Source organism: Astatotilapia calliptera, chromosome 8 (genome assembly GCF_964374335.1).
Source record: "Astatotilapia calliptera chromosome 8, fAstCal68.1, whole genome shotgun sequence".
Lineage (NCBI taxonomy): Eukaryota > Metazoa > Chordata > Actinopteri > Cichliformes > Cichlidae > Astatotilapia > Astatotilapia calliptera.
This window is the reverse complement of record NC_137429.1, coordinates 49,322-120,152: the sequence shown is the minus strand read 5'-3', so window position 1 is coordinate 120,152 and position 70,831 is coordinate 49,322. Positions and strand designations below refer to the sequence as shown.

The 70,831-nt window shown below is 45.1% G+C and overlaps 1 protein-coding gene, 4 long non-coding RNA genes and 2 pseudogenes across 11 annotated transcripts in view; 4 read left to right on the top strand and 3 right to left on the bottom strand.

Annotated features, from left to right (window-relative positions):
* Positions 1-3,674: 3,674 nt before the first annotated feature.
* LOC145430517 (stonustoxin subunit beta-like) lies at positions 3,675-4,350 on the bottom strand (annotated as a pseudogene).
* A 3,034-nt stretch (positions 4,351-7,384) lies between these two features.
* Positions 7,385-8,048, top strand: LOC113027968 (uncharacterized). Its single transcript, XR_013911118.1, has 2 exons — positions 7,385-7,523; positions 7,991-8,048. It is a non-coding gene; the product is annotated as an uncharacterized LOC113027968 (long non-coding RNA).
* Positions 8,049-14,596: 6,548 nt separating this feature from the next.
* On the top strand, positions 14,597-19,881 carry LOC145419351 (uncharacterized). Its single transcript, XR_003273175.2, has 3 exons — positions 14,597-14,723; positions 15,191-15,407; positions 19,575-19,881. It is a non-coding gene; the product is annotated as an uncharacterized LOC145419351 (long non-coding RNA).
* Positions 19,882-20,503: 622 nt separating this feature from the next.
* LOC113027943 (microfibril-associated glycoprotein 4-like) lies at positions 20,504-38,258 on the bottom strand. 6 transcript variants are annotated; one of them, XM_080305761.1, is made up of 9 exons: positions 37,869-37,955; positions 37,233-37,297; positions 36,851-36,907; positions 26,802-26,855; positions 25,449-25,604; positions 24,429-24,464; positions 21,408-21,504; positions 21,115-21,282; positions 20,504-20,891 (listed from the first exon to the last, which is right to left on the bottom strand). In XM_080305761.1, the coding sequence occupies exons 4-9, from the start codon at positions 26,808-26,810 to the stop codon at positions 20,638-20,640; spliced, it is 720 nt and encodes a 239-aa protein (XP_080161887.1). In that variant the 5' UTR covers positions 26,811-26,855; positions 36,851-36,907; positions 37,233-37,297; positions 37,869-37,955; the 3' UTR covers positions 20,504-20,637. The 6 variants fall into 6 exon arrangements, with proteins under 6 accessions (XP_080161887.1, XP_080161888.1, XP_026033579.2 ...); XM_080305762.1 differs by lacking the exon at positions 37,869-37,955 and adding an exon at positions 37,364-37,522; XM_026177794.2 differs by lacking the exons at positions 37,233-37,297; positions 37,869-37,955 and adding an exon at positions 37,984-38,004.
* A 3,413-nt stretch (positions 38,259-41,671) lies between these two features.
* Positions 41,672-64,784, top strand: LOC113028237 (poly [ADP-ribose] polymerase tankyrase-2-like; annotated as a pseudogene). Its single transcript, XR_013911115.1, has 29 exons — positions 41,672-43,752; positions 44,847-44,962; positions 45,100-45,226; positions 46,295-46,391; positions 47,252-47,288; positions 47,618-47,693; positions 48,170-48,264; positions 48,428-48,494; positions 48,593-48,670; positions 49,553-49,661; positions 49,750-49,871; positions 49,985-50,076; positions 50,176-50,254; positions 50,366-50,537; positions 50,907-50,986; positions 51,258-51,403; positions 51,515-51,680; positions 51,805-52,024; positions 53,592-53,701; positions 54,775-54,963; positions 55,059-55,419; positions 56,075-56,150; positions 57,333-57,454; positions 57,886-57,983; positions 58,249-58,323; positions 58,674-58,779; positions 60,902-61,088; positions 61,181-61,337; positions 62,287-64,784. The product of XR_013911115.1 is annotated as a poly [ADP-ribose] polymerase tankyrase-2-like (transcript).
* Positions 64,785-67,463: 2,679 nt separating this feature from the next.
* Positions 67,464-68,971, bottom strand: LOC113027944 (uncharacterized). The gene is made up of 3 exons (XR_013910861.1): positions 68,898-68,971; positions 68,761-68,813; positions 67,464-67,598 (listed from the first exon to the last, which is right to left on the bottom strand). It is a non-coding gene; the product is annotated as an uncharacterized LOC113027944 (long non-coding RNA).
* A 1,778-nt stretch (positions 68,972-70,749) lies between these two features.
* Positions 70,750-70,831, top strand: part of LOC145430344 (uncharacterized) — a 1,695-nt gene continuing 1,613 nt past the window's right edge. Inside the window, exon 1 of the long non-coding RNA XR_013910860.1 lies at positions 70,750-70,831. This exon is cut by the window's right edge and continues 68 nt beyond it. This is a non-coding gene — a long non-coding RNA (uncharacterized LOC145430344).

The following is a 70,831-nucleotide window of genomic DNA, read 5'->3' as shown; positions in this document are numbered from 1 at the left end:
ATGCAAGGACACCTGGATTGGCTGGAGGACTGTTTACTTAGCCTGATAGGCCGAAGGACACTGTCTCAGCTAAACTATGGACACGCACACACACACACTTACACTGACAAGCACTCACTCATCCCCCCTCCCTTTCCAACGCCTTCGATGCTTGTGCCCTACCGGGGATGATAGCAGTCAACTGGACCAGCACAGATGCTGCAGGACCGGATGCGCTGTCTACACCGGCTCTCTCTCACCTTTACCCGCCCCTGTTGCTTGTCTTGTGTTTCTATGGTGTATTGATAGTCATGTGCTTTTTGTGCTGAGGTGTTTTTTCTGTTATCAAACTGTTCTCCCACTAGGAGCTCAGTCTGAGTGGAGTTTTTTTTCTCCTCCTCTCACCTCATGTAGTGTATTTTCGTTGTTTTTTCCTATCAGCCTACCTTTCTGACATGTCTGCCCAATGTGATGTTTGTGTAAAGTTGGTCAGAAGGTTCCTTTGTAAGTGCACATGCGCCATTAGCGTGCTGCCTGCTGTAACCCTAATTTCCCTCGGGATGAATAAAGTATTCTGATTCTGATTCTGATTCTGATTAGCTCCCGCACACCCTTGTTAAATAATTAAACTCGTGGACTTCGACGTTCCTGTCAGAAAGCAGAGTGTCTGTGGAAGTCCACTGGTCTGGGTGTCCATCATGAACACTTCAGAGAACTTCTTCACTTATACAATAACTCAGTGAAACAGGCAAGATCCTCTTACTTCAATAATCTTATAAATCCTCATAACAATCATATTGTTTTGATGGCTGCGACGGCAGACGTGTAGTGGTGAGACAAAGGACCCAAGTGAGGTGACTAACTTACAAGTGAGATCTTTATTTACAGTAGGTGGTGAAATACAAACAAAACCAAGAACGACTGACATGGAGCTAACAGAACCTAAACTGGGTAAAACTAGGAATAAAAAAAATAACCTGAAGGCGGCGAGCAGAGGTGACACGGGAAAGTAGGCAGGAGAAACGTAGAGGTAACACAGGGGATGACAAGCAGATGGCCGAAAAGGGACAGAGAGAAGCACACTCTATAAACACACAGAGGGAAACAAGGGAATGGCACACAGGAGGGGGACACAGCTGAACCTCATTAAAGAGACAGGGAGGAAGCAAAACAGAATACGGTGACATAAGACACGGACCTTCAAAGTACAACAGGAAGCACCACAATTCACAAAGACGAGACTAGACAAGGGGACACAGCTGACAGGGGAGGCATAAAAGCAGTGCTAAAGAACTAAACAACTCCACAAGATACAACAGGAATTTAACCAAAACAAGATATATTAATAATCAAAGCATAAACAATGAATTATCCGACTCAGAACCACGACACTAATTGAAACTATCAACAGCATTGTTTCTCCAACATTTCAATATGCTGTTTGTAAATATGGTGATGAATGTGTGATCCAAAATCTCCTCAAGTGCTTCCCCTTATGAAGATGTCCCCGTGTTTCTTGGGTCATTTACTTCTTTTTCTCCAATCACACTCAATGACTTAACTACAGTAACAGGTCAAATGAAATCCTCATCATGCTCCTTAGATATATTACCTCCCTCTGTCCTGTCTGGGACTCTGACCAGTATTGGCCCCACATTGCTATCCATCATCAACAGTTCACTGATACAAGGCTGTGGTCCATCTTATTTTAAACATGCTGAGGTAACTCCTCTATTGAAAAAACTAGCTCTGCTGGTAATAATCGGCCTATTTCAAAATTGCCATTTATAAGCAATTATAAAGGGGGTGTCAAAAACTTGTTGAAAATCAGTTCAGGTCCTTACTGTGCAGATTACAGATTTTTGACCCTTTTCAATATGGCTTTAAAAAGCAGGACTCCACTGAGACGGCTCTCTTAAGGGTCTATAATAATCTATTAACGTCTTCTGATGCAGGAAATTGTTCTGTGATCATTTTGTCTCAGCGCAGCCTTCGACACCATTGACCATAAAATCGTACTCAACAGGTTGAAGTTTTTGGCAGGTACAGTGGATGCAAAAGTATTGGGCCCCCTTGAACTTTCCCACATTTTGTCACATTACAGCCACATACATGAATCAGCTTTATTGGAATTCCACGTGAAAGACCAACACAAAGTGGTGCACATGTGAAAAGTGGAACGGAAATCATTCATGATTCGAAAGATTTCTTACAAATAAATAACTGCAAAGTGGGGTGTGCGTAATTATTCAGCCCCCTCTGGTCTGAGTGCAGTCAGTTGTCCATAGACGTTGCCTGATGAGTGCTAATGACTAAACAGAGTGCACCTGTGTGTAATCTAATGTCAGTACAAATACGGCTGCTCTGTGACGGCCTCAGAGGTTGTCTAAGAGAATATTGGGAGCAACAACACCATGAAGTCCAAAGAACTCACCAGACAGGTCAGGGATAAAGTTATTGAGACATTTAAAGCAGGCTTAGGCTACAATTTCCCAAGCCTTGAACATCCCACGGAGCACTGTTCAAGCCATCATTCAGAAATGGAAGAAATGGATATTGTCTGTTTTGTTACTTAACTGTGTATTAAGTTTATTTTAACCTTTGTGTACAGCGCTTTGTGATTGCCTGTCTATGAAAGGCGCTTAATAAGTAAACTTTACTTACTCACCTGGAAACACACCTTGGCAGAATCTAACTGACGAGACAGGGGAAACAAAACTAAACATTACACACACGATGAGGGACTGTCAAAATAAAACAGGAAGTCACCACCACTGAACCAAAATTCAAAATAAATAAATTTTCTCAAAAATGACTTCTGACAATAAAGCCTCTTTTCCGCTGTTCAATACCAAAGAAATGTAAACTTTTTAAAATGATGCCAAGTTACAAAACTCTTAGCTGTGTCTCTAATAAAGCCTCTGTAACTGTAAGCTTGCTTCACTTCAGCAGCATAATGTTCAGATGTTGATTCATGGTTTTCTTCAGTTTTTGAACTACTGCAGAATATTTTTAACGTTATCTGTTTTAAAAAGCCAGGCCAGGAAAATCTCCTTCATGTTTTTCTGTGTTTTATCCTCAGTTACTTTGACACAAAGGCCTCTGTTGCTCGCACCTCTGATAAAGTCTCACAAGTGTCAGTACTGATAAATGATCATAATCATAATATTTCAGACTGTCTGAGGCAAAACTGAATCGAATCGGAATCCAGTCGATTTTATAAATCAGTGAGGAGACCCAGCCCTAGTGCCGAGGTAGGTCTCCCCAACAGAATTTGTTTCCCCTGGGTTAGGAGCACGCACTGGGCTGTACAAATCACGGATAGGTTAATTGATTAATCCAAATTGCCCATAGGTGTGAGTGCGGGAGTGAATGTAAAAAAATATATTTTTAAAGTGTTTTCTAATCAATCAGCTGATCAAATGCAGCAAAACAAAACATCAGAAAATGAGGAAAAACTTCAATCTTATCAAATCATCACAAGGAAACAGCTGAGATTGTGAACAGAATTAAATTGCAGGATCAATGAAAGTATGAATGTTGAAAAGAGGGATAAAATGTATTACACACTGTGTAAACTGAAAATGACAGAAATTCCCTTTAACTCTCTCTGACTCACATACTTGGACATCAAATGAACTTAAGTTGAGTCATGTATCACCAGCTTCACAGACACAGGGACAAGTAATCGTTTATCAGGCCTCAAAGATGAAGCCTGGATAAACAGGCTCAGAGAATTTGGTTCTGAAGGTGTGACTCAGTTTGTGAGATGAGACTTTATAGTAGGAAAGAGTACCTGCAGGCCAATCAAGAAACACTCCCAGTTTTGGGCAACCAGTAGGACCAGGGTATTCAATGGTCATCATATTATGTTTTGCACAGAAAGTCAGAGGCAGTCTTAAAGGAAGGTGTAAACAGTGAAGACTCCAGGACAAATCATAACATCCAAGCATGCATGTTGCACCACTTCCTTTCCTCTCAAGGCACTTGTAGCTAACACCTACATCAACCATGCCAGAGCTGGTACTCCACTCTACCTCCCAGTAACAACGCCCAGTTAGAGCCTCTCTGCACAAAACCCGAGGAACCTCTCAGGAAGGTCGGGATACGACTGCATCTCTCCTCGTGTTGCCTTCTTGTTTCCTTCAGACAATATGAGTTGGTTCTTTGCTGTGTTTGGATCCAGGGTGAGATCACGGGCATCTGAAGGAGAGAATGAGGCTGAATCACAATTCGCAATTCACGATAGTACCACTGACACCTCTGTCTGTCCATTGCAGATCTCTTCTAAGTTACAGCAGGATGAATACCTTAGTCTAAATGAATTAACACCCCTGGGTCATACTAACTGTGCAAATCCTCAAAGCGCATGCCGAGGAGGAGGAGTTTTAATTCATTTAACAGTCTGAGGTATACAATTAAAGCTCAAACAATTGTTTTAGTTCTTGTAATGTGTCATACACCTATGTACAGTTATTTCATTTTTAACCTTAATTTATATTTTATTCCTTCCTAGTTAAATTTACCCTTTTTAATTTTTCATATTTATTTCCTTTCTTATTCATAGCCTTTTCCTTTTTTGTTTTCTTTAGGTCACGAGCAGTTGTCCAAGCATTTCACTACATATCGTACTGTGTATGACTGTGTACGTGACAAATAAAAATTGGAAAAAAACGTCTCAGAGTAGGTACATTCTCTACGTCTCACACAGCAAAATCTCCAGTGTTAAATTAACACTGGAGAGTGTCTATATGGGTCCACACCTCTGAGTGTTAAATACAACACTGTTGAGTGTTAAATTAACACTTTTGACAGTGTTATATGTTTAAAAGTAACATAGTTTTGAAGATTAACAACGGCTAACACTGAGCAGTGCTGATTTTCTAACACTGTAATATTTCTAACATTTTGAGTTATTTTACAGTGTTACAAAATCAGCACTGCTCAGTGTTAGCCATTGTTAATCTTCAAAACTGACTAGGTTACTTTTAAACATATAACACTGTCAAAAGTGTTAATTTAACACTCAACAGTGTTGTATTTAACACTCAGAGGTGTGGACCCATATAGACACTCTCCAGTGTTAATTTAACACTGGAGATTTTGCTGTGCAGAGTTTCTCAGACTTTTTATCTGATTTGGTGCTCATTTCATTGTAGTGGTTGATTTTAACATCCATTTAGTTGCTGAAAATAACAATCTCAACACTGCATTTAATCGATTATTAGATGCCATTGGCTTCTCTCAAAATGTAAAAGAGCCCACCGATGATTTTAATCACACTCTGGATGTTTTTCTTTCATATGGCATAAACTGAACATTTAACAGAATTCCCAGAAAACCTACTTTTGTCTGATTATTTCTTAAGAACATTTCTATTTACAGCACTGGTTACAAAACAGTGGGAAATTAATTTCATACGGGATTTCTTCTCAAAGTGATGTAGCTAAGTTTAAGGATATAAATCCTTTACTGCTGTTTCCTTCATAGTCATGCGCCAACACAGTGCAGCTACTGAGACGCTACTCACACAGAGGTTGATTATCTCATGAATTGTTATTGCTCTTATTTGGTTCTGTGAAGCACTTGGGCATACCTCTGGTGTTTAAATGTGCTATATAAATAAAATTGTATTGTATGAATAGTGTGCCATCCTCACTGTGTATGACTACCTTCTACATTGTCTGTGAAGGTTCTCAGTCATCCAGGTCATCGTAGTCATCGTAGTCTAAGGAGCTTGCAAAGAAAAGCGTCTGGACTTCTTTGAGTTGCTTGAAGACGTTTCGCCTCTCATCCGAGAAGCTTCTTCAGCTCTAAGGTCAAATGGTGGAGAGTCCCAGATATAAACCTAGTGGGAGTATCCCCCCACAGAGGGACAAAAGGACCCCCTGATGATCCTCTAATCGCCTGAGCCAAGGTGTGAAACTGGGTGTGGGTCCCAATCAGCCAGAGTTTCGGGTGAGTTCATTGTGAAACCTGGCCCCACCTTATCATGTGAATTCCTGAGATCAGATTTGAACAGAGGCGGGGTTTACGACACCAACTCTCTGCCATCTATAATCCAGTTTTGAGATCCCTCCCAGACGCCTTAACGCCCACTCACATCCTGGGCCATCTGATCTCAGGAATTCGCATGATAAGGTGGGGCCAGGTTTCACAATGAACTCACCCGAAACCCTGGCTGATTGGGACCCACACCCAGTTTCACACCTTGGGTCAGGCGGTCTTTTTGTCTTTTACTTTTTGTCTTTTACTTGGGTCAGCAGCAAAGCTGTGTTTTTTGAGTGTATGTCCTGCCGGTGAGTCTGCTTTTGGTTCCTATCCTACTGCTGCGCACAGCCAGTCCGTGACACAGACATGATCTCTGATTTTAAAATTAGGCTTCAACTTTCCTTTTTGCTATGATGATCACATGAGCTCATCTGAAGCTCCCCTGAGACCTTGGCTGATTGTGACCTACACCCATTCTTGAACTGAAGAAGCTTCTCGGATGAGAGGTGAAACATCTTCAAGCAACTTAAAGAAGTCCAGACGCTTTTCTTTCCAAGCTCCTTAGAATACCAGAGTTTTCTTACTATTGTGCCCGGATGGCTGAACCAGAACACACATTACAAACTACAACTGATAGGTTTGTAGCTTGAACCTATTCGCTGGAACGTTGAAGACAATATAATTACACAGCAAAAGCATTGAACACCAAGTAGGCAAAGTTCTTCGTGTTACTCATGCATGAGGGAGACCTGCCTGGAGCCAAGTGTCGTTCCACCACTTGACCCCCGTCAGACTCTCAGCCAGGTTCCCCATAGCACTCCTTTTATTGTGGTTACATGAATATGCATAGGGTCATTAACATACGACGGACGTCTACATACAAACAAAGAGTACCATGTGTGTGTGTGTGTGTGTGTGTGTGTGTGGGGGGGGGGGGGGGGGGTCAGAGTGTGACCCCATAAATGACTTCCCTAAACTTGCTGGTCTGGAAAATCCAACCGTTCATCTAAACAAAAGGCACCTAGCCTAAAACAAACACAGCCAAGTTTATCCTGCCATAAAACAATAAAACAAGGTACGACCTCTTCTCATGCTCCCAGGATGTAGGTGTGCATTCCAGTGTGGAATACACACCAAGCCTTTGCAGCCTGTTAAAGATCACACATCCTATCACTACACAATTGATTATACACCTCTAAGCATATATGGTTAAATATTTCTAAGCATAAATGACAACCAACAATACAAAACCTAACAACAACCACAAGAGTTTTCTGGATCTTCTGATTTGTCAAGGTCCAGTTTCAAAGTGGGTGTCAAGTCAAACCGAGTAGGAGGTGGAGAGCCCTGAGGAAAAAAAGTAAACGTGACAGACTGGAGGGCGGAACTAATCTTGTGTCTGGGTTTCTGTCGGGAAGGAAAAAGAAGGCGAACTGGGGAGCAACAGGAAGTTGCCACTTTCGGGAAAAGCCCAGCATAATTCTTTCAATAAGTTGTTGCCAACATGAATATTGTGTGGAACTGAAGTATCTACAAAGCCAGGGAGGCAGCCGGTAAGGGAATGGTTGCTGACTATGGTAAAAGACTTTGAAGCGAGTTGCTAAAGAATCGCGGCTGCCGCTAGCTTACGTAGCATTAGCACTGTGCCGTGAGTTGGTTGCCTGTTTACGAGCGGCACCATTGTTTATTGTTGGTCTGCATATGGAAGACTGTTAATGCTTGCATATGGTTAAGAGAAGCTGGTTATAAATACTATTGTTATTGCTCAAGTTCTAATGCAGATTGATTATTTAATTTAGCACTTTAATAGAAAGCAGTATTTCTCAAGGTGTATGTACAATTGCTAGTGAATTACATAATTTGAGCATTTAAAAATACTCAAGTAAATATTGTACTACAAAGCTTGCGCACTGCATTGATGTGTTTAAAAAAGAAAATGTGTTTGGGATTGTTTACAATATTTGCAGATGTGTGATAACAAACATAATTTGTATTTTGGTTTTTTGGTTTGTATTTAAAGGTTTTTCACCTATGGCTGACTGTGGCCGAAAAGAAGATTAAAGAAAAGGAAAACAAAAGATCTGCCTGGTCATTGAGTGAAACCCAGTTAAACACCTGTGGTAGATGCATCAATCCCTTTCAAGCGGGGAAGCTGCACAAACTTAGAGAGCTTCACAGTGAAAAACCGGGAAATCAAATCTGGGAAAAATGACCTGGAGTCCTGGGATAAGGGAATAATTAGTGCAAAGAGGAAATTCGGAGAATCCCTCAAGTTGCATGTGCCATTCCCATTAGTAAATAAACCCCAGTTCAAGCCTGAGCACACAAAAATGGCAGACCAAGCTGCTGGAAAGTCAGTTGAACAACTCAAAGGAGTGAGGGCAACAGCCAAGAGATCATTCTCTCGTCTGGTTAATAGCATTACGAGGACGCATGAGGATATGACTGAAGAAGAACTCAAAGACAGTTTCAATAGACTGACGATGGAAGCAGAGAAAGTCATGGAGGCCAATGATGATCTAGAGGCCGGTTTCATTACAGAGCTAGAGGCAAAGCCTGACACAAGTGAAGCAGCTGTGCTGACAGAACAGCAGAGAGCCGACTTAGCAAAGACTGCAAGTGAATGTGAGTTAAAACCGAAGGAAATAAAAACCCTAGTCAGAGAGGCTCTCTGGGCCAACTTTGGAAGTGCAGAATTGTCCACAGCACTACAGGCAGCAGAGGCTGAGTGTGAACATGTTGCTGCCATTACGCCTGACGGTAATTATGAAGGGTGTGATTTCGTTCTTGGCCACCTGAAAGAACTGGTGGGAGTGGCAAAGGAGAGGTATAGCAAGTGGAAGCATTGGATCCCATCAGGTATTCGGAGAGATCTTCAAAGCAATATACAGAAGCTGGAACTCTGCGTCCCCAGGCTGGTTTCCAGAAAAGCTGACTTTCTGGAGATGAGAATAAAGGAGGATGCTGATCACCTGTCATCATTGCCAGTTACCTCCAGCTGCCCCATGCCAATCATCAAGCTGAAACCAACAGCACTTCCTAAGTTTCTTGGAAATAAACGAGACTTCCACAGATGGAAGAAGGAATGGGAGGTTCTTCAGGGGCAGGCGGAGCCATCTGGTTCGAAAGAGATCAAAAAGTTTCAGCTACTTGATAGTGTGGATGAGAAAATAACGAGAGAACTTCGACTCACCACTTACAACACTGCAGACGACATCTTTCGTGTTTTGGAGAATCGGTTCGGCAATCAAACATCAATTGCTATTGAAATAGTGGAGGAGTTACAGAGAATGCCAGCTGTCAAGAGCCACCAGCCAAGAAAAATAGTGGAATTAATTCAAGCTGTGGAGAAGGCACTTCAAGACCTGGTTGACCTTGGTGACACGGGGGCCATAAAAAAACCCACTGGTGACAAAGTCAATCGAAAGTAAACTTCCGGAAACACTCAAAAAGGAGTGGCTTATTTATGTTGCTGACAGTAGAAACACGGTCACCCCAGAAAAACGATTTGATAGTCTTCTGGAATTCCTCAAAGAGCAAGAAACCATATATGAACAGCTTGATCATCTGAGAGAGGAAGAGCCAAGTAGGCGAGAAAGAGTGGAGCTGAAACATTCCAGAACCAAATTCACCAAATCAGGTAGTGATGAAGGGTGTGTGGTCTGCGGTGATGGAAAGCATAAAAAGAAACTCTACTTCTGCAGGCAATTTAAGACATTAAAGCTTGCAGAAAAGAAGGCCGCAATTAAGAAACTAGGCGCATGCTGGAGTTGTCTCGACGTTCATGACAAAGGGTCATACTGCAAACCCACTTATCTGTGCAAAAACCCAGGCTGCAAAGAAGCACACGCTGCGGAGCACCATTACTACCTATGCCCTAATGCTGAGGTGAGGAAGGGAAGTGCAGCAGGGAAGCAAAATAGATCTGATCCAGAGGGAGGAAAGGTCAGCAGGAAATGTACAGAGGATCAGGAGGAGTTCCTCAGAAAACTGTCACCTGAACTGGCAAGAGAATGCAGGGATGCGTTTTCAAACACTGCATCTAAGACATGCAGCACCACCAAGGAGCAGCCAAGCCTCCTATTTGAAGGTGGGCTTCGAGAGCTGCCAGTAATCATGATGCTCCTTGAGGTCACAGCTAATGCTGGGCAAAAGATTGGGACATTAATTGACCTGGCTTCTGACACCAACTATATAACCCACAGGGCTGCAAGCAGTCTTAACCTAAGAAGTGAAGAAATCACTCTGGTTGTTCATGGAGTAGGGGCAATGAAAACGCACGTGAGAACAAGGCGGTATCTTTTAAAGATCCGAGTCAGAACGCCTAGAGGCACCCTTAGGTCACACCAACTGGTCTGCTATGGACTCGACAGCATAGCAGAAGTCCACAAACATGTCACACCGAGTCAGCTACAAAGGTTCTTTCCGGATATACCACTCAACGATCTTGTAAGACCGAAAGACATTCATCTGCTTATAAGTCATAAAGAAGGTCGGCTAGCGCCTCAGAGGAGCAGAGTCATCGGTGACCTTGTGTTATGGGATGGGCCACTTGGAAAGACAGTTGGGGGAACTCACCCTGAGCTCTTCGAGGAGCTTACTGTCTCTGCCCACATGTCCAAGACACACTTTGCCAGGTCAATGAGAGCAGCAGCTGTCAAGTATGAGGAGCTCATTGGCGAGGCCTCGGACCAGTCTTCAACAAGGAAGCATGTTCCTGCTAAGCTTCAGAGGTCAAGTACCTCAACCACCAGTCGAGGATTCTTAGAGTGGTGGAAGTGGGATAGTATTGGTGCTGCATGTGAGCCAAAGTGTGGGGGTTGTCGTTGCGGAAATTGCCAGCCAGGTGGGAAAGAAATGACACTGGCCGAGGAGAGAGAGCTTGAAATAATAAGAGAAGGACTCACCTATGTCACGGGTGATGGCCACAGCGACGAGCCACACTGGCATACCAGATACCCTTGGGCTGAAGATCCAGTATCCTTACCAGATAACAAAAAAGGAGTTGAGAGCACATTCCTCCGGACAGAGAAACAATTGGCCAAGGAGCCTGAATGGAAAGCTGCTTATGCCGCTCAGGTGCATGACATGGTGGAGCGTGGAGCTGCAGTCAAGTTGTCCAAGGACATGATCAGTAACTGGGATGGGCCAGTGTGGTACGTGAGCCACCTCATTGCTCCGAATCCCCACTCTGTTACAACTCCAGTGAGGCTTGTGTGGAATAGCAGCCAGAGGTTTAGAGGTGTGAGCTTGAACGACCTGCTAATAAAGGGTCCAGATGTCCTCAACCAGATTCGAGCAGTTCTCCTCAGATTCAGGGGCGGAGTGTACGGAGCCCTTGGTGACATAAAAAAGATGTACAATTCAGTTTGGTTAGAAGACAAAGAGATGCATCTGCATAGGTTCCTCTGGCGGGACTCTGAGGATGACGAGCTAGAGGAATATGCCATCACAAGGGTGAACATTGGAGATAAACCGGCAGGATGCATTGCACAGCTGGCAATGCGTGAAACTGCCAGCCTTTCTACCTTTTCCCACCTCAAGGAGGAACGTCGTGTACTCCAGCAAGACAGCTATGTCGACGACATCCTTACCTCTCACAATGACATGAACCAACTAAAAGTCATTACGGAGAACATTGAGCAGATCCTAAAGGCTGGAGGATTTGAGCTGAAACCTTGGGTCTTGTCTGGTCAAAGTGGGAGGAGGAAGCGCAATGACGAGGGTGAGAAAACAAGAATGAAAACCATTGTCCTACCAAACCAAATGCGTGACGAAGAAAACAAAGCTCTTGGTCTGGGTTACATAGTGGAAGAAGACAAGCTTCATGTCATGGTAGCAATCAACTTCTCCAAGAGGAAGAAAAAGATGCGAGTTGGCCAAGACCTTGCCCAGGAGCAGATTAAGACCCACACGCCAAACCCACTGACGCGAAGAGAGCTTCTCAGCCAAGTGTCAGGGTTGTATGACCCAGTCGGTTTGGTCACTCCTGCAAAGCAAAAAGGAGCAATCTTAGTTCGCAGGGCATTCCAAGAGACAAAAGTAGAAAGCTGCTTGGTCAAGGACACTTGGGATATGGCGCTCTCAGATGCCCTGAGGGAGGACGCCATTAGGCTTTTTGAGGAGTATGCCCAGCTCAGCAAAGTCACATTTGCAAGGGCGCTAACTCCCCCGTGCTTCACCGAAGAACCCTGGGCAATTACTTTCTCCGATGGAAGTGAGCAAGCCTATGGGGCAGTGTTGTACTTAAGGTGGAATTCAGATCAGGGCCCAATCATCAGGTTGGTGGAGTCCAAAGCTAAGTTAACACCATTGGACCACAAAGGGGATGTTGTCAAAGCAGAGCTGTGTGGGGCAGTGTTTGGCTCACGCCTAAAGAAATACTTTGAGGCGCAAAGCCGGATTCAGGTTGAGAGGTGGTATCACTTTGTCGATAGCCAAACCGTCATTGGGGCAATACAGCGGGAGAGCTATGGGTACCAGACCTTTTTTGCAATAGGATTGGAGAAATACAGAGCAGCACAAGGATTCAAGATTGGTGGTGGGTTCCTGGCCCTCAGAACATTGCGGATGTAGTTACAAGAGGAGCTAGTCCCAGGGATCTAGATGAAGACTCAGAATGGCAAAATGGTCCAAAGTTCTTGAGTTTGCCGGTGTGCGAGTGGCCAGTCAGGTCAGCTAAAGAGTTAGCCGCCACTGCCAAAGAAAACGTCAATAAGCTGCAAAGAAAGGCGTTTGTCGCTGCCTTGACAAGGGCCGAGATAAAAGGGCAAGAAGAAAAGCGAAGTCGGGCTGCTGAGGACCAGGGAGAGCAGCGAAGGCCACCTGCGGGGTCAGTCATCAAGAACCTTGTAGATGTCAAGCGGTTCAGTGACCTAGCTCGATTAGTTAGATCAGTTGCTTGGACTTGGAGAGCAGCTAGAAAGTTTCTTGGGGGACATCCAGCTGCTAATGACCCAAAGTGGGAGGCAGGCCCGTTGGTAGGAGTAATTTCGGTGAAGGAACGTGAAGATGCCCTAAGAGACATCTTCCTTGCAGCACAAGACAGCGCTGTCTTCCCAAGCACTACTACAGATAGACTGGTTGTATACAAAGACCCAAGCTCTGGGCTCTTTGTTTGTGGCGGCCGAGTGCAAGCTTTTAAGAAAGACCAGGTTAGTGTTCCCATCTTGGCTTATGATGCTTGGATCTCTACACTGTTGGCTCGGGAGGCCCACAATGAGAGTCATGAGGGAGTTGCTGGGACCCTGCTCAGAATGAGGAAGAAAGCGTGGGTCATAAGAGGGAGAAGGATTGCTCAAAAAGTTGTGGATGGTTGTGTGGTTTGCCGGAAAGCAAAAGCACAGAGTTGCCGGAAAATAATGGACGACTTACCTCCGGAAAGAACTCAACCTGCTTTACCTTTTGAGTTCACAACAGTGGATCTCTTTGGACCCTACCAAGTGAAGGATGACATCAAGAAAAGAGTCATGATAAAGGTTTGGGGGGTTGTATTCTGTTGTATGGCCAGCAGAGCGATTCACACGGAGTTAGTAAATTCCTTGTCGACTGAAGGCTTCTTAATGGCTTACCAGAGATTTACAGCAATTAGAGGACATCCAAGAAAGATCTGGTCAGACCCAGGTACTAATTTCGTAGGAGCAAAGTCTGTCTTGAAGGAACTTTACGGATTCTTGGAAAGTCAGAATAAGTTTGTCTTGGAGGAGACTGCAGCAAAGAATGGAACAGAGTGGATGTGGAAAGTAAATCCGGCTGATTCCCCACATAGAAATGGAGCTGCTGAGGCTGCTGTGCGCATTGTGAAGAGAGCACTCCAGAGTCTTAGAAGGGAGTCTGGGCTAAGTTACAGTGAGTTCCAGACAGCTCTTCATGTGGCAGCTAACCTTGCAAATGAGCGCCCGATTGATGCCAGAGTACAGAGTCGGGAAGGTTGCATTCATTACGTCACACCCAACAGTCTTTTGCTTGGTCGAGCATCTCAAAGTGGGGACTTCAAGATGTTTGACTTTTCCGTTTACCCCTATAAGAGACTTCAAGCAATCCAGGCAGAAGTGAGCAAGTTTTGGAGGTCCTGGAGCCAACTTGCTGGCCCTAATTTGTTTGTAAGGAGCAAGTGGCACACTGCACACAGAAATGTCACTGTTGGAGATGTCGTCTGGTTAAGTGATCAGAATGCGCTGAGAGGGCACTTCAAAATGGGCATAGTTGTCAGCACTAATCCAGACAAAAAGGGTATCGTGAGGGACGTCAATGTCCGGGTATGCCCAAGTTACAGTGTTTCTGTGGCTAAGTCCTTGAGGGCGGAGGACTTAAGCTCTAGTTCAAGAGGAGCGACTCCAGTGGCTCAAGCTACCATCCTTCATAGAGACGTCAGACGTCTAGTTGTTCTGTTACCTGTGGAGGAGCAAAATGGGACCAAGTCGTCAGTGTCATGCTTAAATGGGATGAGTTAAACTGCGGTTTGCTTGTGAACTTGGCGATCTCCTGTGTTCCAAGGGAAGATCGAGTGGGAGGTGTCAAGTCAAACCGAGTAGGAGGTGGAGAGCCCTGAGGAAAAAAAGTAAACGTGACAGACTGGAGGGCGGAACTAATCTTGTGTCCGGGTTTCTGTCGGGAAGGAAAAAGAAGGCGAACTGGGGAGCAACAGGAAGTTGCCACTTTCGGGAAAAGCCCAGCATAATTCTTTCAATAAGTTGTTGCCAACATGAACATTGTGTGGAACTGAAGTATCTACAAAGCCAGGGAGGCAGCCGGTAAGGGAATGGTTGCTGACTATGGTAAAAGACTTTGAAGCGAGTTGCTAAAGAATCGCGGCTGCCGCTAGCTTACGTAGCATTAGCACTGTGCCGTGAGTTGGTTGCCTGTTTACGAGCGGCACCATTGTTTATTGTTGGTCTGCATATGGAAGACTGTTAATGCTTGCATATGGTTAAGAGAAGCTGGTTATAAATACTATTGTTATTGCTCAAGTTCTAATGCAGATTGATTATTTAATTTAGCACTTTAATAGAAAGCAGTATTTCTCAAGGTGTATGTACAATTGCTAGTGAATTACATAATTTGAGCATTTAAAAATACTCAAGTAAATATTGTACTACAAAGCTTGCGCACTGCATTGATGTGTTTAAAAAAGAAAATGTGTTTGGGATTGTTTACAATATTTGCAGATGTGTGATAACAAACATAATTTGTATTTTGGTTTTTTGGTTTGTATTTAAAGGTTTTTCACCTATGGCTGACTGTGGCCGAAAAGAAGATTAAAGAAAAGGAAAACAAAAGATCTGCCTGGTCATTGAGTGAAACCCAGTTAAACACCTGGATCAATCCCTTTCAAGCGGGGAAGCTGCACAAACTTAGAGAGCTTGACAGTGGGAGTCCGTACATTCATGTAACTCTGGGTCAAAATGGAGTGGGGCTGCTTTGACCTGTTTGTACTGGTGTGATATTATAGTTATTATTGTTATTATTATTAAATTAATTTTTTATAAATTGTTGTAAAAGTACATGTAGAGGCTGTTTGTTCCCCTTTATGAATAGTTTTGTGTTGCTCCTCTCGTTGCAGTTTATCATGTATGAAAACATTTATTTTTACATTAGTTTTGAATCGTTTCACTAATTAATCTTTGGTTTAATCCTGGTTAACTGCTCGCCTTGTTAAAGGAGAAATATACCAAGCTAAAAGTGGCTTAGTGACAGTGAAGGAATGAAAGCAAGACATTTCCTGTTTATTCTTTCAAGATTTTAGTTTGGGTTACTGTCAGCAATAACTAATAATAACTCATAATAATAGCTGTACAAACAATATATAAAAGAATAATTATGTGGGAAGTTAAGGTTTCTATGAAATCTGAATATAATCTGAATCTGTCAGAAAAACAAAGAGTTGTTTGGTAAGTTTGGACATTTGCCTGGGATCAGTTTGTCTCTCCGGGCATCATAGAGCATCCCTAAGGTGAAAGGTCAACCCAGAGCAGCCGCTTCCATGATACCTGAGGCTATGGCTCCTAAACCCAAACACACGGGTTCAAGATGAGATTCAACTTTTTTTTCTATTCAAACTAAATGCAAAAATAGAAAAGTATTTCTTCTTTTTTTCTGTCTGTTACTTTAATGACACCACAAATGTATGTATTTGTTAGGGTCCCTGGGTCGTTGACCCAGTGTTTTGTGTTTTTGGTTCTTTGATTTTGTTATTTCATTATTTTCTAGCTTTGCTTTATGGGTTTTAGGATCATTCTTAGTTTAGGTTCTCTGGGTGGGGTTTGGTTAGAGTTTTAGTGTTCTGGTTTTCTGTCTGTGTTCCATAGTTGCTGTCTCCCCTGTCTGCTGTATCCCCACATCCAGTCAGTGTCTGTGTCTGCCCTGGTCCCACGTCTCTGTTCCCTTTGTTATAGTGCCTGCCTGTGAGTCTGTGTTATGTTTCCTGTTTTACTTTGAAAGTCCATGTCTGATGTTAATGTGTCTGGTTTTGCTTCCTTTGTCTCGTTAGGCCTGATTTGCCCCAGCTGTGTTTCCCTCCTGTTACCCATTCCCTGATTGCTCTCTCTGTGTATTTAAGCCCCGTGTTTCTTTGTGTCTGTGTCGTGATCTGCTCTCATTTATGCTGTGTGTTCTGTTTGCCTGGTCATGTAAGTTTATTTGGATTTTTGGATTTTGGATTTCTGTTACTTTTTGCCATCCAGCAATAAAAGCTGAGTTTTGAGCCATTTTCCGCCTCCGAGTGTCTGCACTTTGGGTCCATCTACTTCCACTCCTACCTGCACACAGCCTTAACCTGACAGAAGATCACGACCAGAACATGGACCCCGCAGACTCTTCAGCTTTTGGATTCAACGCTGAGATGGAGCGGATGATTAAGCTCCTTGACCGCATTGCTCAGGCCAATGATTTGAGGACCATGGCAGTTGGGCTAAGCGCTGTAGATGCCATCATTCGGAGCAACCCTCCGCTTACTCAGCTTTCTATGGACACTGTGCTGGGCAGCTCCATAGCTGCCTGGAGGGAGCAAGTCAGGGCTGGCGAGCTTGCTCTCTCTACCTCCACCTCCACTTCTTTACCGCCGCCCCAGGACAACACACACTCACCACCTGCCTCGTCGCTACCTCAGACTGCCTCTCCTTCCTCACACCAGTCGGGACCTTGTTCGCCTGCCCATTCGCCTGCCTTTTTCCTGGCGGCCATGTGGTTGGAGGATGAGGAGGAGGTCTCCGTTTCTCCGCCAGTTTCAGTTCCCTCCTTCAGAAGGAAACGACGCCACCGTCGCTCCTCTCCTCAATCTTCTGGTCAGCCACCTGTCTCCGCTGGAGGATCCGAGGGGCCAGTTCAGCCTCCTGTCTCCGCTGAAGGGTCCGAGGGGCCCGTTCAGCCACCTGTCTCCGCTGGAGGGTCCAAGGGGCCCGTTCAGCCACCTGTCTCCGCTGGAGGGTCCGAAGGGCCCGTTCAGCCACCTGTCTCCGCTGGAGGGTCCGAGGAACCGCTTCAGCTGTCTCTTCCTGCTGGAGGATCCAAGGGGCCGGTTCAGCCTCTTGCCTAGTCAGCTGGGGGTCCGGGAGGACCCAGCCAGCACGTCCCAGTGTCTGCTGATGGTTCTGGCGGGGCCGTTCAGCCACCACCGGCTCCACCGCCTGGTCCGGCCTCCGAGTCTGCAGCTCCGCCTGGTCCGGCCCCCGCCTCTGCAGCTCCGCCTGGTCCGGCCTCCGAGTGTTCAGCTTCGTCTGCTCCTGAGGTCTCCATGCTGTCTGTTCCTGCTCGTCCTGCACGTCCCGTCCGGCCTGCACGTCCCGTCCGGCCTGCACGTCCCGTGGCCTGCTCGTCCTGCCCGTCCCGTCCGGCCTGCACGTCCTGCCCATCCTGCCCGTCCTGCTCGTCCTGTCCGGCCGATGACTGGACGTCGTTGCCGTCATGGACGGCCCCCTGAACTACGCCGCCGCCGGTGCCTCCCGCCCGGCCGGCCTCCTGATCTGCACCGGTGCCTCCCGCCTGCCCGGCCTCCTGGCCTGTTTTCTGGGCTCTCGGACCGTCAGCCTCCGGGCTGCCCCCCTGACCTGCCCGGGCTTGAACTGTTGTGCCATCAGCCTCCGGGCCGGCCCCCTGAACTTTTTTTTCGAGACTGTTGCCTGGGCCTCTGCGCCTTTCATGGGCTCGTTTGTTTGTTTTTGGACTGTTCCTGGGCCTTAGTGCTGTTATTTTGGACCTTGTTCCCTGTGTTTTGGTTTCTGGCTCGATTTGTTTCGTGCCCTCCGTCCTGTTTCCCCCACCGCCCGCCCTGGTTGGGTTGTTTTTTGTTTTTTGGTGTTCTGGTTTGGGCTGTCTGGAAGCCAGCCCTTAAGGGGGGGGGGGGGGGGGGGGGTACTGTTAGGGTCCCTGGGTCGTTGACCCAGTGTTTTGTGTTTTGTGTTTTTGGTTCTTTGATTTTGTTATTTCATTATTTTCTAGCTTTGCTTTATGGGTTTTAGGATCATTCTTAGTTTAGGTTCTCTGGGTGGGGTTTGGTTAGGTTTTCTGTCTGTGTCCATAGTTGCTGTCTCCCCTGTCTGCTGTATCCCCACATCCAGTCAGTGTCTGTGTCTGCCCTGGTCCCACGTCTTTGTTCCCTTTGTTATAGTGCCTGCCTGTGAGTCTGTGTTATGTTTCTTGTTTTACTTTGAAAGTCCATGTCTGATGTTAATGTGTCTGGTTTTGCTTCCCCTTGTCTCGTTAGGCCTGATTTGCCCCAGCTGTGTTTCCCACCTGTTACCCATTCCCTGATTGCTCTCTCTGTGTATTTAAGCCCTGTGTTTCTTTGTGTCTGTGTCGTTATCTACTCTCATTTATGCTGTGTGTTCTGTTTGCCTGGTCATGTAAATTTATTTGGATTTTTGGATTTTGGATTTCTGTTACTTTTTGCCACTTTTTGCCATCCAGCAATAAAAGCTGAGTTTTGAGCCATTTTCCGCCTCCGAGTGTCTGCACTTTGGGTCCTTCTACTTCCACTCCTACCTGCACACAGCCTTAACCTGACAGTATTAGTCCTGATCTTGGTATCAGTTACTTCCTGTTTTATTTTGATAGTCCCTCGTCTCATGTACACCATGTTTGCTTTTGCTAAGCATGCTGCAGCCAACAGTGTAGATTTGAGTCCAGGACCTTCTTACTATGATGCAATGTCACTACTCCCCACATCACTGTGCTGCAGTTTGGATTAGGTGATATTTTGACTTCCACACTTAGCGTCCACTTTTCTGTTTAGAGAATTATGGATACTTGCCAACAATGTAGCCAGCGATTTTATGAAAAGTGAATAATTCAATGACCAAAAACGTCAGACCCAACCTTTCTCTATAGTAGTTCATATAAAACTGGTCACAGTCGCTACTTTCACACAATTTGCTGACACAAAGCAAAACTGCATTAATTCTTAACTGCACTACTGAATGTGCAAGTTAAGGTCCCTCATGTGTAGTTGATGTACTGCAATGTAAAAGAGGTTCACAAAAAAAGAAAGGGGAAATCTGAGTATAACCAAGACCACAGAATGCCTGACTCTAATTCACTAACATACGCACAGTGCTGGAAAGAAAACTGGCCTGCATGTATGTTTCAGGAATTGTTTTCTTTTTGCACAGGTTAAGAACATTTCCACTGAAATATCAGAGAATGAGACTGAATGAGAGCTGTGAGACTGAACCAAACAATGGGCACAAGAGGATCAAACCGCCAACCTTCCGATTGGTAGGTAACCTGCTCCATCTCCTGCGCTCCACCAAGTACTTGTACTGCATTTGCTCCTACATTTTTAACCAAATATCTGTACTTTCTACTCTGAGAGACCAAACAGACTAGAAGTTAAGAAAACACCAGCAAACAGAAAAACGTGGCAAAAGCACAGAAAACACAATGGAAATAGAAACGAAAAGAAAAGAAAATAGAAAATGGAAATAGAAAGCATGCTGCAAAAACTAAAAGCAAATAAATTAAACAAGATAAAATCAGAAAGATTCTGGGGACACAATAACTAAACAGACCAATGTGGAAGTGTGGTGGTGGATAATTTTTTAATGGTGGAAGGCCCTGAAAAGTAAACCTCTGAAAATAAGTACTGAGTTTTATCCCAATGATTTATGTAGTGATACAAATGTTCCATAACAAAGAACATGAAAACTTTATTTCTGGCCAAAGGTTGGCAAAGTTACGTGACATTAGTGATCATGACACTCAGCTGCAGTGGCGGCCCTAGCCTGTTTGGTGCCCTGGGCGAATCCCCCCTCTGGCGCCCCCCCAACCTGGGGCAGCAGGTTCTTACCTTCTTACCTTCAGGCAGCGAGCAACAGCAGCTGGTTCAGACTGAGAGTAGAAACGAAGGGATTATTTCAGTCTTGTAATAAAGCTCGAGTGCAGCTGATGGTAGGAAAACAGACTCTGCTTCTTACTGAGTGTCTGCTGGGATGGAGTGGTGGAAAAGCTCAGAGAGAAAGGAGGGGCTTAAGAAAGAGAGAGTCAAATTTTTTGGTGCAGCTTTATTGATGACAACATTTCAGAGGAGATCACATCATGTAACATTACAGGACATAAACAGGTTTAAAGAAAAAGATCTCTAATCTTTCTCTCTCTCGTAATCAAAGGAAAGCGATCTTTGCTTTGACTGCTGCTGTTAAATATTCATGTCACAGATGTGTTTGTCCTGCAGATTTACTGCACAGGACGGATCTTCATGCTGATGGTCTTCAGAGAGTAATCATGACCTTTCCACTGGTGCCAGGCCACTCCAACAGCAAAGATAGTGCCATCAGCCCCCCAACGATAAACCCCGTTAGGGTTTGCATAGTGACAGTCGTTGTACCAGAACGCCCCCAGATATGTTTTTGCACAGTTCCTTGCAGAGCCGCCCTGGCCTTTGTCCAATGTAGTGAACTTGTGTCCGTTGTGATAACTCAAGGCATCTCCTACAGAAACACAGACGAACAATCCCAACATTACCTTTAATCCCAGTCAGACTGATCAGCAGGTGTACTGGGAGTGTTCTAAATGGACTATTTTTGGACCAGCCTCCTGTATTTGAGCTCCTTTCCCCAGGCACTGATTCATGACTTGCTGCTCCTACAGACTCTCCACAAGAATCCAGCACAAAATGTCACTTTCAACTTACTTAAATATGTATTCACCCACCTGCCCCTCCATTAGTGAATCCAGACACATTCAGCCTGTAGCCGTCAGACTCCCCATTGATGGAGAACGAGGAGTAACGAGCAAACACTTTGTTTCCATCAAAATCTTCCATGTTGACCATCAGTTCGTACCTTTTTCTCTGTGTCAGGTAGAAGACATTTTCCAAACCTGGAGAGAATCATAAACTCATTGATCAAGTTTTTATGGTTATACCACTACCCCTGAAGTCCCATAAGAGGGTCTACTTTATGAACAGATAACTTAATGACTGATAAACAGCACCCATTCCTCACCGAGCCAGTACTCTCCAGCAGCGTTACCAAAGCCCCTCTTGTACTGATCCCAGGGTCTGTAGAAGTTCACCGAGCCGTCCAACCTCCTCTGGAACACCTGGGGAGGAGGCAGGAAAAGTATTTGTCAAATATGGGCAAAGAAAATTGTCACGCACAGCACATGTAAACATCAGATGCTTACCTAAAGTTCTTCAGAGATAGGCACATTCTAGGTCTCTGTTTGGGTTTAGACGGTTGGGCCATCTGAAAACTATTTAGCTGCAGTTCTAACATCTGCTTATTTATTTATTTCTTGTTTGCTTGCTTGTTTTTGTTAAACACCATAGTTAAAAAGGTTTGAAATTTTCTTTCAGTATTGTTTGCCTTAAAATTTTGTATTCTGAAAAAAGAAAAAGAAAAGAAAAAGCCATGACTGTGCAGTTTTTTTGGTAGCATTTATTTTCTTACACATAATTAGAAAAACACGTCCTCTCTTTTAAATGTCCATGTTGCTCTTTAAATAAATAAATCTCCACAGGAGAAAAATAATTTGGGCACATTGTCATTAAATACAGACAAACAAACAAACAAACAAACAAACAAACAAACAAGAAACTGTGTTGTTTTTTTTTAACACTTGTTTACAGGCGCCTTCAGGCCTGGTGGGTGTGGCCCTGCTAGAGCAGCGGTCTCAAACCTTTTTTGCGCCATGGACCAGTTTATGCCCAACAATGTTTTCACGGACCGGCCTTTAAGATGTTGCGGATAAATACAACAAAATAAAACTAGTACCGGTACCGAAAAAAAGAAGAGTTATTCATAACACGTGAAAAGACCCAGGAAAACAGAGTTAACGATCAAAACGATAACAAAATAACGCTGAAAACCGATAAAAACCCTGAAAACCATACATTTCACACCTGAGCCTCAACTCTCGCGGCCCGGTACCAAACTACTCACGGACCGGGACCGGTCCGGGGACCGCTGATCAGGGCTCGTCGGGGGAGCTACTTAGGAGAGTCTTGGAGCTCCCACCGATGCGGGATCATTGATTCTCATGACCATTGATCAGTGGTCTTTGATCAATGTTCATGAGAATTTGCATAATTATGATTAAGGAACTGACCTCTCAGCCCATTGTTCCTTCAGTAGGCTGGTTTCAGTCATTATGCAAATGCAGATTGAAACCTGCAGTCAGCTGAGACTGAAGACGTCACCTGATGATGATGATGAAACGTTTCTCCCACAAAACGCTACGTCCAGATGAACAGAATCAACTTTTGGAGATAAACAATATGAAGCATTTGGCTGGAATCAAGTTCAAGAGCAAGTTTGCCCTGTTGTTTATTTGTAAAGTTGTGCTGTGTATTGTTGATAGTTTAAAACTAACTAGAATACATGAAGCCATCAGTGCGCTTTTGCTTAACAGCAGCTTTTTGGAATTTGAACTTTCTGTCCTCTGCATTAATATTGTTTTAGTTTCTGGCTCAAGGACAACTTGTTGGTAAAAGCCTGCAAGTATTTGTGTCACGGTCCTGGATTGGTGACCCAGTGTTTTTGGTTTTGTACTTTTACTTTTGACTCTGTTATAAAGTATGACTGTTTGCTTTGGCTTCTGTCCTAGTATTTCAGCTTCCTAGTTTGGCAGTACTTCCTGAGTTCTTGTTTTTAAGTTTTGTTATTTGGCTTCCCAGTGTTTATTCTGTGCTCCCTCTTCTCTGTGTTCCTTCTGTCTGTCCATGGTGTTATTCTGTCTGCTCATGAGTCTGCGTCTGTTTAGTTCTGTGTCTGATCTCTGTCTGTCGTGTTCTTCCTGTTTTACTTTGTAGGTCTGTGCGTTCAGCTTTGTGCTCTCCCTCTCTCGTCGGGGTAATCAGTGTCAGCTGTGTCTCCCAGCTGTTTCCTCTTAGCTCTGTTCACCTCTTGTATTGAGTGTCTGCGTCTCTCCCTGCTCGTTGTCGCGTCTCTCTTTCACTGTGTTCTGTTTGCCAGCCTACCAACCTGTTTAGTTTGTTCCATTCTCCCAGTCTAGTTAGTGTTTTGTTCAGTTTCTTCCCAGCAATAAAGCTGAGTATTTTGAGTTACTTCTGCCTTCGTGAGTCCTGCATTTTGGGTCCTCCTGGAAAGCAGTGCAAATAAATGCAAACACAGCTTCACGACACTCATCTTTTAACAAGATGGATGTCAGTGTGAGCTGTTTCTATCACATTTAACTTGAGACTGAATTTTGTGTAATTTCTATACAAAACTTAACACAAGTATGGAAAAAAGTGTTTTTCTTAGTTTTTTTTTTTTTCAAACCATGAAACTGTTTAGCCTGCAGTTTTTTTCAAAGTAAAACTTGAGCCTATCCATTGTACGGTCAGACTTAGCAATGACAACGCACAGAAGTCTGAGCTCCATATATCAGTTGTTAAGCTTAACATGGGATTGCTTTCAAATGGACCAATATGGCAAGGCCATGATGATCCACTTGGTAAAATAAATCCGCTTGGCATCTTTCTTGGCCTTAAGACAACAATTCTGATGGCTAAAGATCCAAACGGGACACAAAACCCCCCCCAAAAAAACCAAAAAAAACCCATGGGATTGCTTTACAAACATTCGAGATGAACTTGCACACCTGCTTTACTTCTCTGGGATCGCTTGCTCGTAGATGAAATGCCAGTTTGGCAGCACGTAGTGAGGATTTCAGTGTGAACTCCAGACCGCTGAGAGGTCTCGCACACAACAGCTGCTCTATTACGTGACGCATACTGCTCTGACGTGTTAAGATCATGAGCTGGGTTACAACATACCGCAAGTTTGGTGAGGTGCTTTCCTGATACTTAATGGATCGGGTTACTTTTTTTTATTTCTCCCAGATATCCGATCCAATCATTTAGCTCAGGATTGATCCATTCCTAGTAGGTAGGGATGGGAATTCATAAGAATTCCTTCATTTTGATTCTCTTATTGATTCTTATTGGGCTCTCATACCATCACTAAGCAGTCTAAGCACTTCAGACAACCAGACATGAAGCTGGGAGTTCGGATACTCACCGTCCACTGTCCTTGTGAGTCGATGTCACAGTATACCTGCAGACAGACACACACACACACACACACACACACACACACACACACACACACACACACACACACACACACACACACACACAATCATTAGAAAATAGAGAAAGATAAATACAATAATAATACACATACGATAATACATATTAACATGTGATACACTATATCAAAGTGCCCCCTGGTGGTGAGTGAACATCCTGCAGGTTGGCTGGAGGAGGTCTTGTCTAGAGCAGAGGGGCTCCCACACAAAAGCAAAGCAGAAGATAAACCATCTCCAAATATGCTTCCAAACCAACTTCCTTCCAGCCAAAGACTAGAACACATGATTAAGCATATCTTGCCTTTGGCTTCACCTGCACAACGGTGGTGCCAAGGTAGGTATCCCCGACAGAATTTGGTTTCCCTGCATTAGGAGCACGCAGTGGGCTGTCCAAATCCAAATCAACAACAAACAAACAGCATCCCACAGTTGTTATGTTTTTAAACTCATTTTTTGAAAAATGTGTTGATAGCAATGTTGAATATTCTCACACAGTAAAAAAACAAAAAACAAAAACAACTACACCTAAAATAATTACACCGTAAAGATGTTACGTTGTTCTGTTATTTAAAAGAGGTAGGAGTTTATTTTATTGCTACCTGTAATTTATTGCAGTTTACTTTTATTTGTTTCATTGTTTACATTGTTTGAGGTGTGAAATAATCTGCAATGAAGTTTGAAAACTAAATATGGTGGGTGTGCATGGTTGGAGGATGTGTTTGTGCCGGTGGGGGGGAAAAACAAAGAGGTGCCTAACAAAAAAGTTTGGGAACCACTGGTCTGGAGAATGAAATGTAATGATTTTGGTGCATTTTTGGCCGGAAGAACCAAATGAATCAACGAAAACACAAAGGAAATGCATCTTCTGCATCTTTGGATGAATCACGATGGTCTGAAAATGACAACATTAAAAAATCAGCTTATCATTAGAGTAAATAACTCCAGTCTACCAGGACAGCAGACGTGGCTCCAATGGGATAAATGGTGTACACTCCACTGGTTCGACTGGTGTCTTGGGTATAGACATCGCTGCAGTCCAGTGGAAGGATGAAAGGTTCACAGCCGGTCAGTAGAGGAAGCAGGAGAAGGATGAAGGCTGACAGCAGCTGGAACAGAGGAGGTGTTCTTATTTTACTTCAGTCAAAGCTTCATGTAGAGCTGCAACGTTTGTGACTGTCAGACTGTGATGGTGCCACACAGACACAAACTATAGAGGTTCTGCATGTGACATCATGCACATGTCGCTCAACTGCTGTCCGCCATATTGAACACGATCAGCGGTAGTGATCACTCCTGAACTGACATTAGGGTTCTAACATAAGAAAGCTTACATGAGTCACAGTTATTTACTGTCAGCAGATCAGACATGCTGGACCGCTGACAAGAGCTGGGGCTAAAAAATTCAATTTTCAATTCAATTCAGTTTTATTTATACAGCGCCGAACCACAACAACAGTCGCCTCAAAGTACGAGCGAGATGCTAGTCAGGAAAGTGTTTTTGTCATGAAACGGCTGTCTGCAGCCAGGCGAGGACCCAAATGCAAACTCACGGGGAACAAAACTTAAGCTCAAAATGACGCTTCATTTACAGAACGGCAAAACAAAAACTAAACTGGGAAATATTAAAGCTAACGCACAAGGAAACACAGCACACAACTATGAGGGAGGACGCAACACAGAACTGAGTGAGACGTGGTCGCGGACATAAATACACCGAAGGATAATGAGGGGGTGGGAGCACACGGGGAACACTGATAGTTGTGAGACGGTGCAGGAGCAAATACAGCATGACGTACACCGACAGGAGACTATCAAAGTAAAACAGGAAGTACACCTAGACGCGGACTGCAGGGGGAGAGAACATGGGGAGAACACGGATATAATGGGCTGGAAAGGCACGGAATAAAATACAAGCAGGGGGAAACAAGGCATAAGAACTCAGATACACAGAGGGAGACACGGGGAAAAGACACGAGGGGAAATCTAATAAACGACATCTAAACAGAATAACCTAGGAACCTTTAGAATAAACAGTGGACCTAAAACGTAACACCAAATGACAAAAATACAAGAGAACACAAAACACTGGTTAGAAGTCCCGGGACCATGACAGCTTTGCTTCCTCGGAGAGTGTCTATACACTAATTTGTTTACTCATAGTTTATCTCATCTACATAATGTTACATTAAGTTTTGGGATTATTACATGTCCAAAATGGCCGACAAGTTGTAAGCGGTCACGTGTCTGCAAAACCTCTATAGGACTGATATATATTCAGTCAGAAATTTAAAGATTTCATTTACCTTCATCATTGCAATTCTGTTGAATTGATGTGATGAAAATCCGATGACTCTGAGCTGTATTTATAAGCAGAAATCAATAATTACTGATACAATACAAAAATGTGGTTTAAAGTAGTTCATTAGCGCATGGAGACAGATCTCCATAACAAAGCCTCAAATGAAGACTGCAGAACAGAACACACATCTTACTCAGGAGCTCTACTCAGTGGTATGTTGCTAAATTTGTAGTCAGTCCAGACTCCTTCTGGTCTCATTGTTTTACTTCATTTCTAAAGTCTTCTGTCAACTCTGGACCTCCATTTGCTGAGGTGACTGCATGGATCAGCTGTCGCAACAATATTGTTTTGGTTGTAATCACTGAAGCAGATTGTGGACACTGCAGGTGAAGGAAGCTGTTAAGTTGAAAAAGTCCAAGGTTGGTTAGCCTGTGGGACTTCAGAGTTAGCTAACAGCTAATGGCACGCCAAGTGGAATGTAGCTCTGTCAGTGGTGGAAGCAAAACCAAAAGGAGTTTGGTGAAGCTATGGAAAAAGAATTTCAATCTGCCTAAAATCAATTAGCAAACTGTCAGGTGACTCAGGAGAGCAAAGCGGGGCTCTACTCACAGTGGAGGTGGGGTGCTCGTGACTTCAACTGAGGTTATAGTCAGGGTGGTGGAAGGAATACTTCCAGGACCTCTTCAATCCCACGCACATGCTTTTTGTAGAGGAAGAGCCTGGGGATGAATCATCACTGAGGATGTTAAACACATCCTTGATTGTCACACTTGTTTCCTCTGGGTATTGGACTCCACCAGGTCTGCCATTTGTCACTGACTCAGTTCATAGGTTTTAATGGACAGAATACTTCTTGACGTAGCCAAGTGGCCAAAGGAGGAATGCTGGACCACCTCTTCACCAGGCCTCAGAATCCCATCTCTGCTTTTTGCTGATAATGTGGTTGGCTTCATCAAAGTTTGGCCTCCAGCTTGCACTGGACTGGTTTGCAGCTGAGTGTGAAGCAATGGAAATGAGAATTAGCACCTAAAAGTCTGAGGCCATGGCCCTAAGCCAGAAAAGGGTGGAGTGCCCACTTCAGATCTGGGAGAATTTGCCGCCCCAGGTGGAGGAGTTTAAGTATCTCAAGGTTTTGTTCACGAGTTAGGGGAGAAAGGAGTGGAAGATTTACTAATGCACTAAGGCTGCAACTGCAGTTATGCATCTGTTGTACCGCTCTGTCAAGATAAAGAGAGACCTGAGCATAAAAGTGACACTGTTGATTTGATCTACGCCCCTTCACTCTACACCTACGACTGCACGGCCACTAACAACTCCAACATCATTGTGAAGTTTGCGGACAACACTACAGTGGTGGGTCTTATCACCAACGGTGATGAGACGGCTTACAGGGAGGAGGTCAGCGCCCTGACCCACTGGTGTCAAGACAACCATCTCACCCTCAACGTCGCAAAGACAAAGGAGTTGATAGTGGACTTCCGGAGGTGCAGAGAAGTACACACCCCCATCACCATCAACGGCGCTGCTGTGGAGAGAGTGAGCAGCTTCCGGTTCCTTGGTGTACATCTGGCTGAGGATCTTACGTGGTCAGTACACACAAACAAAACAGTGAAGAAGGCGCAGCAGCGCCTCTTCTTTCTCAGGAGACTGAAAAGATTCGGCATGAGCCCCCGCATCCTCAGGACCTTCTATCACTGTGCCATTGAGATCATCCTCACTGGATGCATCACCACCTGGTATGGCAACAGCACCGCCTACAACTGTAAAGCTCTCCAGCGAGTAGTGCGGTGCTCTGAACGGATAATTGGAGGTGAGCTTCCCTCCCTCCAAGACATCTACAGGAAGCGCTGCCTGAGGAAAGCGGGGAGGATCATCAAGGACTCCAGTCACCCCAGCCATAAACTGTTCAGACTACTTCCATCAGGAAGGAGGTTCTGCAGCATCCGGTCCCGTACCAGCAGACTGAGAGACAGCTTCTTCCATCAGGCCATCAGACTGCTGAACACGCCATAGACACCTCAGCTTCACTACTGGAACTTCAACATTATGCACTGCATACTGTACAGTAATGCCACTGTTTTGCACATGTCTCAACTCTGTATATTTTTATATATTTTATTTATTGACTCTATTTAATTTGTAAAATATGTGTACACACACACACACACACACACACACACACACGTAGAAAAACATTTAGTATACACATCCAGAATTTTTTTTTTTGCATATACTATTATATATTGTACATATATTTATTAGTTTCAGATTTAGCCATTCGTATATTTTGCCTGTTTATGTTATTGTATTTGCACAACTCTGTTGCTTGTGAAGCTCGCACACAAGAATTTCACTCGCATGTGCTGTACCAATGTACCTGCACATGTGATGTGACAATAAAAAGTGATTTGATTTGATTTGATTTGATTTGTAATGAAGCGACAACAGACCAGACAACATATTTATGCTTTTCACATCAACAACAACCACATGGGAATCCAGGACCCAGCACACCTTTAACCCAGCGAGGCACGATTGGGGATGCCCTGCAGGTGTGTTCGCCACCCCTGCAGCGGCACCACCAACCACGCCTCGCCACAGTCCCCTTTCTCAGCTGTAGTTACAAGTGACCCAAAACTTGATCGTGTATACAAGCGGTGGAAATTAGCTTGCTCTGAAGGGTGGCAGGATTCTACCTTAGAGACAGTCAATCATTCACAAAGGGCTCTTAGTAGTAGCCGCTGCTCCTCAACATCGAAAGGAGTCAGTTCAAGGAGTTCAGGCATCTGATTAGAATGCCTCCTGGAATAGTGTGACTACTAATTCTGATCTCATTCCCTCCATCCCCGACCAGCTTATAGAGGGCACGGCCTGTTAATCTTTGCTAGCAAGATGGCGCCGGTGTACGTGGCTTGCCGTCCTCGGCTACATTTGCTTCGCTGCTTCTTACCCTCTCTACGCTCTTTATGGACCTTGGCATTGTATTTTTTTATCCTTTTAGTTGTATGCGCATCTAATGGCTGTGCACTGATTACATACGACAGGCAAACACTTTTAAATCTAAGACTCTCTCATTCCTCTCGGCCTGATCCTTGCTGGAACCTGAGTGACGCCACCGCGCCCCGACCGGACCCTCCGACTGGCTTCCTCCATCTACCTATTCCGAATCTACACAAGAAACGCTATAGGAAACGCGGTAGAAGGAGCGGTAGAAGGAGCGGCCGTCGCGTTCGCTTCAGGCTCTACTTTAAAGCCAGAGCCACTGGCTACCCACATGTCAGCCTGGATATTTTATCTTCTTTCCCTCCTTCCCAGGAGCGCTCTGATGCTAAGTTGCTCACCCACCGTTGGATCTGCTTGGCCGACCACGAAGTCTACCCTGCGATTCCTGTGGCATGTTCTCCTGCTCGGGTTTGGATAACATCACTCCGACGCGGCGTTTGCCGAAACAACCTAAGTGTCCTACGACGCACCACCCGTGGCGACTTAGCCCCTAGGATACGGATAGCATTGCTTAATGTCAGGTCGCTGGTCAATAAGACCTTTCTTTTAAATGACTTCATCTCCACTAATGGGATTGATGCCTTATTCCTGACTGAAACCTGGATTCGTCCTGGTGAGTTCATCCCTTTTACTGAACTTCTTCCGTCGGACTGTGTTGCTTTTAGCTCACCAAGGCTTACTGGTAGGGGTGGCGGCGTAGCCTCGGTTTTTAAGAATTCGTATGCAGTTCGGCAGCTACCCTCACCTACCTACTCTAGCTTTGAAGTCCAATTATTGGAGATGACTGCATCCACGACCACACTCTGCTGTAAGGATGACTCATTTGCTAAAGATTTCCTTGCCTTAACGGACTCTTTTAACCTGGCTCAGTGGGTTAATGACCCAACGCATGTTAAAGGACATACTTTGGACTTGGTTTTCTCATATGGTCTGGACATTTGTATCAAGGATATAAGTGACGCTGGGATCTCAGATCATTTCCCAGTTATATTTGATACTGGCTTATGCACTAATGAACTACATCCTGCGGCTCCCCTTCGCCCGCTACGTGTAATTAATGCTGAAGCGATGTCAAACTTCTCTATGTCTTTCTTGGATTCTGCATCTGTCACTCTCGACTGTTGTTCTTTTCACTCGGTTGATGACTGTGCTAATTCCTTCCTATCGCTGATTTCTTCAATCCTTGATACTGTTGCCCCCATTAAGATGAAGCGCCCTAGAACCTACTCTCAGTGTTGGCTTAATGACACTACGTGCGCCTTACGTCGCGTGTGTCGGCGCGCTGAGAGAAGGTGGAAAAAAGATAAACTTCAGGTTTCCCATGACATGCTACGGACTAGCCGCTTAAAATTCCAAAGTGCTGCTAAAACGGCCAAAGCGTCCTTCTTGTCCAAAATCATCCTGGACAATGACCATAACCCCCGTACCTTATTTAAAATTTTTAACTCTGTGGTTAACCCTTCTCCGGACATGCCTTTAATTCATTCTCAGGGTCTTTGTGAGCGATTTCAAACTCACTTTTTAAAAAAGGTCTCATCTCTTAAGTCCTCCCTTCCCCCTGCTTTATATCCTCTCCCCATTCCTGAGTGCATTTCAACTTTCCACCAGTTTGAGCCTGTGTCACTTTTGACTCTTAAGCGGCTAGTTGCTCAAATGAATAACACCAATACTGTGCTTGACATTCTTCCATCTTGTTTAGCTAAGGACTGTTTTGATGTAATCGGACCTAGTATCCTATTTCTTATGAACTTTTCCTTGCTCTCAGGCTGTGTTCCTTTGTCCTTTAAGCATGCTGTAGTCCACCCGATTCTTAAAAAAAGAAATTCTGACTGTTATGACCTTTCAAACTATAGACCGATCTCTAAGCTTTCGTTCTTGTCCAAGATCCTGGAGAGACTAGTTCTCTCCCAGCTCCAGGCGTACTTGGACACGAACAATATTGCTGAGAAATTTCAATCCGCCTTTAAGCCATTGCATAGCACTGAAACAGCGTTGGTTAGAGTTCTTAATGATATTCTTGTAATCACTGATACTGGACGCTCTATGGTTCTAGTTTTACTGGACCTCTCTTCGGCCTTTGATATGGTAGACCATAACATTTTATTACTAAGACTTGAGCACACTGTGGGTATTAGAGGCACTGCCCTCGACTGGTTTAAATCATACCTCGCTGATAGATCCTTATCAGTTCACTTAGGCACCTTCTCCTCTTCCTCCGCTCCGGTCTGTTGTGGTGTGCCTCAAGGATCAGTTTTAGGCCCTATTCTCTTCTCATTGTATTTGCTCCCTCTGGGTGCAATCTTTGAAAAATACAATATCGCCTTCCACTGTTATGCATGACATACAGATCTATTTTGAACTTACTGACGACCTTGCTGTGTCCCTGCACTACTTTCAAGAATGCATGCGGGAGGTCAAAGAATGGTTCCTGAGTAATTCCCTCGTTTTAAATGATAAGAAGACTGAGATTGTGGTGTTCAACAGTAAAATCCCTCGTGCCCAACTCTGTGCTGCCCTGGGTTCCTTTGCTAGTTTTTCTTGTGACTATGTCAGTAACTTGGGTGTACTGCTGGATAGCTCGCTCAAACTCGATAAGCAAGTGTCTGCTGTAGTGAGATCTAGCTTCCACCAACTGCGCCTTATCTCTAAGGCTAGGCATTATATTCCGCATGAGGACCTGGAGAAGCTTATTCACGCTTTTGTGACCTCCAGGTTGGATTATTGTAACTCCTTGTACTATGGTCTTCCCTCTTCTCTTCTTCTTAGACTGCAAACAGTCCAAAATGCAGCAGCCCGCCTTTTAACAGGTACCAGGAAATTTTGCCATATTACCCCTGTCCTAGCTAGCCTGCATTGGCTGCCCATAAAGTACCGTATTCAATTTAAAATATTACTTCTTACTTTCAAAACTATTAATAAATTAGTGCCAAGTTATCTTAGTGAACTTCTCAAACCACATACTCCTGCTAGAACACTCAGATCTGCCACTCAACTACTTCTGACCCAACCCAGATCTCGGCTGAAGTCTCGGGGTGACCGTGCGTTTGCTCTGGCTGCCCCGGTACTGTGGAACACCCTTCCTCTCGACCTCCGCGCATCTGATTCCATTGCACTGTTCAAATCACGATTAAAAACCCACTTATTCAATCTTGCCTTTCCCTCTAGTTAATATTTCTTTTATGATTTTATATCATGCACTTTTATGCTCATTTAAATTCTTGTTTGCTCTGTACCTGTTGCTTTCCTATGTATTAGTGACAGTTATCTGCTTGCATATTTAGTACTTGCTTTGGTCCTATTTCTATTATCCTCCTCCTATACTCTATTTTACTTGTTAAGCACCTTGGCATACCCTTGGTTTTTAAGTGTGCTTTATAAATAAAGTTTATTATTATTATTATTATTATTTCCCACCAGCTAAATTCCTCTCCTTTGGGTGACTATGTCACTTGGTATTAGCTCTCTCTGTGTATGTCTTTATCCTGTCTTCCTTCTCTCACCCCAACCGGTCGCAAATATACTCTAATGTGATTATTTTACTTTTAAGGTTCTTTCTCCAGCGGTGGCTGGTGTTGGTTCCAGCCACTCTTAAAATTAAGGATGTATAACCTGCAGTGGCCATCATTGCTGTGATCTATTCTCAGATCTGCTGTTATGCTCACATTACCTGCATGATCTTGCCTGTAAACTTGGTCATAGAGTTTTGTTACAGGTTTCCCTGAATTATTCTGCTACAAGGTGTTGTTCACAGTGGTTGCCTACAACATTTGCTTCCAGCAAATCACCTTTGATAACTGACTGACCTGTTTTCATACACCTCTCTTGAACAGATGAGTGGGACTCTTCCCAGGCATGTTCCTGGGACTTGGGCTGCTATAAGAAATGCGGGTCTGCCATTCCCTTTACGGAGTGACTTGTATGCCAGAGTTATTATAGATAAAACTATTGGTGCACAGTACTATTTGTTAGGACCACAGCTACTAGTAAGTGCATCTCAACTCGTCTTTTTTAAGTTATTCATTTTTAGGACAACATTTAGTCAGTGCTACAATATCCTTCTATTGTAGATTCACAGTGCTCAGCATAAATAAGTACACCCCCTTCAAGAAGCACGAATTTAATCAGTAGCTCAATGAACAAAAGAACAATTTCCAAAATTTTCACCAGGCTGAGTTTTATTGAACACTTGTTTAACTCCATATCATGAAATTAAGGTTAATAATATAACTTAGATCACAAAATCTTCAGTTTTACTAAAATTGGTTGAAGCAAAAATGAATACACCCTGCAACAAAAACTACTACATCTAGTATTTTGTATGACCACCATGATTTTCAAGGACAGCATCAAATCTTCTAGGCATGGAATGAACAAGTTACGACATATTGCAACATCTATCTTTTTCCATTCTTCAAGAACAACCTCTTTTAGAGCCTGGATGCTGGATGGAGAGTGATGCTCAACTTGCCGCTTCAGAATTCCCCACAGGTGTTCGATTGGGTTCAGATCAGGAGACATACTTGGCCATTCAATCACCTTCACCCTGATCTTTCTCAGAAATGCAACAGTAGCTTTAGATGTGTGTTTTGGATCATTGTCGTGTTGGAAAAGTGCGTGACGACCAAGTGCACGGAGTGATGGCAGCATCTTCTCCTTCAGTATAGAGCAGTACATTGTTGAGTTCATGATACCATCAATGAAATGCAGCTCCCCAGCACCAGCAGCACTCATGCAGCCCCACATAAGGACACTGCCACCACCACGTTTCACTGTAGTAACTATGCATTTCTCGTTGAAATCCTCACCTTCATGACGCCATACAGTTTTGAAACCATTAGTTCCAAAAACAGTGATCTTTGTCTCATCACTCCAGAGTATAGAGTCCCTGTAGTCTTCATCTTTTTCAGCATGGGCCCTAGCAAATTCTAGGCGTGCTTTTTTGTGCATGGGCTTTAGGAGAGGCTTCCTTCATGGACGATACCCATGCATGCCATTCCTCTGCAGTGTGCGCCGTATGGTGTCACGGAAAACAGTCACTCCAGTTTGGCTTTCTATTGCTTTAGCTAACTGCAGTGAACTTCCATGGTGATTTTCTTCAACCCTTCTCATCAGGAGACGCTCCTGTTGAGATGTTAACTTCCGTGGATGGCATGGACGTCTCTGTAAGATGGTTGCGCTTCCATCTTTCTTACATTTTGCTAGACACGTCTTAAATGAATCATTGGACTCACCTGTGGTTGAATGCCTGTTAATTCAAATTTTGTAGTCTTAAGTATGGCTTTTCTCCTAAGACTATAAGTAGGGTGTCCTCATTTTTGCTGCATGGGCTTGAATGAGTTTGTTAGGAAAATCATTTTTTGTGTGTGCAAATTAACAAATCTAGTTTGCAATCAATTGCCCACAATTGTGAGAGTATTTTGTAGTATAGCATCTCATAGAAAATGTTGATTCTGAAAGGAAACCAAAGGTTTTCTGACAAATGTAGTGGGGTGTACTCATTTATGCTGAGCACTGTATATGGCATCTTTCAAGAAACCCAAGAATGCTTTACACATGAGTACAAATAAAAAAACACAAAAATAAAGGCTAGAGGTTGAAGGTTTGGTTCAAGAGGTGAGTTTTGGGAAGTTTCTTGAAGGACTACAGTGATGGAACATTGGGAAGCTTATTTAGGAGAGACTTGCAGAGGAAGCTCTGTCACCAAAGGTATGAAGTTAAGGTGTGAAGGACAGAAAGCAGACCCATGGCTGTGGACTGTATGGGTCCAGCAGGTCAGACGAGTACTGAGGGCGCAGAGCATTGAGAGATTTTTGTGAGAAGTAAGAGGAATGATCTTTTAAGTAAGGCGCGACATGACGAGGAGCCAGTGGATAATTATGAGGGTGTGGGTGATGTGTTGTCACAGCTTAGTGCCTATTCAAAATCTGGTGGCTTAGCTCTAGACATACTGGAACCTGTCATGTGCTTTGGTGGAAATCCTCAACATTGCAGTAATCCAACCAGGTGGTGACAAAGACATAATCCATGAAGTAGCCAGCTTTATTTATTTATTTATTTTTTTACAATTATTATAGATGCTGTAAAACCCCTCACTACACACTTTATACACTTTTTTCAGACAGGTATAAACATTTTCACACTTTTCTCTTTTGTTTAAACACTCTCAAAGTTCAAACTTTGTAGAAAAATAAGTCGAGTATTATAGAATGAAACCAAAATCCAAACCCTGTTTTCCGGTCAGAGCAGCTGCAAAAGGATTCAACATTAATGAATCACTGGTACAGAAGTAGAGGAAGCAAGAAGAATGATCTGAGCAAAGTTTGACTTATCTGACTGTTTTGTTTCGCTTAATGTGCCTCATAATGCGGTGTGCCTTATGGTTCGAAAAACAGTAACTTCTACCTTCCTTTAGCATGTCCAGCAACAATGTGCTGTTTAAAAAAACCCAAAGAGCATGCATGACATGTATGCAACAGGCATACATGTGGCCCTGAATATAATGACCGCTTTGGACACTAATTTGGTTTTTATGAAATTTCTTGCATGAAATAATTGTTTAGTGACTCCTGTGTGTTCTTGCAGGACTACATACTCTGAGGATCAGTGAGGCATCCTCAGAGTGATTTGGTGCTGTGTAAATAAAATTGAAACTGAATTGTAATTGTTGACTGTTTAAATGCTGGAATGATCGACACACACACCTCTGAAAAGTGTGTGTTTGTTCTTTCTACAATGACTGTTAATTTATCTGAACTCTCACTGTTATGAAGCAGCAGCTGAAAACACCGCTTCTCTTTTTACTCTTTTCATTTTAAACTGTTTGAAGAGCGTTTGACAAATTGTTTAAATCAGCATTTTGTCTGAGAAGATTTCGGTTATTATCCCAATAACAAGTTTTTCTTTGACTCCAGAAAATGTTTGTTGCTTTTCTGGATTTTCCTTTAACATGAAGAGTACAGACTGATAAAGAATTCCTTTAGTCATAACTATGCTTACATTTAACAAATTCAAGGGAAAGCATCTCCAGCTGATTTTCTAGTTTGCTCTTACTTTGGCAGATTTCTTCTGAGCTCCACACCAGGCTTCCAGCTGCAGCACAGACTCAAACTGGGACAGGAAGGCAGAGGTTACATTTACTGGAAGAGCTTCAGAAAAAAATGACTCCAGTACCTTCACTGTTCAAGGCTAGCAGGTCCAAGGGTCTGTTTACATTCTGCCACAGTGAGATAACATGACTACAGAAACAAGTGCTGTAGTCACGTACTGTGGGTTGTGATTTTAACCAATGCAGGAATGTTATGGCCAATTACCATCAATACGTGAAATTTCCATTAAGGGACAATAACCTCTCTGTTTATGGTCAGACTGTTTACTACTTGGTGTGCTAATACTGTTTAGTACCTCTAGTAGTTTTTATGTGTTGCTTACTTACTGTCCTCCTCTGTTACAGACTCCTGTTGGAAAACGTACTGCTGAAGTCTAAGGAGACTGAAACCTCTGAAAGGAAATAAACTTGAGACTTTGAAAATTACCCATAATTTGAATTTTAAAGTCTTAACTTACGGCAAATACTTGATTGCTGAGCTTATCAGAGTTGAATATTAAAATCTGTTAAACCTGCCACCAAACCTCATGGATTTGAAACCTTAATTTAAAAGGTGGTCAGAGGGATTACGATTAACATGTGACAACAGCGCCTAGGAGTCAACCATGAAAGATTACACAGGTCCTTCCCTCCCCATCTCCAGCTGCCTCCCTCTTCCCGCTCCACCACAACCACCCACACATGCAGGACCTTGGAGTAGGGGTATGTCACCAGGGTGCAGAGGAGGCTACCCCCCCCCCCCCCCCCCTTCTGGCTACCTCTGCCTCAGTTTTATCCCACAACTTAGACATTCACATTACTCACACTCTCATTACACATACATATAGGATCTTGGGGGTGGGCACGATACACGGAATCCAAAGTACCATCAGGGTGTACACCTCACCCCTGGCGTCGTTGCCCACCTCTCAATGTTAAATACACGTAGACATTGAGGGCTAGCAGGAGGGACCATGCGCTTACCTGCTGCTCTCTGACAGGTAGCTCCATGCCCTCCTGGGTTGTAAATGCACCTTAGAACACACATGCATCAACACTACAATGAGCGAGTGGAGGGAGGTTTGGAGTCTTCTCTCACCCCCATTCTCTGCGACCTGCTGGAGCGGGGGGGCTAGGAGGAGGAGTTGGCCGTCCGACTGCGGTCTGGAGTGTGGGGCCTCCCTGCTGCTGCGGAGTCGGGGCGGTCTGCCTCCCCCCACCGCAGGGAAAAGGGTAACACCACCTGGGTCTGGGTGCAGTTCCCCCCTCCAGGGGCAAGGGTACCTAGACCCGGTTCGTAGAGTACGCTTGGGGAGTGTGATCGTGTGTACAGCGTCTCTTTATGTCTGTCTCCACGTTGGTTGAGTGTGGAGTAAGTGCATATGAGAGCATGAGGGTGGGAATGGATGTTTGTTCAAGGTTCAAGGTTCAAGGTTCTTTATTTGTCACATGCATAGTTATACAAGTATAACACACAGTGAAATGTAGCCTGACACGCTCCTCGACATGTGCAAAAAAAAATTGGGGGGGGGGGGGGGGTGTAGAGGAAAAACATTATATATATATATATATACATATGTATGTATATATATATATATATATATATATATATATATATATATATATGTATATATATATATATATATATATATATATATATATATATATATATATATATATATACATATAATGTTTTTCCTTCATCAGGAACTCAATGGGGATGTGGCGTACAACACTAGAGGCCAACTCCAAGCCCATAGCACAAGTTACCATCAAGTGCGGGATCTACCAAGGAGATGCTCTGTCCCCACTGCTGTTCTGCATAGGCCTGAACCCCCTCAGTGAGATCATTAACAAGACTGGCTACGGATACCGACTACGGAACGGAGCAGTTGTCAGCCACCTCCTGTACATGGATGACATCAAGCTGTATGCCAAGAGTGAACGAGACATCGATTCACTGATCCACACTACCAGGCTATACAGCAATGACATTGGAATGTCGTTCGGACTGGAGAAGTGTAGTCGGATGGTAACAAAGAGAGGGAAGGTAGTCAGAACTGAGGGGATTGAACTACCAGAAGGCAACATTGCAGACATAGAGGACAGTTACAAGTACCTGGGGATCCCGCAGGCAAATGGGAACCATGAAGAGGCCGCTAGAAAGGCTGCAACCACCAAGTACCTGCAGAGGGTCAGGCAAGTCCTGAGGAGTCAGCTGAATGGTAAGAACAAGATCCGGGCCATCAACACATACGCCCTGCCCGTGATCAGGTACCCTGCTGGGGTAATAGGCTGGCCAAAGGAGGAGATAGAAGCCACTGACATAAAGACAAGAAAGCTCCTGACCATGCATGGAGGGTTTCACCCCAAGTCCAGCACCCTGAGGCTGTACGCTAAGCGGAAGGAAGGGGGCCGGGGACTGGTGAGTGTCAGCACCACAGTCCAGGATGAGACAAGGAACATCCAAGAATACATTGGGAAGATGGCCCCAACTGACCGAGTGCTCAGTGAATACCTCAGGCAGCAGAAACCCAAGAAAGAGGAGGGAGACGAGGAACCATCATGGAAGGACAGGCCCCTGCACGGTATGTACCACCGGCAGATAGAGGAGGTGGCTGATATCCAGAAATCCTACCAGTGGCTGGACAAAGCCGGACTGAAAGACAGCACAGAGGCACTAATCATGGCAGCACAAGAACAAGCTCTGAGCACAAGATCCATAGAGGCTGGGGTCTATCACACCAGGCAAGACCCCAGGTGCAGGCTGTGTAAAGATGCCCCAGAGACAATCCAGCACATAACAGCAGGGTGCAAGATGCTAGCAGGCAAGGCATACATGGAACGCCATAACCAAGTGGCCGGCATAGTGTACAGGAACATCTGTGCCGAGTATAACCTAGAAGTCCCGAGGTCAAAATGGGAGATGCCCCCAAGGGTGGTGGAGAATGACCGAGCTAAGATCCTGTGGGACTTCCAGATACAGACGGACAAAATGGTGGTGGCTAACCAACCGGACATAGTGGTGGTAGACAAACAGAAGAAGACGGCCGTAGTGATCGATGTAGCGGTTCCGAATGACAGCAATATCAGGAAGAAGGAACACGAGAAGCTGGAGAAATACCAAGGGCTCAGAGAAGAGCTCGAGAGGATGTGGAGGGTGAAGGTAACGGTGGTCCCCGTGGTAATCGGAGCACTAGGTGCGGTGACTCCCAAGCTAGGCGAGTGGCTCCAGCAGATCCCGGGAATAACATCGGAGATCTCTGTCCAGAAGAGCGCAGTCCTGGGAACAGCTAAGATACTGCGCAGGACCCTCAAGCTCCCAGGTCTCTGGTAGAGGACCCGAGCTTGAAGGATAAACCGCCCGCAGGGGCGTGCTGGGTGTTTTATATATATATATGTATATATATATATACATATATATATATATATATATATATATATATATATATATATATATATATATATATATATATATATATACACACTCAACAAAAATATAAACGCAACACCTTTGTTACTGCTCCCATTCCCCATGGGATGGACGTAGAGACCTAAAATTCATTCCAGATACACAATATGACCATCCCTCCCAAACAGTGGTCACAAATCAGTCCAAATGTGTGGTAGTGGGCACATCTGCTATATTGAGATAATCCATCCCACCTCACAGGTGTGCCACATCAGGATGCTGATCTGACATCATGAGTAGTGCACAGGTGTACCTCAGACTGCCCACAACAAAAGGCCACCCTGGAATGTGCAGTTTTGTCTCACAGCAAAATGCCACAGATGCCACAAGCAATGAGGGAGCGTGCAACTGGCATGCTGACAGCAGGAATGTCAACCAGATCTGTCGCCCGTGCATTGAATGTTCATTTCTCAACCATAAGCCGTCTCCACAGGCGTTTTAGAGAATATGGCAGCACATCCAACCGGCCTCACAACTGCAGACCTCGTGTAACCACACCAGCCCAGGACCTCCACATCCAGCAGGTTCACCTCCAAGATCGTCTGAGACCAGCCACCCAGACAGCTGCTGGAACAATTGGTTTGCACAACCAAACAATTTCTGCTCAAACTGTCAGAAACCGTCTCAGGGACGCTCAACTGCATGCCCGTTGTCCTCATCGGGGTCTTGACCTGACTCCAGCTCGTCGCCGTAACAGACTTGTGTGGGCAAATGCTCACATTCAATGGCGTCTGGCACGTTGGAGAGGTGTGCGCTTCACGGATGAATCATGGTTCACATTGTTCAGGGCAGATGGCAGCTGAGAATGTCCCAGTTCTTGCATGGCCAGCATACTCACCGGACATGTCACCCATTGAGCATGTTCGGGATGTGCTTGACCGGCGTATACAACAGCGTGTACCAGTTCCCACGAATATCCAACAACCTCGCACAGCCATTGAAGTGGAGTGGACCAACATTCCACAGGCCACAATTGACAATCTGATAGACTCCATGCGACGATGTGTTGCACTGCATGAGGCAAATGGTGGTCACACCAGATACTGACCGGTTCTGGGTCCCCAGACCCCCAATAGCGCACAAAACTGCACATTCCAGGGTGGCCTTTTGTTGTGGGCAGTCTGAGGTACACCTGTGCACTACTCATGATGTCAGATCAGCATCCTGATGTGGCACACCTGTGAGGTGGGATGGATTATCTCAATATAGCAGATGTGCCCACTACCACACATTTGGACTGATTTGTGACCACTGTTTGGGAGGGATGGTCATATTGTGTATCTGGAATGAATTTTAGGTCTCTACGTCCATCCCATGGGGAATGGGAGCAGTAACAAAGGTGTTGCGTTTATATTTTTGTTGAGTGTATATATGTATATATATGTATATGTAGTATATACATTGGGTGAATGTGCAGTAGTAGCAGCAAGCAGGTGAATTCTGTACATTAATATGAGTAGACATCTCACAATTTTACAGGATAGACAATATAAGCATATTTAAAATTAAAGGAATTGAAATGTACATTGTGCCTTGGTTTGTATATGTGTGTGCCTGTATTTCTGTGTCTATATGTCAGGTTGGGTGTCAGACGTCACCTCTCTGGGGACATCTTAGGCCCTCCAAGGTTTGGAGGCCTATCTCCCCCTACCACAACTTCCCCTGCCAGTGGCGGACTCCCTCAGGCATCGGTGCGTTGGTGGTTCTTTGTGTCTGAGGATGGGCGTCCAGGTACACACCGGCTCACTCCTTGGCGGCCGCATATCGGGGCCTGGAGCCTGGGGCTCGCTCGGGCCACTTCGGAGGTGGGGTGCCCCCGGCCTCTCGGCCTGGGGCTCGGTCACTCAGGCACGGCTGGCTGCCGGCGGAGCTCACGGGCGCGTCACTGCAACTCCCCCTGGCTTCTGCTCCGCGGCTGCTGAGTGAGCCCTCATCTGGGACTCTCCTCAGCTCTTTCTGGGACAGTGGCGCGGCTGCCCCTCTGTTGGTCTTCCTTGGTCTCTTGTGTTCTGAGGGCCTCTGGATGTCTGGAGTTTTGATCTCCTCCATACCTGCTTCATGCCCTGGAGGATGGGGCTGTGGCCCCCCCACACCCTCTAGCAGATCATTACATGAAGGAACCTTTTAAAAAAACAAAAAACAAAACAAGCACGTCCATGCTCACAGGTGTACACACGGGTGATCACACCCACAAACTACACCCTTTTTGGCTCCTACCTCAAAGTACACTGTGTTCTGTTGATCTTATGTGCTGCACAATAATGTTTAATATTTAGTATTTACTGTCATATTCCCATATATCATTGTGATGCTGTTTATTCTATTACTCTTGTTCTCTTCTGCTTGTTTTCTTTTTTCTTTCTCAGCAGGTGATCCAGGTGATTGATATATGCATTTTTTTTTCTGCCCGTTCTGTTGGTTTTTGTCTTTTGCCCTTCTCCCCCGTCCCTCTTCTCAGCTGTTTCTCTTTCCCTCTTTCTTTCTCCCCTTCTTTCCCCCAGTCAAGTCTGTCCCGTATTCAGTAAGTGAAAATAAAATAAACAATAAAAGGTGAATCAAATGGACCATTACGGCAAGGCTGGGATGGTCAATTTGGTAAAGTAAATCCATTGGGCATCTTTCTTTGCCTTTAGACAACAATTCTGATGGCAAAAGAGCCAAACGGGACAGGCAAAAAAAAAAAAAAAAAGACACTTCACCTGTTGCCTACTGGTGGTGGTCAGAGGGCCCGGTGGCGCCAGTGTCCGGCAGCCTCGCCTCTGTCAGTGCGCCCCAGGGTGGCTGTGGCTACAATGTAGCTGCCATCACCAGTGTGTGAATGTGTGGATGACTGGATATGTAAAGCGCTTTGGGGTCCTTAGGAACTAGTAAAGCGCTATATACAGTAAATAAAGGCCATTTTAAAGTAAAACCGGTGAAGTCGTGACAGAAAAAGATTTCTCAGCTTCTTGGTTGTGTTTATTAATTCTAACTCCATCTGCTGCACAGACGCTGAAGCAGTTCTTCATGGTTTCCTGGGTTTGGGGCCTTTCAGGTACCAGGACTCGTCGTGCTGCATGGCCTCGGTGGCTGCGAGGTTCTGGGGTCCGTCCGTTTGCTGCTCGCAATCCAAACTCTCAGGAACTAGCAGCTTGAAACTGGGAAGAGGCCGCTCTCCTCCGCCCATGTCGTCTGGCCGGAGATGTTCAGGAGTGTCGGGTCTCGGGGGCGGAGCCGTGTCTCCGGGGACCGTGGTGGTGGAGGTGGCAGAGCCGGGTACCGGTGAGGGCCACAGGGAGCTGTTCGAGGCCTGTCGGAGCGGAGACCTGGAGCGGGTTCGGAAACTGGTGACGGCCGAGAACGTGAACAGCAGAGACACGGCGGGCCGGAAATCCACGCCGCTGCACTTCGCTGCAGGTGAGACGCTCAGGCTTGATTAACCTGTCAGATAACAGCATGTCTGCCATCTTCTTTTTACAGTGTTATGGTCTTTTCCAGATTTCAAAATAAAAAAAAAACATAATATTAATAATAATTATCTCATTATATACTGATGACGTCCTCGTGTTTCTGCCAGACGCTAACACGACTTCACATTCATAAGTAGCATGAATGGTTTAAAGCATATAATAATAATGGATTGGATTTATATAGCGCTTTTCAAGGCACCCAAAGCGCTTTACAATGCCACTATTCATTCACTCTCGCATTCATACACTGGTGGAGGCAAGCTACAGTTGTAGCCACAGCTGCCCTGGGGCAGACTGACAGAAGCGAGGCTGCCATTTCGCGCCATCGGCCCCTCTGGCCAACACCAATAGGTGGTAGGGTAAAGTGTCTTGCCCAAGGACACAACGACCAGGACAGAGAGCCCAGGGATCGAACCGGCGACCTTCCGGTTACAGATACGCTTCCCAACCCCCTGAGCCACGGTCGCCCCGTAAATATGTAATGTTATTGTATGTCTAATTGGTTTAAAACAATATAAACAGCTGTTAGCACACAGAGAGCACAAACCCAGGCAGCTCAGTCTCCTTGTGATCTTCATCATTTCTGTATATTCATGTTGTTTTCTTTGTTCTTTTGAAATGTACTTTAAGAAGTTTGTACTGCAATAAAAAGAAGTGCAAGTTTTATGCTGTTGTTATTTTCCCCAGACTTGGGTGGAGGGAAGCCGGATCTGTGTGGATGGTTATCATGACCTCGCTCTGCAGCTCTGCAGAGTTTCATCAGCGTTCATTTAAAACTTGGAGCGGTTGTGTTTTTCTTTGTCAAACTGACTGCAGTGATGTTTCCGCTCACAAAACTCTCCGTGCATCTCTTCTCCCTTGTGATAATGATGATGATGATGATGAAGCTGCCTCCTCCCTGTACAGCCCCGTTAGCTCGTTGCCGCCTCGCTCTTAATAATTTATGGTTGTAGAATGAGAGGAGTCACAGAGGTGTTCAAGGGCTCAGGCAGCAGAGGAATAATGAGCCTCGTTCATTCGTGTCGCTCTCTGCGTCTCCAGGCTTTGGCCGTAAAGACGTGGTGGACTTCCTCCTCCAGAACGGCGCCAACGTCCATGCCAGGGATGATGGCGGTCTGATATCGCTCCACAACGCCTGCTCCTTCGGCCACGCCGAGGTACATCCACGTGTTCCGTATCCAGAGCTGGAAAGTGGAGACTTTTCCCCTGAAACTTCAGAAACTCTGCAGCCTTGTGTGTTTTTTTTTTTGTTTTTTTTTTTTTTTTTTTTGTGTGTGTGTGTGTGTTTGCGTAGGTTGTGAGTCTGCTGCTTCACCACGGGGCGGACGCCAATGCCAGAGACAACTGGAACTACACCCCGCTCCACGAGGCAGCCATCAAGGGCAAGATCGATGTGTGCATAGATACAAAAGCACCCAGATGTTCAAACATCTGCAGGACACAGAGTTACTGCACACACACACACACACACACACACACACACACACACACACACACACACTGACACACAAAAGGTTTCATTTGAATTCAAACCAAATTTGACTTCAGGCAAACAAAACGTTGCTGAAATGATGTTTTGTGTTAGAGATAATTCGGGAATGTTGTAATGAATGAATTATCAGCAGCTTTGATACTTTTTATGTGACTCGCTCTGGTAACTGAAGCTAACCTGTGATGCAGTTTGGTTTGTTCGCGTGTGTTGTGAGTTGCTTGTGTTGTTTCTGTGTTTGTCTTCCTCCTTGTCTTGTGTACATGTCAGTTCCTCTTGTGTTCCCGTGTCTGATGTTATGTTTGCTGTGAGTCGTCTTGTCGTGGTGTTTTTGGTTACTTCCTGCTTTGGTTCACCTTCCTTTGCATCATCGTCATCGTTTGCTCCGCCCTCTTTGTCTCCTCCTGCTGTCAGGTGCTCTCACCTGTGTCCTGTTCCCCTCCTGGTTTGTTTGCTGTCCTGATTTTGCTCTCCGTGCTCTTTGTTCTTACTTTTGTATTTCTGCTTGCTCCCTGATCCCTAATAAAGTTTTGCATTTTGTTCATTTCTGTCGTCTTCTGTGTCTGCATTTGGCTCCTGCTGCTCCTGTCCTGGAAAACTATTTGTGGCCATATACTGTATATAAAAGATGGACATAGCCACAGTAAATAAGCTTTGACTTCTGAGTTTTTGAAACCAAACATATTGAATATAATGAGGCAGCTGCACCCTGCACCAGCTTTACTGTACTAGAGGCCGAGACCATGAAGTCACCAGGAAGCTGTCACTGAGCTCAGAGCAGCAGGACACACATCACACAGTTCCTGCAGTGTCAGTAGATCATGTTGCCCAATCAAAAAAATTCTAATTTATTAAAATAAAAACTGAGGAGCTCTTTTTGTTGGTTATTGCTCTATGTAAGATTTGAGTCACCTGCCTCACTAAAGAGCACCTGAGTCACCGCGTCCTGTTAAACTCTGGACGCATTAATTAATTAAAGTGTGTGTGTGTGTGTGTGTAGTGTTGTTGCAGCACGATGCTGAGCCGACCATCAGGAACACCGACGGTCGAACCGCTCTAGATCTCGCTGATGCAGTCCGCCAAAGCAGTCCTGACAGGTGAGCTGGACCTCACGGGGACATTTGCAGGTGTTAGAGCTCACCTGTTTGTGACGAAGTTTGGACGAGGCGGTCACACCCCCGTCTCGATAAATTCGGTTTATTCAGCTGTGACCATGAACGTGTATCAATAATCACACTTTCAGCACATCATGTCCTTTCCTCTGATTTTAGTCCGTCTCACTCTTCTGCAAACACACATGAAACAGTAAATCTGTCTTTTTATGGTTTTTATATGGTTTCATGCAGTTATGTGGTTTTGTTTCCTGGTTTTTGTCATATTCCTAAAAATGTTGTTTGTGGTGTTGATAGATTTTTGCTTTTGACACTTTTTAATCTTTGTTTAAAGTTTGCTTATTTGTCTGACATATGATCTCACTGTGTTGGATGATCAAATGAAACCTCTCCGTCAGCCCATCACTTAGCCCACAGTGATGCGCTGACTGTAATTCCTGAGGGAGAAACCCTCACATTGCTCCGTTTACTCAGTTTCTGCAGATCTTTGCTACGATTACGATGAGCTGACATCAAACTCACTTTACGATAAATAAGATAAATCAGGCAAAGCTTCTCTAGTCGAGACTCGGCACAGAAACAAAGACAATGAGCAGAATAGTTTCGTTTGGTATTTATGGCAAATACACTCAGAAAAAGGTAAACATAGCTGCTAAACATTAGCATGGTAGCAAATTGTTAATTTCATTGAGCTTTGTTTTACTTTTTTCTTCCACATTAGCCTTTACTTTGGTTGTGGTTCATATTAAGACTGAAAGAAAAAGAGGTCAAAGGTCAAGTTTAGAGAAACATTTTATCAGCTTCTTCCTGTGTGTTTTTTTTTTTCTGTTTTCTTTTGTTTGCAGGTGAATACAGAAAAGATGAGCTTCTGGAAAGTGCCAGGTACAGTACTCTGTAATTCTGTATCACCTTGTTTGGTTGAAGCATAAATGTTTAGATGTTACAGCTGAACTGAACAAGTGTCATTTTTAAAATTAAAAATCCCCAAATTTCTCTTTTCTAGCTGCTTAAATGTGAAGTTTTGGATTTTTGATTCATTTCTCAGAAACATAGGAAGTGAGAGTCTGTCAGCGCTTGCTCTCGTTTCAGTAGATTCTGACATTCATGAGAAAACACATCAGCAGATTTTTCTGAAATTGACGCCTTGAATATAATTCATTAAACTCAATTAAACTCCAGCTTGGTTGAACGTGATGCCGATGTCTCCACAGGAGCGGGAACGAACAGAAGCTGATGGCTCTGCTGACGCCGCTCAACGTCAACTGTCACGCCAGTGATGGGCGAAAGGTAACGAGGAGGGTCTGAATTTATATCAGACTGAGCTGAACGCTTTTTTCTAAGAAGTGTGTGATGCCTAATCAGTTTAATCACATTTTGGGGCACATGGGAACCACAGGTGCCCCCCATTTAGCTCCGCCCCTGATAACTGGTTAAAGTAAACTGAAAGTTATTGAGTTAAATATAAAGAACAGATACATGGTTTAAATATTGTTAACCAGCACAAATAATGCAGAAATGAATGAAATGGTTAAAATAACAGTAAAATATCTAAAAAATAAATGGAGACAGAACCTAAAAATCGTAGATCTAGCTCCTTGTGTTTAATGGATTAGTGGTGGGTCATTGGTGAGTGTGGCTCACATGAATAGACTCATGTAGAGAAACTCTCCGTGCCGGTCATAACTCTGACAGCAGGGTGGAGGCTTGTGTCGGTGTGTCCCTGTGTTGTAACACACCACTGGGTGTTGTTGTTGTTGTTTCAGTCAACGCCGCTACACCTCGCCGCTGGTTACAACCGTGTGAAGACGGTGCAGCTGTTACTGCAGCACGGTGCTGACGTACACGCCAAGGATAAGGGGTAAGTGCTTGTGTGGAGCTTCCTTGCCCTTTCCTTTGTCTGTAAGGCTCAACAGAGGCCTGCAGTCTGTGGATGGTTTTCTTTAACACGCAGTGCTCCACCTCGGCTGTGACGTGTTAAACGCAGCAGCAGTTTTGACCGCTCGCTGTTGTGTTTGTTTCAGGGACCTGGTTCCTCTTCATAACGCCTGTTCGTACGGCCACTACGAGGTCATCGAGCTGCTGGTGAAGGTATCTGTCACTTTATCAGGCTCGAGCAGAACGGGCACTGTGCACATGGTGGGGGTGGGGGTCATACCCATACTAATCCGTCCCGTCTCCGTGTGCAGCACGGCGCCTGCGTGAACGCCATGGACCTGTGGCAGTTCACGCCTCTGCATGAAGCTGCTTCCAAGAACCGCGTTGAGGTAAAACACACACAAAACTCACTACAGCCAATCACAGCGCACCCTGGAGCTTAACACCTGCAGGACACCATTCATCAACAGAATTTTCAGGATGGAAAAACTGAAGATTTGCATTTTAATTAAAATGCAAAGTTTTTTCCTTAATGCAGCTCTTACACTCAGAGCATCCTCGAGGTTGCGGTTTTTTTATTTGGTCACTAGATGGCGCTGCAGTGTGTCGGATATTTGCGCCTTCATTAAACATGTTTTCTCCCTGTTGTTCCCGACGAAACCTCACTGTGATGCCAGTTAGGCTTCTGAAATGACACCGTGTACGCTCTTTCTCCTTAAAACAGCTGCTTCATCCAAATAACCAATAAATATGAAGCAGATTATTGCGGGCCACACACAGACCGCTTTGATCTTAAGTGCTGGTGAAAAAGTTTAACTGCACATTTAATCCCTGAGAAATCTCAATGTAAGAAAAAGAAGTGCTGCTGCGGAGATCTGTCAGCTCCACTCTTTGGACTTAATCTAAAAAAATAAATGTGTAAAAGTCAACACAAAATAGAAACATATATTTCTACTGCACATTTAATTGTCTATTACTTTATAACTCTGCGTTTACTTTATACTATGGCTCTGTCTTTATCAGCAGGACAAGCTATGAAAATCAAGTTAAAGTCCATAATCTGTGTCATCTTTTAACTTTTCCAAAAATGTCCAGTAGGCCAGATTGGAGTCTTTGCCGGGTTGATTCTGGCCCTCAGGCCTTATGTTTGACACAGTAACTCTGAACAGTCACACAGAGCACAGCATCATGGGCACCGGAACTACTTTCTGCTGTAGAAATAGTCCCTCCTCCCCCGTTCTTACTCAGGTGGCCCTCGTATGTTTGCACAGGTGTGCTCTCTGCTGCTGAGCTACGGCGCCGACCCCACCTTCCTGAACTGTTACAATAAAAGCTCCATCGACCTCGCTCCAACCGCACAGCTGAAGGAGCGGCTCGCCTGTACGTCCTGCTTCCCTGTTTGTAAGAAAATAAGTCAAACAGTCATTAGCAGATTAGCGTGCACATCGAGGATTTTCTGTTTTCTCAGATGAGTTCAGAGGTCACAGCCTGCTGCAGGCGGCGAGGGACGCCGACATGGTTCAAGTGAAGAAGCATCTGAGCGTGGAGACCATCAGCTTCAAACACCCGCACACTCAGGAGACGGCGCTGGTGAGGCGCCGTGTTCAGACCTGTGCAGTCGCCCCGAGTTACTCACGCAGATTTTAATGGATTGACAATTTTCAGTGTTAAAAACAAGCGTGTGTGTGTGTGTGCGCTCTCAGCATTGTGCGTCTGCCTCTCCGTACCCAAAGAGGAAGCAAGTATGTGAAGTTCTGCTGAGGAAGGGTGCCAACGTCAACGAGAAGACTAAAGAGTGAGTCCCGAGGTGTCAGAGCGTTTTACTTCCTGTTTAAGTGATGTTTGTGATGTCACACAGTTCCTGATCTTTTTGTGAGGTCACTGTTTCCCTCAGCCTGCAGACCCCGCTCCACGTGGCGTCAGAGAAAGCCCACAACGATGTCATTGAGGTTCTGGTGAAACATGAAGCGAAGGTGAGCGAACGGCAGCTGAAATGTGTGGTTAATCCCAAGCACGTTCATTAGAAAGTGTCGCTGCAGCATCAGAAACACCTGAGACGAATCCCGCCTGTCGTTTCCGTCCAGGTGAACGCGGTAGATCATCTTGGCCAAACGGCGCTGCATCGAGCCGCTCGCTGCGGCCACCTGCAGACCTGCAGGCTGCTGCTGACCGCCGGCTGCGACCCGCTGCTCACGTCGCTGCAGGGATTGTCACCATCACAACTGGGCAACGAGAGCGTGCAGGAGAGACTGCAAGGTGACGGAAATCATCACGCCTGCTTTTAATAGTCAGTTTTTTAACTGGAAGAAGGAAAGCTGGTATTAGAAACACTGCTGCACCAAACACGTGGATGTTTGGAATACAGTCATGTTTTTCCATTTATTTAACCTTTAACTTGGTCCTAACTGCGTCCTATTTTTAAAATCCATAAACTGAAATGAAAGGTGGGTGTGGCTTAAGTGCCTTAAACCTGCTGTCATTCTAATTACCAGCAGAGGGCGACGTCTCTTGTTCTAAAACCAAGTCATGAGAAAATGAGCCGCCTGCTCACTTGTTTTGCCACTTTCACGTCACTAGTTTTAAACCTTTGTTGCTCATCTGTGTTTCATTTGTTTGTCTCTGCAGAAGGATTTCTGATCGGGAACTCTGAAGTCGACCGACAGCTGCTAGAAGCGTCCAAATCTGGAGATGTGGACGTCGTCAAGGTTAGCCATGTTAGAGGACCAGTCTGATTTCTAAAGCCAGGAACACATTCACGCCATCAAAATGTTCAGTGCCTGCAGTTCACTAGCAAAAGCTAGGAGCTACAGCTGCATGACTCACTGCTGGAGCCCCTGCTGGACATTAGAGGAACTGCAGGTTCTGTTGGTCCAGATGTTGCTTCATTGTTGAACTTAAAGTTACTGAACAAATTAACTCTTTCCCTTTTTCTCTGCTTTCTTTGTCTCTGCACACCATATTCATCGGCATCTGCAGAGGCTCTGCACAGCACAGAACGTGAACTGCAGGGACGTGGAGGGTCGGCAGTCCACGCCGCTGCATTTTGCTGCCGGCTACAACCGTCTGGCAGTCGTCCAGTTCCTGCTGCAGCACGGAGCCGACGTCCACGCCAAGGATAAAGGGTGAGGAGGAGGACTGCGTGTCTTCAGACTCGAGCAGAAGAAATGTGTCAGACTTCATCTCTGTGTGGTGGAAAAATGTGCGCTGAAGTCGTGGTTCTGTCTCTGCTGCAGCGGTTTGGTTCCTCTCCATAACGCCTGTTCCTACGGTCATTATGAAGTCGCAGAGCTGCTCGTTCTTCACGGCGCCGTGGTCAACGTGGCTGACCTCTGGAAGTTCACACCGCTGCACGAAGCTGCCGCCAAAGGCAAATACGATATCTGCAAACTCCTGCTGCAGGTACACACAGACACACACACATGTTTTAAATGAATAAACACTTTAAGGATAGAAGCAGCAGCACCACACAGCTCACTGAACATCAGAGTCGAACTGCCAGTTTCTGGTTATTTCCTGGCTCCAGCATGGCGCCGACCCAACCCGGAAAAACCGGGACGGTAACACCCCTCTGGATCTGGTGAAGGATGCTGACAAGGACATCCAGGACCTCCTGTGGGGTGACGCCGCCCTGCAGGACGCCGCCAAGAAAGGCTGCCTGGCTCGAGTGAAGAAACTCTGTACTCGAGACAACGTTAACTGTCGAGACCAACACGGGAGGCACTCCACGCCGCTGCACTTGGCCGGTACATAAATACACACACCTGAAACACCAGCGCCTACATTATTCATGCAGGTGTAGTCTTAAAGGACAGTCCGTGTTACCTCCACTGTGCAGCGCCCCCTGGTGTGGAGCTGTTTATGTGGATAGTTTTGTTACATTTGTAACAAGTTAGTAACAAATTAAAGGATCCAAAACATTTTTGCAGCTTATCAGCTGCACATATATATTAGAAGTTTGCATGCAGTAGAGACGCCCCCTGCTGGCCAAAGAATGCAGGTTTAAGTGGTTTCACTTTAAGATCCTGTTTATATATATATATATAGTATTTACAGTCATGACTAGCGATGGGTACCGGTGTCCGGTGCCATGATAGCACCGGTTCTGACATAAACGGTAGTAACCAGACCGAAAAGCAGCGCACATTTCGGTGCTTTATTTCGGTGCTCTTTTTTCCTGAGCTGTGATACACTTTAGATTCTAGCCAATCATTTTACGTTTCCGAGGATAGTAGGCGGGGCCAGGTACGTACGTTCTTTTAGAGCAGAGCTACAGATTAAAAATGACCAAGGCAAAGCGGTCAAAAGTCTGGCTGTACTTCACAGCAAAATATGCAAACTCAGCAGCAACAAGTGCTTTAAGCTGATACTGTGATACTGTCAAAGGAGGTAACACCTCGAATCTGATGAAACACCTGGAGACGTATAGCGTTTTTTTTAAAAGCAGAGAAATGCGCCGTATTTGATAGCTTGCTGCCAGACCTCACACCGAGCGCATCTACTGCCGGTGTGGTGCCTGTTATCGGAGTTAGCAACATCCCCAAAAACCCAAAGAGGAGAGTCCTGGCCCCTAGCCCTGCCAGTGTAGCAGAAATGATGAGGATGATGATGGCAGCAGCAGCCGTTCTTCTCTGCGTGAGTAGCTTCATGTTGTTCGTGTGTAATTTACATTGAGTAGGCTAACCACGTTATTACATTAATGCATGTAAGGTGAACTAGCAAACATCATCATAGCTACATGCGGCTGTCTTCTTGTTTGATGGCAGATACTCCCTTCACCCTTGCCAAAAAGGCTAAAATGACCAAAGAAAAAGAGGGAAACAGCTGAACATGAGAGGTTTTTGGACAAAGTTTGTGTTTTTTCCATTGTTTAAGCACTGCTTCCAGCCAAGAGTGATACCATATATGCCCCATAGCTGCAGAAAAGGCTAACATTGTTATCTTTTTACAAAAAACAGCTGAACATGAGAGGTTTTTGGACCAATTTTGTGTTCTCCATTCTTTAAGCACCGGTTTGAGCACTGTTTGAGCACCGGCACCGTTTCAAAAGTACCGATTTGGCACCGGTATCAGATAAAACCTAAACGATACCCATCCCTAGTCATGACAAAGTGACGCCTGAATGCTCGATGGCAAAGAGGACTTGTTTTTGTGATATCTAGTTTCACATATTTGATTCCACATTTAATTTATATTTTACATCCTGCTAAAGTTGAAATATTCTATTAAATGTTAAATTATTCTCTTGCATTATTAATTTCTCCAACATGCTGTCATACATATGTATACGCATATTTTTCTTTGTGTGTATAGCGGGCTATAATAACTTGGAGGTGGCAGAGTACCTTTTGCAGCACGGAGCTGAGGTCAACTCTCAGGACAAAGGTGGACTGATCCCTCTGCACAATGCTGCCTCGTACGGGGTGAGTCGGGGATAACATTCACATACATCGTTAGCTCTGAACCTAAAACTGACTCCTAAAACCACGTCTGAACTCGGCCAGAGGGGCTGATGGTGCGATATGGCAGCCTCGCTTCTGTCAGTCTGCCCCAGGGCAGCTGTGGCTACAACTGTAGCTGCCTCCACCAGTGTGTGAATGTGAGAGTAAATAAATAGTGGCATTGTAAAGCGCTTTGGGTGCCTTGAAAAGCGCTATATAAATCCATTTTTTTATTATTATTATTATTATTATTATTATTATTATTATTATTATTATTGTTGTTGTTGTTATGAACTCGAAACCAGCTGAAGCTTTGCCCTGTGATGAGGAACAAAAGTCCTCACTTTCCACAAATGTCTTTGCTAGATACAAGAAAAAGATTGGTCCTCACAAAGATAGACAGACAGGTACACACACACACCTAATCCAGCTTAGGACTCTAACCTTAAACACAGTCTTTATGCTAACATGTAATTATCTCCCTGAGGAGGAAAAAAAGAGAGAAAGTGCCGGTGTAAACAGATTTCTCTCCACAACATCAGAATCGCGAAGACAGACACACACCTGACAAAGCAAACAAAAAGTGTGCGTCTGAGAGATGTTTCAGTGTGATTGCTGAAAGGTTTCTTTAGTTGAAATCACAGGAGAGCCTGAAACAGGCTGATAAACTACACCATTGTAGTTTTTTAACTGACCACATGGTGGTGCCATTGTGTCTAATGTGGCCTTATTGTGCTCTATTGTGTGTGGCAGTAATAAAGGCTTTAACTGAGCTTTTGTTTTTTCCCCTGTGGCGCCCCCTGTTGGTTTAAGTGCACCAAAACACACAGACTGGTGAGCTGGAGATGGAGTGTGAACAAACACACTTCAGTGAGGAGGAGGGAAATGACACAGTTAGCGTGTGTGTGTGTGTGTGTGTGTGTGTGTGTGTGTGTGTGTGTGTGTGTGTGTGTCTTCACATCTCACAAACACGATTATCAGAGGACATAAATCAGTTTTTATTTCCTTTCACAATAAAAGCCTGCTGAGTGTGAACATTGTGCCATCTCTTCTAGCACGTGGATGTGGCGGCTCTCCTTATCAAGTACGACGCCTGTGTTAACGGCACTGATAAGTGGGCGTTCACGCCACTGCACGAGGCCGCTCAGAAGGGACGCACGCAGCTTTGTGTTCTCCTATTGGCTCACGGCGCTGACCCGACCCTGCGGAACCAGGAAGGACAGTCGCCTCTGGACCTGGTCACAGTCAGTCTCACACTGAGTTAAAGGGACAGTCCACCATAAAACAGCTTGTGGTTATAAAACATATTGATAAGCTCCTCCTCCTCTTCCTCCTGCAGGCTGATGATGTCCGGGCCTTGCTAACAGCGGCGATGCCTCCCTCTGCTCTCCCTGGCTGTTACAAACCTCAGGTCATCAGCGTAGCGGTGTCTGCCTCCGGTGCTCCACCTGTCACCGCCATCCCACCACTCCTCTCCTCCAACCCTTCCTCGTCATCCGCCTGCCCCACACCTTCTCTCCTCCTGTCTTCTTCCCCTTCCACCTCTTCCTCCTCCACATCTGCAGCAGCGACCAGTAACACAGCCGCTGCTGCAAGCCTCTCGTCTTCGCCACCGCCATCATCATCCTCACCATTTCCTGAGATGTCGGCCCTGCTGTTGGCTGCGGAGGGATCCCCAGGCACAGAGAAAAAAGATGAAGGTCAGTGAGTAAAAAAAACCTGATGTGAAATCAACAGCTAACCTGCGCTGAAGGTCTGACAAGTGAGGCCCGAGCTGAAGAGCCCTAAACTGGCCAGCAGGGGGCGACTCCTGAAGTCCAGGAGATAAAAAGCTTCCTCTTGCTTCTTTTTACTACTTTATTATTTTATTATGACTGAATAAAACATGATCTTCATTTTGGAAGTTTTGGTCCTGTTAGAGTCAGAGTTTAGGGTGAAGCTAACTTTTCAGCCACTACAGGGAGCATGACATATGGTTTCAGAAAGCTAAGGTGCTAAGGGCAAAAATGCTCAGTTCTACATCAATCCCAGGATCACTGTAGTATCAGTTAAATATCTTCCGTGAGGTTTGAACTACAGCGAGCCAAACGCATCACCAAAGAAGACGCCACCAATCCGATCAAGCTGTGACAACCAGGACGTATCCTGCCCGAGTGTTAGCTGCAGGGATAGTTGGGTTTCTGTCACAGACGGTGTGAACCGTCCAGTTTGGTAACAGGCCGAGCGATGTTCTACTTAATTGCTTTTTTCCTTTTCCCACTGCGGTCAGTTGTATTCCTGTGGATCGCGTGCCGAGAGCCTCTGGATGAACGCCGTCTTGTTTTGGTTTCTGAACTGATTGTGTTTGTTGTTCAGGGACTGAGCTCAGCATCTGTCAGTTCTTGGAGAACCTGGGGTTGGAGCATCTTCTGGAGATCTTTGACAGGGAGCAGGTGAGAACTTTGACACCGGCAAACTACTGGCAGGTTTCCCGTGTGTAAGGAAACAGTGACGGCAGGTACAAGAGCATTAGCTGCACCGACTTTCATTGAAGAATTTCTTTATTTAAATATGAGGAAACTTTCCATCCATTGAAAGGACTGATGAACAACAATTATTCCTGCTGTTACTGTGGAGAGACTTGAAGATCACAGATATCCAGTGATATCAACAGGAAGTGCTAACACATGATTCATCTGCTGTTAACACCTTTAATTTGGCTAAAATTGTAAAAAAAAAAAATCAGAGCTTTGTTTTCTTTGTCTTCTTGGCTCATAAACTACTTATTGGCATTAACATGTTCCCATTTCAGCACACAGGGCTGATTTTCACTTTAAAAGATTTACTTTAAAAACTGGGACATGAAAGTGGAAGTGAGTTAAATTACAGCTCATTTTCCTGACAAATGTGAGCTCACTCCAGGAGTGGAGATGGTGAAAACTGACTACCATCCTCTGCAGATGGGACTAAAACCACTGACCAGCACAGGTAACATTGAAATCACCACCTCTCATACAGTCACAATGTGCTGCTGTGCTTAATGGACGAACACGTCCACTTCAGTCTCGCCTGTCCAAAGGACGTTGTCCCAGGAGTCTTTGGGTTTGTTCAGGTGCTGCTGTGCCGCCATGTTGTTTCAGAGAGAGGCGGCTTTCTGCTGCAGCCCTCCCAAACAGCCAATGAACTCTGACCTTTAACATGCTAACTGAGACCTGTAGAGTCTGCCTAAACTTTTATATTCACGTGTTGATCATCAGTTTATCAAAAGCCTCTGATTAGCAGCACCTGGCAGTTGCGCATAATGTTTCACATGAATGCTGATAAACCTCCTAAATGAATGAAAAGTAAAACCGCTCTGCAGTAGCTGTGAGAAGCTGTAATGACCTTTGCTTGGTTAGTTTGGGTGACAGCCGTCGCGCTTCATAAACGATCTGTTTCAGAGTCATTTAGTTTCAGTGCAAATAAAAGAATCAAGCAAAGGCCTGCAGATGGTTTCTGACTCAGTTTTAAGCTTCTGGTTCGTTTTTCTTTGGACCCAAGAAATAGGTTGTGTCACTGAGTGACACACACAGTGTGTGTGTGTGTGTGTGTGTGTGTGTGTGTGTGTGTGTGTGTGTGTGTGTGTGTGTGTGTGGATCACTCTAGACGTTCTGGTGGAGATGGGTCATCGCGAGCTGAAGGAGATCGGCATCAACGCCTACGGACACAGACACAAGATCATCAAAGGAGTGGAGAGGCTCATCAGTGGGCCGCAGAGTGAGGACACACACACACACACACATTTAAACTGGAGTTATTCTGCTCATTGTGCGCTCTAGATTTGTATCATTGGACTCTATCAGAGCAGCTTTGTATGATTCCCAACACTAAATAATCTTTATTTCTCTGATCTGAGCATGATTTCTTAGCTCCTCCCCCTTTAAGGCCCCTTGTTTTGTTTGACAGGACCCCCTCCTCTTACTGATGAGGTTCACGAGAGCCAGGGGTTAGGTCTCCTCCACCTAATGACTGAAACACATTCCAATCATTTCATGAGCTTTAATGAATGAAGAGAAAACACATGTTATACCAGCAGGTGGACCGAGGCAGGTAACCACGATGACTTCGACTGTTTGGGTCGGGGTTGGCATGCTTTAAGCTTTTTTCCATCGTATCTGAGAAACTCCTGATTTGTGTGTTTGTGACAGGTCTGAATCCGTATCTGACGCTGAACACAGCCAACAGTGGGACGATCTTAATCGACCTCTCGGCCGACGACAAGGAGTTCCAGTCGGTGGAGGAGGAGGTACTGACTCATACCTGATGATGAGACGTGCAGGTTAACTCTGAAACTCTTGATTTAATTCATCGCTGTGAAAGAGCCAGCTGTGAGCGATGCTTATTTCAGGACACACAAACGTGTCGTGTGCACAGAATAAAGTACACGTACAGTGAAAGTGTGGAGAAGCTAAAGCAGGTGGCAGTGAACACAGAGAGGACATTTGCTGAGATTAAAGGCCTAACAGCCTACCAGGCCGCGGTCCTAATGTGGTTTTGTTTGTGTTGGTCAGATGCAGAGCACCATCAGAGAGCACCGAGACGGCGGCCACGCTGGAGGAGTCTTCAACAGATACAACCTGGTCAAGGTAACTCGCTGCGAAGACTTGGAGGGCTGCGTCTTTGCTGCTGCTGGGTCATTTTCTGAGCTGCGGGCTGATTTGCTTTCATAGATGAAGAATCTGAAGCCGCCCTCTCTCACCTGTAGCACATGACAGGAGATCATTTTCATCATACGAGTTCTGTTTTGTTTGGTTTAGATGAGAATGCAGGTCTTACACACGGCCGCCATCACAGACTTGGTGCTAAGATGCAGGACGTTGTGACCCAGCTCCACAGGACGTTGTTATTCTCACATGAACATCTGTTGGGCACGATGGTGGTGGGGTCAGAGGTTAGAGGAGGTCACTGTGTTGACTCTCAGCTGATTGTGTTTCAGATCCAGAAGGTCTGCAACAAGAAGCTGTGGGAGAGGTACAGCCACCGCAGGAAGGAAGTGTCTGAGGAAAACCACAACCACTCCAATGAGCGCATGCTGTTTCACGGTCAGAACACCAAAGATCATGATATAGGAACCAGCAGCAGAAGTGTTGTGATGGTAGCAGGAGAACAGTCAACAGATCTAACCTCTATAATATCAGGTGTACCAGTGTAGAGCAGTGGGGGAAGACTTGCATGATTTAAACTTGGCCACGAACATCGCTGGTTTTCAGCACAGCTGCCATTCTTAGATCCCTCGGTGGAAGTGCGGCTGTTTCCCCTTCTCCTCTAAACCTCCTCGGGTGTGTCGAAACACTGATGCTTCAACACCATCCATCCATCTTCATCCGCTTTGTCCGGGTCCGGGTCGCGGGGGCAGCAGCCTAAGCAAAGAGGCCCAGACCTCCCTCTCCCCAGCCACCTCCTCCAGCTTATCCGGGGGAATACCAAGGCGTTCCCAGGCCAGCCGAGAGATATAATCTCTCCAGCGTGTCCTGGGTCTGCCCCGGGGCCTCCTCCCGGTGGGACATGCCTGGAACACCTCACCCAGGAGGCGCCCAGGAGGCATCCTTGTCAGATGCCCGAACCACCTCAGCTGGCTCCTTTCGATGTGGAGCAGCAGCTGCTCTACTCTGAGCCCCTCCCGGATGGCCAAACTTCTCACCCTATCTCTAAGGGAGAGGCCAGCCACCCTTCGGAGGAAGCTCATTTCTGCCGCTTCTATCCGCGATCTCGTTCTTTCGGTCACTACCCACAGCTCGTGGCCATAGGTGAGGGTAGGGACGTAGATCGACCGGTAAATTGAGAGCTTCGCTTTTACACTCAGCTCCCTTTTCACCACGACGGACCGGTGCAGCGTCCGCATTACTGCAGCTGCAGCCCCAATCCGTCTGTCGATCTCCGGCTCCCTTCTCCCATCACTCGCGAACAAGACCCCGAGATACTTGAACTCCTCCACTTGGGGCAGGAACTCATCCCCGACCACCCTTTTCCGGCTGAGAACCATGGCCTCAGATTTGGAGGTGCTGATCCTCATTCCCGCTGCTTCACACTCGGCTGCGAACCGTTCCAATGCGAGCTGGAGGCCCTCACCCGATGAAGCCAACAGAACCACATCATCTGCAAAAATCAGAGATGAGATTCTGAGGCCACCAAAGCGAAAGCCCTCCGCCACTTGGCTGCGCCTAGAAATCCTGTCCATAAAAATTATGAACAGAACCGGAGACAAAGGGCAGCCCTGGCGGAGCCCATCTCCCACCAGGAACGAGTTCGACTTATTGCCGGCAATGCGAACCAAGCTCTTGCAACGGTTGTATAGGGATCGAATGGCCCGTAGCAATGGGCCAGACACCCCATATTCCCGCAACACCTCCCACAGGACACCCTGAGGGACACAGTCGAATGCCTTCTCCAAGTCCACAAAACACATGTAGACTGGTTGGGCAAACTCCCATGCACCCTCAAGTATCCTGGAGAGGATAAAGAGCTGGTCCAGTGTTCCGCGACCAGGACGAAAACCGCATTGTTCCTCCTGTATCCGAGGTTCGACACGATTTTGATTTTCAGGAAGTGTCACAAGTGAAGATGTGTTGGTGTGGCTCAAAAACTCAAAGCCAGCATGAGATGGCATCTGCTATGTCTTCTGCTCTGATGTTTGCCTGTGAACGGTGGACTGTAGACGGACACCCAGCTCTCATCGCCGGCGACGATCCAACAAACACAAATTCAGGTCAAAGTCATAGAGTTGTCTGTGATCGGGGTGATCTCGCAGTGCAAGGCCTGGAGTTTATTTTCACGAGTCTGCCGCGTTCTGAGTGACGGTCCGTGCACGTCTGCATGCCTGCCTGCTTCATGTGACCACGTGGACTCATCTCCAACCACACATGCGCCCAACATGGCTGTGAAGCGGATCATAAAGAAGTACGACAGGACTGAAAACTCAGCCGTCAGGTCTGCAGCTGTTTGCCCTCTCGAGGCTTTAGAGGACATGAGACGTTCAGGGACAGATGTAAAAATGGCAGCTGTCCTGGGATCTGTGCAGATGTGCTCAGAGCTTTGTTGGTCACCTCTCACAGGTAGATAGTGAAGTAGAGACTTGTTGGGACAGAAGCGTGAATCATACGAATCATGACATGAAACAGTAATGTTAACGTGGGCGTTGATCGTACTGCATCGATTTCCTCTCAGGCTCGCCGTTTGTCAACGCCATCATCCATAAAGGCTTCGATGAACGCCACGCGTACATCGGGGGGATGTTCGGCGCCGGGATTTACTTTGCAGAGAACTCGTCAAAGAGTAACCAGTACGTCTACGGCATCGGAGGAGGGACGGGCTGTCCGCTCCACAAAGACCGCTCCTGCTATGTCTGCCACAGGTACACCACCTGACCTCCACCCTCCACCCCCAAACACACCTGTGCTCAGACTACAGTGGAGCACCACTCTCACGCTTCTTTGTTCCTCGCAGGCACCTGTTGTTCTGCAGGGTGATTCTGGGTAAATCCTTCCTGCAGTTCAGCGCCATGAAGATGGCTCATTCGCCGCCGGGTCACCACTCCGTCACCGGCAGGCCGAGCGTTAACGGCCTCGCTCTGGCCGAGTACGTCATCTACAGAGGAGAGCAGGTCAGAAACACCTCGTCATCCTTAGAACTTTATTTTTGGATAAAGTCTGTGGTTTGGAGTCTTAGAAACATCAAATATTTTGGGTTAATTAAGAGTTTTGAAGAAATAATCATGAATTTTATTAAAGGTTTAACACAAAAACTCGAGCGTGCTAAATACCGATCTCTGTGGAGCTTTGTTTAAATCTGCAGCACGGCCGTGTTGGCTTCAGCTTTCCTCTGAAGGGCGGACGCGTCTCCTACACAAACAGCCAGATGACAGATAATCGTTGAATAAGTGAAGAGAGCGGCTCGTGCTCAGACAATTGGACATTTTCTAATGTCTTGTGCCAAAACCAATATCTTCTCAGAAGTGGCACTTCACAAAGCGGCATGAATACATGTCCACTCGAGCAATCAGCCACATTACAAGTGTGTCGCATTACATGCAGAGGTCTGCTTTAGTGCTGAAAGCAGCAGCCTGAGAGGACGAGAAGGAAGTGGGGACGTTAAAGTGTCAGAGTGTCACATTTACTGTCGTCTTCCTGCAAACGCAAACAAGCAGAGAGGTGCCTGTGGGCTCGCGTTGAAACATCTCTCATTGTTTTGAGTTTAAATTCAGTTCCAGGCCGACCAGCAGCTCCTCACAACAAACTGAGTGAGAACGAACTGAGCTCAGAGCTAGTTTGGGGGGTTAACTCGGTGTTGTTTCAAGAGAAATCTGTTTTCATCAGCCTCGTGTGCATGAAAAGGTTTCAAAGCTTTCTGTGAATATAAATGGAGTTGGTGATGAACAGCTGCAGAGTTTCTGTGAGTGTGAAATCGTTATGAATAGCACGTTTCATATACACCAGCTCAAAGTGATTGTAGAAAAAAATGTAAATGAAAGAATCAGTTTTTAGTTCGGTGTAACTGGGGAAGGTTGAGTGTCTGTTACAGAGTGTCAGTGAACGCCTCTCTGCCGCCCACAGGCCTACCCCGAGTACCTGATCACCTACCAGATCATAAAGCCTGAAGCCTCCGCAGACAGATGAAGATGGAGTCAGGGAAGGAAAACACGAAGAAACACCAGAATCTTCACTAACTGCATGCACAGAGAAAACTTTATTTATACCATGTATAAAACATGTAGGTTTTTATCAGATGACTGTTTTTTTGTGGTTTTATGCACTTTATTGTCTTCCGTCCTGATGTGATGTGACTGACATTTTGTTTAAATTTAGGGCCTCTGTGGCGTCAGATATAAATTTGTTAATCACTCTTCATGTTTATGTGATGCTGACCTCTGTCAGACAAACTGCTTCAGCTCCGGACTCTAAGCCCCGCCTCTCGAAAAGCTCAATTTTTATCTGACTGGCCAAAATAAGGAAGCCTTCCGAGGGGCAGTGTTTGTACTTTAATATATTTAAAAAACAAAAAACAGGGACCACTTTGATGCAAGTTCATCAGATTCTTTGATATTTAATCCAGACATCAAACATAACTTAAAGCTATATTTGATAGAAAATAACAAAAAGTGATCATTTAAAAATATTTCTTGTTTTAAAAACTGAGCTGATGTTGGACTGAAGAGTTTTGAGTTTAAGGGTTAGCGTCGCATGCCTTCAAACAAACAGCTGCCCAGATGGAAAGTTAAACTGTCAGATCTGTTTTATAGCTGAAATGCTAAGCTAACATGAAATTATGTTTGAAGCTGAACAAAGCAACAAAACACACAACGTCCCTAATTCTTATTCATTTATTTCCTTTCTAGAGTCCAGATTCATTAAGTTTTCATTTTTCTGAACTCGGATTGAAGCGACGGCTGTTAGCTTAACTAAGGTAATGTAGGTGAACTGGAGAGAGTGATCACATCAGGAACTGTGTAAGTTTGCAAAAACAATCAGCTCTGAATTTTATTTTGATGCAGACTGATCGGCTCTCTTTTCTGTGAAACGAGAAATATGTGGAATCTCCTCCTGCGGGCAGCATGAGAGCGTTCAAATCACTGTTCTGATCAGGTCTGTAATCCACATGCAGCAGAACAAAGATAATGAAGCTTTAAACATGTTCAGAACGTCCTCGTGGTGGCTGACTGCTCGCCCACTGTTAGCTTACAAACAGGAAGTGCTGATAGAAAGTTCAGTTTTCCTTAATGACCCAAATGACTGAGAATGAGAAGATTTCTGGGCTAAAAGCTGGACTCACATTAACAAGCTTTCCAAAAAGGTTTCCCTGTTGGGGTTTTTTGCTTTGCACCTTTTAACACAGTGCTATGTTTCACACTGAGCTCATTCAAATAGTAGAGCAGGCGAATGCTCAGCAGACAGGTTTAATAACAGAAGTTTGCACCAAAACAGGAGGTCATTTTGTGGGCAAGAGGTGAAAAAGCCTCCCATAGAGCTGATACTGGTTTAAAATCACTGAGCATGTAATGTGTTTTTTTGTTTGTTTTTTTTACAATGACTGCCGGAGAGTGAAGTCTGGAGCGTGGTTAATCATGTTCATTTGCTCAAACCTGAGCTGTGGGGGGGGCGGGGTCGCTTTCCATCCATGAGTTCAGATTCATAACCTAAATCATCTTGAAAAGTTTTCTTTTTAGTCCTGCAGAATCGAAACTTTCAACCCTGGAAATCAAAGAACAGTTGGATTTTTTCAGACTGTAAAACCTGCAGGGTGAATGAGCTCCGACTGTTCTCTTCTGTGTGTGAATGATGCATGTGGTGCTGTCTGACTGGATACGTGGAAGCTGCTCGTTGTGCCCGTTTCAGTGTTTCGGTGCAGACTGGGAAGAAACCAGCAGCTGACAGTGAACGCCTCATTGACTCTGGACCAAAATGGTGCTAATTAAAGGATTCATCGGGTTTTTGTGGCATTTTCGAAGCACATTTCTCACCCTGGCTGTTTCCTGTGTTTGCAGCGACTGTAAAGCATATTTATCTGAAGTTAAAGCTGTTGGTGCTTTATGGTTTTTACCTGTTTCTCCAATCCTGTACTTCCAAGTCCACGACTGGATAAAGTCCCCAGATTTCACTGAGAGGGTGGAGCTCTCAGCTAAAGCCAGCACACTTGGTTGGAAAGGTGGATGTGTGATCATTTGGACTTTGATCGGTCGAGATGTGTGAAACGGATCAGCTGTGTCCTCGCCGCTCTCTGGGCTGGTTTCCTCTGTTTCTGCTCTGTGATTGGCTGAATGAGGACTACAGCTGGGCAGTGAATCCTTAATGACCCTGTCTGTGGTTTTCCATGTTTCATTTAAATCTCTCTACACTAGCGTCATCGTGTCAGCTCTTTTCTGTTATTACAATAAAATACTGCAGTGATGGACCGAGTACTAACTCTGCCTGAAGTTTACAGGTTTATTATTTAATAACTTTGTTGTTCAAATGTCACGTTTGTAGAAAGTGAAAATGACAAATGTGCGCATGAATAAATAAATGAAAAGTTCAGAGTGTGAATAACACACTTTGATTTTGAAAACTGACATAAATGAATTCTGTAATATTGATTTTACATCGAGTTTTTCTACTTGATGTAGATCATAGCTCAAGAGTTGGCAGTTCATCTTGTAATCGGAAGGTTGCCAGTTTGAGCCCCGGTTTGGACAGTCTCAGTTGTTGTGTCCATGGGCAAGACACTTCACCCGTTGCCTACTGGTGGTGGTCAGAGGGCCCGGTGGCACCAGTGTCCGGCAGCCTCGCCTCTGTCAGTGCGCCCCAGGGTGGCTGTGGCTACAATGTAGCTGCCATCACCAGTGTGTGAATGTGTGTGTGAATGGGTGGATGACAGGATGTATAAAGCGCTTTGGGGTCCTTAGGGACTAGTAAAGCGCTATATAAATACAGGCCATTTACCATTTTACTTTTCTTTATTGCAGAGTCTCACACAGATCTGGGCTGATGATAGCCTGGATTAGATAATGATGTCAAATGTCTCAACACACCCCACGCCCGTCCACAGGATGTGGACCTGTGGCTGAGGCGAGGCAGCGACACTCACCCCGAATCCACCAAAACTAAATGTAAGGCAGAGAAAGTTGCAGATGTGGCCATACAGCTATCTGCAGGATTAGTGATCTGGTATGTTATTAATAGAAAGGAACCAAAAGAGGGAAAAACAGACACTGAGACTTTGTGTTTGCAGAGGCTCGGATCAGAGGTAACACCTCCGAGTCTGAAGTCCACAGATTGGTGGACTGATCCCTCTGGGTTGGGGACAGTCCATGGGTTAGTGGGTAAAAGAAGCTTCCTGAGATGGTTTGGGCTGATGAAGATTTCTCCTGCAACTCCTAGGTGGGAGGAGATCCAAAACTGATCCAGCAGGCAGATTGACGGGTGTAGAAATGCAGAAATGATCAGTTCTCCAGCTGTAAAAAGGGGAAATGTGTGCAGAAACTCCGACGTGGAAAAGCGTTTGATTTGGTCGTCGCTGCTGAGCATTGACATACAGACATTTCCCTTCCTGACCTTCAGTCTGTCCCTCCAAACGTCACAGCCAAACTGTTCTGTCGGCTCGCTGGTTCCTGACAGTCGTCCTCCGTCTGAATGTCAGAGCGAGGCGTCGTTGTGAGTGGCAAACCTGTCAGTCGTGACGAGGGCAGCGCCGATCGTTGGAACGCGTGTCAGCTCAAGTCAGCGTCTCGTGGTCACGGCTGCTGGAGTCATCTGAACTGGATCTGCCCCGTGTGGCTCTGTGAGCAATCATCTCTGAAGTTCTGGTTGGCCGATGTCATCACATTCATCTTTAAGACTTTCTGCCTTTCTTTTACCCTCTGCAGCACCATCTGCAGAACTCTTACATCGAGTTTGTGGTTCGTACTGATTCTCATTTCAAACATAGTAAATGTAAGAAAAACTTAGTTTAGTTTATTTGTGCCCTACAACAACCAGCAGCCTGGAGCAGCGTGATGACGTCCATCTTTCATGTCTCATACATGTGAGGGACGCACACGTCATGAGTACAATGTTTTAAAGTTCCACGCAAATCCTTTAAATCATCACTCTGCTTTAAAAACAAAAGCTCGTTATTTTGTCTTTACAAGAAGCTTCGATTTCTTAAACTACTCTCAGCAGCTTCATGAGTAGAAATTGTGAAATTTCAGGTTGGGGGTAGATCGCGGTGAAATGAAACATTCAGACTGAAGTCCTGTGAAAACAGGCTAATGTGACTCCCAGCTTCATGCAGATCTCCAGCTATCCTCAAACACCTCCCACACTGCCACGATCACAGCGTCAGAAAGTTTGTGACTAAAGCATCTGCAGTCCTCTGTGATTTTCCTTTATCGAAGCAGCGAGCCACAGGCGAGGCCTCCGAGCTCGAAACAGCAGAGCCGCTTCTGGGGTTTCACTGTTTCACTCTCTGCACTCGTGTTTTCAGCAACAACCTTCTTATGAATGAATGTGAAAAACCCTGCAGTCACTGTGTGGGTGATCTCAGAGGTTCACATCAATCGGTCTAAGAGTCTGAGGCATTTTACAGGTCATATGAATTCTGGTTGAATGATAAGACATGAACGTGTTCTCAGTGTTAGTTTTAATGAATCCTCATTGAACCTTTGGACTCTCAGCTTCAGGCAGATCTGGAGACTCGCTGGGGTGAATGTGCTTGAAGGTATCGTCAGAGTATTTGGAGTGGGACAGGACTTCTGCTGCTCGCTGGTAGCTGTTTCTTGATTGGACAATGTAGGATGCAGGCAGGTACGGCAGCTCAGTCGTGCTCACCGGCACCTCATCAGTGTTCCAGACGCTGGCATCCGGGAGGTGACGAGGTGTCCACCCTCCCAGGTAGAACAGGGCAGAAGGCCCCGCTGCAAGCTGTTCATCCCATGCGAATGCTGGATTGAATGGGGATGATCTGTAGGAAGCAGAGTTCCCACCACTATCAGCAGCATATCTGACTCCACGAGGGGGCAATAAAGCCTCGTAGACCGGACGGGACCTAAACACCACATGTGGGCGTCCACTGGTTCTCAAAGCTGACCGAGGGTTCACAGAGACGCTGAGAGGTTTCCTCACAGGTCCCAAAGAGCTGAGCCAGGGGCCAGGAGACTGAACTTCAGGAGGACTGGACTCATCTGAGCTGGAATCGTAAGTCACAACAAACTTTTTTGGCTCGTACATGGGTACAGAACGCGGAGCTGGAAGGGAAGCTATCGGACTGCTTGGAGACTGGCTTCCAGCATGAGAACCACAATGTTCAGGGGCATCTTCATACATCAGGGACACCAAGGGAGAGTGAAAAGCTTCAGATTGAAGGTTTGATAATCCAGAAGACTGTCCACCACCTGGGTAGGGATACCTGTAATCTGAGAAACACAGAGTTCAAATTACTAAACAGTTTAAGCACAAGTTTAAAATGATCACTTTAAGGACTACTGAGAATTATTGTACCCCTGTCCTAACCACCGCGACACATCCAGGACCGTCCCAGAGAGCAGCACACGGCCGAGCACTGGTTCAATAAGCAGAGTGGAAAAGGGAAGCCAAAAGGAATCACCATGGTAACCAGTAAAGGAAGAGGAAAGCTGTGAGCCGAGGAAGGCGGATGTGTTTCACGGTGGACGGTGAGTCTCAGTTAAAGCAGAGAGGGGAGAGTGGAATTTAAATCTGTCCACTTGTTTACCCACCTTCATTTTTCCAAAATTAATATTGAAGCTGAAATCCAACAAATTTCACCTGAATCAGCTGCAGCGTTACAGGTACAGACGGGTGATTAAACGCGTCCAATACACATCAAACCTGAAAGACTGTTTTGGAGCTGTGACAGGACGTAGACCAGGAAATATAAACTATTATTTTAGAGTGGAAAAGATGTCGAGGGTCGAACTCAACTCCTTTGTTAGAGCGTTGTGCATTTCCAAATATTGTCTGACAGAATTTAATGATTCTGCATTCAGAACTTTAAAGCCTGAACAATGAGATCATGTCCAGAAAAAAATATTATTGTGTGTGAATGTGTGTGTGAATGGGTGGATGACTGGATATGTAAAGCGCTTTGGTGCCCTTAGGGACTATTAAAAGCGCTATATAAATACAGGCCATTTACCATTTTTTTACCATTATTATTATTATTATTATTATTATTATTATTATTATTATTATTATTATTATTATTATGTATAAGCTGTAATTTGTTTAATATTTGCTACATCCAGCATTTTTTTTCAGAAACCAATGATGTAAAAGTCTGAAAACTAAAGTCATTTCCTGCTCAGAGGGAGTTGGAGGAAACACCTGCCAGGGAGCAGATTAGGACCAAAGAGTCTGTTACTATGGTAACTGACCAGTCTCCCATCGATCGGTGTTATCCAACTCAGTTTTCACTAAAATTGTAAAGTGCATTAGAAATAAGTCCATGTTTGATTTAGCAAAGAAAAACTGGAAGTAGAACCAAAGGAATCAGTTTCATTTAAAACAGAATAACCACAAAAATAGTGAAATATTAGGCCTTCAGAGACTGAGCCCTACCTGGTGCAGGGAAAGTACAACCAGTGCCTATCAGCAGGCAGATCAAAGGAGCTCTGCAGGACAGTCAGACACGATTAAACGGAGGTTCAGCTGTGACTCACAGTATACATGACAATGAAAACAGATGATCAGCTGACCTCAAAGAGAGTCCCAACACCATGTTTGACTCAGAACAGCAGGTCATCTACAGCTCTGTCGGGTGAAGGCTGGCTGCTGATTGAAGCTGCTCTAATGTAGGAGCTCGGCACTCATCATGTTCATTACAGACACCTGGAGACCCGAGGTGGTGCTGGGACAGAACTTCATCCAAACTTCAGCTGCGTTTCTGCAAGAACACACGAGCTGTGAAAGTTTCTTTGTGATGCTCAAATGGCGTGAAATGAAACTGCATTTGAAAACAGATGGACGGAAGTACTCAGACTGGCTCTGATGCCACACAAAATCCCCCCAAACAATCAGAAAGTGTTTTTGTGATTTGAATCCACAGAGAGGAGAAAATCGTGAAGTACAGCAGCACAGCTCAGAGGCAAACATACTCGGGTCTTTACATCTGTATAAGGTAAAGACAAAATGTTGAGAGTGGGAGTGGTGGAAAATAATTATTAGTTTGGTGCCATGTTCACCTTTTGCATCCATGATGCGTTCAAGTCACATCATAGGTCACAAACCACAGACTGTATATTAAAGATGGCGAGGCGTAATCACCGTCATATATCATGCATTGGTTTGTAAAGTTTCACTTTTAAAGCCTCCAACTATCTTTGTCATCAGCATCTTAGCTTCTTGGAAACCAGATGTGATACCTGTATGTGACTGAGGGACACTTCAAGTTCAACTTTATTGTCACTTCAACCATATACAGTTTAAAAATACACAGTGAGGCGAAACAACGTTCCTCCAGGAACCAAGGTGCTACAAGACAAGTTAATGCAAAAAAAATAATAATATATAATATATCTAGTAATAAACAGGTCAGGGTGGCCTCATCCTAAATCATCTCATGTTTCAGGTTCTTAGCAAAATAACCATCAGACTCTAGACTAGCTCCCAGAGAAAGATTATTTTTGAACTGTCATTCATGCAAAGCTACCCTAGTAGCTTCAAATAAACAGAATATGTCCCCCTTCACCAGCTCTTCAGCCTCTTCTTTGCTCTTCTTCGGTTCTGAATGAGCTAATCTGGAAATTTAAAAGTGTGATGCTGGCATTACGCTCCGATAAGAAGGAATGTCATGCTCACTTTTAACCTTCAGTCTGCATTTGTCACTTTATCAGAAGCACAAAGCAGTATATGTGTTCTTACACTTGCTGTGAGCCTAATATTGTAGGAGGAGCTATTTGATTCACCTCATTCCCTTCAGCATCTGAGACAAAAGGTAGAAGAGCCATCTAAGATATGGTTCATAAACCTTAAACCTTCATCTTCTATCCTGTCTTCCTTCTCTCACCTCAACCGGTCGCAGCAGATGGCCCCGCCCCTCCCTGAGCCTGGTTCTGCTGGAGGTTCCTTCCTGTTTTTTTTCCCATTGTTGCCAAAGTGCTCTGTATGTATTATTGTAGGGTCTACCTTAAGCGCCTCGACTGTTGTTGTGATTTGGCGCTGCATAAATAAGACTGAATTGAATCTGCTGCTGCTGCTGATATTGTTAGCATGTATGTAAGAGCTCTGGACTCCATCTGCACCCTTCAGGCCGGGCTGCATTTGGAAATTTGCATGAAAAGTAGAATAATAAAAGAACAACTCTGTGCAGCTTTAAGATTTATTCTTTATTATTACTTTGAGGGTTTTGAAGAATCCTTACAAAACATGAGAATACGTGTATAAGATTATATTATGGTCTGAGCTCAGCTTGACTGGATAATTTCACACTCACTGTCCACGGTTACGTCTCCCACTCAATCCAACGATCTTTCAAAGAGGAGATCAGAAATGTTCAAAATCTGAGCTGAACTGAATGCAGCATTAATCAGTGACTGACTGGGACCAGGTGAAGTTCATTCTGAAGAGGCAGAGCACAAATATAAGCACTTAGCACAGAGCTTCTGCTGATAGCATCTGTCAGACTGTTACT

Bases quoted from the DNA above. Each gene is read 5' to 3' on its own strand.
- LOC113027943 (XM_080305760.1), bottom strand. From the start codon at position 37,895: ATGGAGCTACCTGTCAGAGAGCAGCAG. The intron at 36,908-37,868 runs GTAAGCGCATGG...TTCCTGTCCCAG, and splicing joins TACCTGTCAGAGAGCAGCAG to TTTGAGTCTGTGCTGCAGCT. The intron at 26,856-36,850 runs GTAAGAGCAAAC...TTATAAATACAG, and splicing joins CTCAGAAGAAATCTGCCAAA to CTCAGAGTCATCGGATTTTC.